This window comes from Silurus meridionalis, chromosome 5 (assembly GCF_014805685.1).
Source record: "Silurus meridionalis isolate SWU-2019-XX chromosome 5, ASM1480568v1, whole genome shotgun sequence".
In the NCBI taxonomy this organism is placed as follows: Eukaryota; Metazoa; Chordata; class Actinopteri; order Siluriformes; family Siluridae; genus Silurus; species Silurus meridionalis.
In genome coordinates, this window is record NC_060888.1 from 20,484,269 (window position 1) to 20,539,402 (window position 55,134).

Sequence of the window (55,134 nt, forward strand, 5' to 3'; positions counted from 1 at the left end):
AACGCTGAATAAGGCGTGTTGTACTTAGTGTGCGATCCATTAAAGTCAAAGGAGGAGTCAAATGATGTAAACATTCAGTTTCCTGGTGTGTACTTAGGAGGTGATTGGTTAAAACAGGTAAGGAAGGTAAGGGATCATGCATAAAAAACTCATTCACGCGCACACACGCAAATTTAAGCACATGGCTTCACTATACAGGGTCTCCGGGATACAGACGCAACCCCAAAAAACAATTACAAAGCGGGAGTGTCTCCCCGCTTCACAAACATGAGGGACGAGGTCATCCCTGGACCCGAGGAAACACAGACGGTACACTCAGATACACTTGGGTACACGTTTACACTCCAAACACGGACAGAGAACGATTAAGAGTTTAAAGTACGAGGCAAGAGCTAGAAAAACCCGAAGACCTTCCCCTATTAAACAAGAGAGTAGAAAAACTGAGTATGTGAGAGAGGGAGATGTAAACAATATAGAGATACGCCGGTACCTCTCGGGAGACTGAGCTTTTTAAATGACTTTCTCCCGGATTATCCATGGCCCTTCTTTCTACCCGTAGACACTCATCTGATTCTGATGGCTATTGAGTTGCTTTACTAGCGGATGCTAATCAACATTCATATCCTCGATGGGATACATTCTTCTGAGAGTTTGCTAACGTGACAGGCGTTTTTGTTTCAAAACAGGACACTACACATCCAAGTGCACTGATTGCATACCTAGAACCTGACATACTGAGAGCATTAAGGACATGACGGGTAAATGTGAACGGTGCACTTGTACAGTAGTAGTACAGTAAAGTTGGTCAGGTCTTCGGGCTCCATTGCTTGTTTTATGTGGCAGCCAGCAGCAAGAACCCAGCCATAGAAGGAGGGGGAGAGGCAAAAAAACCACACGCGCTACCTCGTTTGAGTGCATAGATGAAATAAGGAAGCACTAAAATGACAAAAATTAAAAGACAGATTTTCTTTTTACGTTCCTTTTTGATTTGTAAACTCTACGTTGTACGTTTTTTTTGTTGTTTGTTCGCCCCCCAACATTTTTGTCAATGTAACACACGTTTGAACATCCACAAAGTTTTGCTAATATAAAGCAATTATCATTTATATACTTGTACGACAAAATGGTGAAAGCTGCAGTTCCACCAAAAAAGTGACCAAAAAGGTTACAAAAAAAAACGAAGCGAAAAAAGCAACACGCATACAGATGTCACGGCGACCATACGGAGAGAGAAAGGGTTTGCTACAGAAAGCCAGGGCCGCTCAGAGGCTGCTAGTGTTTGACGTCCACACACTTCTTTCTGTTGTTTCATTTCGTCCACCTTTTCGACTTCCGGCCTCAATAAGAAGGTCCAATTTTTATTTTTTATATATTTTTTTACCAATTTCAATGTTCAAAAACATGTAAACATGAGGTGGAGTCTGGGCTGAGGTTGCGAGGTGGCTCAGGAGTGGGAATCACTGAGCTGTCAGTAAGGCGTCTCAGCGGTGCAGACTCCTCTGGGCCTCCTTAAGCAAAGTGTCAAAGTCCAGAGCGTCATACTTGCTCTTCACTGGGCCTGGTCCTGCCTCATCTGAAGAGCGAAGAACAAAGCCTAGTTACAGCAGAACATTTACTTCAGAAACATTTATAAAGATATTGATTCAAACAGGTCATTGTGTAATTATAAAATGGCCATACTTGTGGTTTAATTGATTAAATAATTCCTAAAGAAGCCCTTTGGATAAGTTACTTGGAAATACACCTGGAACAGTTAAAATTCACAATCAAAATGTATGACAACATACATTTAGAGCTCAGTCCCTATAGCAAAAATTAGTCCAGCACAGCAAAATATAGTATAGTTTAACTCAGTACTATATTACTGTTTAGTATATTATTGTATAGTGCAGTAATATAGTATAGCATAGCATAGTATGTTATTGTATAGTATAGCATAGTATGTTATTGCATAGTATAGTATGTTATAGCAAAGTATGTTATTGTATAGTATAGTATGTTATTGTATAGTATGTTATAGCATAGTATGTTATTGTATAGTATAGTATAGTATAGCATAGTATAGTATGTTATAGCATAGTATAGTATGTTATTGTATAGTATAGTATGTTATAGCATAGTATGTTATTGTATAGTATGTTATTGTATAGTATAGTATGTTATTGTATAGTATAGTATGTTATAGCATAGTATGTTATTGTATAGTATAGTATAGCATAGTATAGTATGTTATAGCATAGTATAGTATGTTATTGTATAGTATAGTATGTTATTGTATAGTATGTTATTGTATAGTATAGTATGTTATAGCATAGTATGTTATTGTATAGTATAGTATAGCATAGTATAGTATGTTATAGCATAGTATAGTATGTTATTGTATAGTATAGTATGTTATTGTATAGTATAGATTAGTATAGTATGGTATGGTGCTGTATAGTATAGTAGAGTATGTATGGTATAGTATAGTATGGAAAGGAATGGTATAGTACAGTATTAGTTTAGTATAGTACAGTACAGTATGGAATGGTATAGTATATTATAGTATAAGATAAGATCGTATAATATAATATGATATAGTATAGTAAAGTATAGTGTAGGATAAGATAGTATAATAAAGTATAGGATAAGATAGTATAATATAGTATAGGATAAGATAGCATAATATAGTATAGGATAGTATAGGATAATATAGTATAATATAGTATATTATAGGATAAGATAGTATAATATAGTATAGGATAAGATAGCATAATATAGTATAGGATAGTATAGGATAATATAGTATAATATAGTATATTATAGGATAAGATAGTATAATATAGTATAGGATAAGATAGTATAATATAATATAGTATAGGATAAGATAGTATAATATAGTATAGGATAAGATAGTATAATAAAGTATATTATAGGATAATATAGTATAATAAATTATAGTATAGGATAAGATAGTATAGGATAGTATAGTGCAGTAAGCCTTAGTTTAGCCCAAAGTAGTATATTACTGTAAATTATTCTGTATAATAGTTATAATATATGCCTTACATGATAACTGCATTAATTAACAGTTTTACAAATGTTTCTTATATAGTGGTTAGTACGTGATTATTATTTAATAAACTACTTATTGTTAGCTTATTTTATATCAGAATTGATTCCCAGCTCATCCCCCCATCTTACCCAGGTCTATGTAGCGTTTCCTGCTGAACCTCCGGTTGCCATTTCCAGCGTACTGACCCACAGAGTCATGTTGTCTGTGCTTCTGACTCAGCTCGTTCTGATTCTGCCTAAAAGTGATGACTCCACAGCGCTCCCTAAACACGCAGACACACCAGTTAGAGTCGTACTTCTTGCACATAGCATGGCTACTAATCCAAGCAAGAAAATGAGCAGGATTTGAACCTACTCTTTTTTAACGAGCACCCGGCAGTCCTCTGGGTCGCCAAAGGCCCTGAAGCGTTTGCGCAGGACGGCCTGTGTGACGCTGCTCGGCAGATTGTGAATGTAAAATACTTGGCACTTGTCCTGAAACCCCAAAAGGATTACAAGTTGTCATAGACATAGAGGTATTTAGACACACTTTGTGCTTAAATAAGAGTGGGAGGACAATAAACATCGACTGCAACTGGAATAGTATGTTTACAAAAACTAAAATCCCCAAAAGATCCAGTAATGTAGCTTGAACAATAATTACCCCATCCTCTTCTTGTCCATGTGTAGTGTTATTGCTCTGCTTGTCACAGTGGCTCTCACAGCTACAACAAATCGAAGAGAGGAGAATTAAAGAAAGACCAACCTTCACAGAGAACAGATGGAGTATGACTGAGCTCCTGAACTACCTGCGGTTGATCTGATGGCAGGGAGAGGGGGGCTGGCATGAGTCTGGGCACTCAGAATCAGCCTCAGGAGTGGGTGAGCGGGCAGGTGAGGGCTGTCCTGTCTCTGCAGGTTGGTTTGGGTAAAAGTCAGAGGGGAAATCAGTTTGCTGGGCCTCTGTCTCCTCCTGCCTGTTTTTCTCCTCCATCTTGTCTTCCTCGCCTTCCTGGCCCTTAGCGTAGCAGACAGACACTGGGAGGATGGCAGCAATCCTTTTGTGACTCTCCCCTATGTTTAGCATGCAATAGTCGTGGTCTCTGTAGGCACCCTTGTTTTGGCTCTCGCCCGCCGGGCCCATGCGCTGCAGCTGGGCATATAGCTCCGTCTGCTCCGGAAGCTTCCGCAAGTGTGTCCGCACTGGGCACAATCCCTTTTCAGGCGGTTCGGCTTTGCCCTCAGGTTTGAAGAGCTCCTCGTCAACAGGTTTGTGGGGTGGCGTTGTGGGCGGGGTGAGTCCTGGAAAATAAGACACACTTGTAAGCCACATAATAAAAAATACAAATTAATAAAAAAAAAAAAAAAACAGCGCCTGTATTTATTTAGTTTCAATTTATTTTTTTGTCGGATGTCCCTTGTCCATGTCACTAATGCATTTCTGCTTTTTTAAAGAATCTAGGTTTTCTCTCTAAACAAATGATCTGTATGGGTCAGAATGATATTGTAATGTAATTTTATTTACAGTATATACATTAATTTGTAGATAGATAGATAGATAGATAGATAGATAGATAGATAGATAGATAGATAGATAGATAGATAACTTCAAGACAAGTCTACAGTAATTCTGACTGTCAGGTGTACACCAACGCCATGCTGTTCGCTAGGTAAATGTCACAGCCAGACTAACCCAGTGGCTCTGATGTAACGGAACACTCTGCTTCATTATTCAGTCATCCACCTTCCCAAACACACGGTTAATCCTGTGAGTACATGGTTTCCCGTGGCATGGGTTTGAATTTACAAGATGGTGTAAGAGAGTGACATTACCTGCAGTGCCACACAGCTCCACACAGAGAGTCTGCTCGAAGGGCCGGCTTGGATCTCTGATCATGATAAAGACAGAGTAAAGAGTCAGTGGCTTTATGTCCTTATAACAAAGTCTAAACAAAAACATTACACAAAATAAATGTTAATTAACTATAGGAATAGATGTAGCGGATGTAACAGTTCTGCGAGTGAGACTTCCTTTCATATCAAATAACTTGTGACACTTTGTATTAAAACAATACGCTATAATTAGCTAAATAAACTGGCTCTGAATCTAGCGTGGTGCTTCTGGATTGCTTTAGGGTAAGGTGTAGCATCACTAGGTGTCTCCCAAAAGTTACTTGGGAGGCGTCCAGAGCCATTTAAAAGCCTTCAGACCTGGACCAGATCCAATTCTAGAGCAGAGTAGGAGGTAGGGGAATACACACACCCTGAGGATTTAGGAGTCAGCGGCAGGCAAAGGCAGGCACGCTTCTCTGCAATCATAGAAACAGAACAGAAAGACATCCTCAGTCATTCCCAAGTTATTATGACGTTAGTCGGGTGTCAAGGTTCCTGTTTGTTTCCTACCGTCATTACAGCAGAGGTCTGGGATTTCAGGGCTCTTCTGGGAGTGCGCTTTAAGGTCAGTGTTGACGTCAGCGGGGGGATCCATGGCAGCATGGTGGACTGAGCTCTCCTCCTCACTGGAGTGTCTACTCGAACGTTGTCTTTTTGCAAACCGACTCGGGAATGTGGCTAAGCGACGAGAGCGGCGCACCGAAAACGAGCCCTCGTCTATTTCGGGGCATTTAGGTCGCTTGACAGCCATCTGAGAGCCTTCGTTGACACCAGTGTCTTTGTGCTCAGCTTTGGGTCGAGCTGTGGCGGGCCTGCTGTGGCTATACGGGGGGCTGTGCAGTCTGTAAGGCTTGGTCACATCGAAGGAAGCGACCGCTTCCAGCAGCTCCTTAAGCAGAGAGTGCGCTTTAGCTTCCCGGGGGCGTACAAAAGGAAGCCTAGGTTTAGCTCCTCTACTGGTGCTGATGTTGGACAGAGTGTTGGGTTGGGTAGCAGGTTTAGGACAGCAGGGGGTGGCATTACGGGGGAATGCAGGGGTTTCAGTCTTGGTCTTCCGTGTCACGTTTTCACGCTCTTTGCGGTCCCAGCTGGCCTGTTTGCGTGACGGGACACAGTATGTGTGCATGTAGCGGATCAGCTCCACCACAGAGTGGCGCTCCTTCTCTGAAGGGAACTGAGGCTCAAGTGGCTCAGTGCACATGCTGCTCTCCACTTCACTGCTGGACGAAGACTCCTCTTCCTCTTCGTCCTCCCCTTCTCCATCCTCCGAGTCACTGTCCTCATCCTCTTCTTCTTCCTCTTCCTCGGTATCAGCTGCAGGTGTGTCCTCGGTGTTGGCCTCCTGCGTGAGGTGGCGGTGCAGCTCGGTGCAGAGATGACCCGGAGGCCTGAAGGCTCGTGGCTTCCGCTCCACTGTGCATGCTTTGTCCCTCTGTAAAGAGACCAAATGAGAGTACAGAAGATTTGACCAACAAGCAAGCTACGGTAAAAAAAAACCTGTATGACTTGCATATCAATATTTATAATCAATATCCTGTCTCTACCTAAAAATTGCTATGCAGCTCTTTAGTCCTTCAATCTCTCCAGCCAACAAATTAGTACTCATTGCATACAGATTTAGTGTTTCCGGGTGGAGTCGTACTCCAGTGAACCACAAATATTTCACTCTTCGAAACAATTCATTTACTAAGACTTTTTTGTCCACCGCATGCTCTGTGATTATGGACTAAAGTCGGAAGCATGCTATGAGAACCTAGATGGTGATTCAGGCTTTATGTAAGCTCTTAGTCTGTAGCAGGGCTGCCCTTTACCCCTACGGTAGCCATGGTTTTGCTATGACAGATGGCCACAGTCAGTGCTAATTCTGCTCTCTGGCAGAGCTACAACACATCAAAGCACAAGTCGCGCAACGCAATGTGGCCTGCTAATATTTAGTTCTTTCCTCACAGAGGTACTGCATTAGTGTAGTGGCAGAAACGGGCTATTACGGCGCTGCGTAATGGACGGTGTCTTTACCGCAAAACAGACTCTGCTCACCTTCAGAAGAGGACGGCAGGACTTGAGTTGCTGAGTCTTACTAAGCGTGCTGCTCAATCTGTTTAAATCCAGACTCACAGGCACATTTGGGGGGGAAAGCAGGAGCTTTTTCAGCTGTACACAGGAAAGAAGAGAAGGAGAAATAGAAAGAACGAGAGAGAGAGAGAGAAAGAGAGAGAGAAACAGAGAGAAAAAGAACAACTAATTAGCAGGCAAGGCACTCAATTCATCTACACAGCAAAACATCATTACAAGAAACGTTCACTGCTTTGATTCCTGTCAAAAAAAAATCACAAACACAATATTAAAATGCAGGTGGCATCGAGACAGGAAAATGTCAAACTGCAATGCTAATTTCAAGCTGTACTTATCATCGCTGCTGTGTTGGAAGACTTTTTTCCCCCCTTTTCCGTTTCATCACTAAAACACAACACTGAATAAGAATGAACAGCTGACACGAATTTGCTTGTGGCACTAATTCCCCCCCATGAGATGCCCTGCTGGTAGAGCCAAGGGAGAAATACACATGAGAGAAAAAAACGTAGAGGTAGGAGACCTTTCCTTGTGCTTTCTGAGGCAGTAATCTGGGATCTGGGATGTGCATCAATGATGAGACAAGCAGGGAAAATAGCCCTCAGCTCACTCAGTTGCTGTATCTTGAGGTAGTGTGTTAGTTTGGCAGATACTCAGTGTCCAGTGAAGGAAGTGAAGGGGCACCGGGTGCTTCCATTACACTATACAAAACGCCACCGGCATGACAGGGCCATCTACTCCATGAGAACATGTGCTTGGCTCTCTCCCTCCGCACGGTGCCCAAAGGTCCTCAATGCGCCCCTTGTCTCCTACACAGATGGGCCTCATTGAGGGGGCTGAGACAAGCTGAGAGCACAGACCACCAGATGGCGCTGTAAAACTTTCCAGGATTATGGCTGCCTAAACATAATAAGCCATAAAGCTGTCTGAGGAGGCGCAAGAAGAAGGAGGAGGCCTGCATTAGCTATATGTCTGACTGACCAGAAATACATCTGTCTAGACCATAATGTCAGGAAAGAGCTGTTTACTTTTGTTTTTTGTTTTGAATAATTTTATGGTTTGGACATGTGCAGAGGAGGGACATGGTGTATACTGGTAGGAGAATGCTGAGGATGGAGTCACCAGGAAGGAGAAAAAGAGGAAGGCCAAGGTGGAGGTTTATGGATGTGGTGATGGAAGACATGCAGGTAGTTGGTTTGAAAGAGGAAGATGTAGAGGACAGGGGGGTGTGGAGACGGATGATCCGCTGCGGCGACCCCTAATGGGAGAAGCCGAAAGAAAAAAAAGAAGATCCTTATGATATAAACAGAAATATCCTCCAACATTCAAGCCACAAATGAAACCGTAAGAGCAAATATACGGTGTTCATGCCTACGAAGTGTCTCTTTTTACTTAGTAATATCGCTGCTGCAAGCATAAAGTTCATAATAACCATATTTAAAGGTGAATTCTACTTCCATATATTCATCATAATCTTTCAGCGAGAGATTTCATATCTTAAAGGTTAGTTCATTCAACCTCTTATATGTATTCTGAAATCAATCGGCAATTTTCGAGATGCCAGAACTCTTTTTTTTTCCTTTGTAGAAAGGCAAGACTAAGCCATCGTGCTTGAAGTGTTCCATCCAATACGTTGTTCTTTTGCAATATGCTTTAAATTAAAAATGAATACCATTTGGAGGAACATTCTGACCCATTAAGACATTGATCTGAACATATTTAATCAGTTTAAAAACAAGCCGCTCCTCCCCGAAGCATCTATTGCTTCAGGTTGTTTACCATTTTCTAATTTAGCCCAATTTCATTCAAGCACGAATAAAAGCCAAGGTAGCAGGCATTCAGCTTGCTGCTTTCATTGAGGTAACAATAAAACCCTTTAGAACCTTCAACAAAGTGATCTTTTTTTTGCCCTTTTAATAAAAGCCTGAATTTGGACTTTGTGTACTTTTTTGCATTAAGACAAATACATAGCCTCTAACACATATTACGCCTGTAACCCATAACTCATTTCATAGACTGAAAAGAAATGCATTGGAGTTGCTCATCATAGTGTAGCACCCTGCTGATTCAAAAGCATCAACAGAATAAAATTAAATGTGTCCAGAAAGCTAGGTTCTTAATGCACTCTAAGCAAACAGACAGGCTGTAATAGACTGCAGGGAGCAGGAGAAAGAAAAACATGTTTTTTTTTCTTTCTTTTTTTCAGCAGAGATCTGCAGACCCTCTCATAAACAGGTGTGAAAACTGCAAAATGGGACTGAACAAGCAAGAAAAAGAGGTCATGAAAAAAAAAAAAAAAAAAAGACTGAGGGACAGAGGAGAGAAATCAGAGTGAGAGTCTAAATCCTAAAGTGTAGCTTGTGTTGTGCTCCAACTCCCCGCCTGTGAAAAGGATTCTTATTAGTGCGCTTGCTAAAGAGAATTGAAAAGCCCAAAATGAGAAAAATTCAGACCTGTTTTGCCTATCATACCCATGCTGTGGGGTAGACAGAGGCCCATCCAAATCCACCTTAAACAGGAAGGAAGGGTTCTTACTAGAGACGGGTCTTCTGTCTCTGGGCTCAGCGAGCCTTGGACAGGCTCACTTTCCAAAAGGAGTTCGTCTTCCTCCTCCTCCTCCTCCTCGGGCTCTTCCCCCAGCGAGGGGAACACAGACAGACCCCCCACCCCGTCCTCCACAATGCCATCCAGGCTGTCTGTGAGAGCGGCGAGTAGTGCCGCATTCTCCTCTTCCGTCTGTACAGAGAGAGATAGAAAGAGAGAGAGAGAGAGAGAGAGAGAGAGAGAGAGAAAGAGAAAAATAGAGGGGGATAAGACAGGTGATGACCTCCAAATGAAGGGCCAGATACTTTTCCATCTGCACATTCTGCTCTTGGGACAGTGCAGCTATCTGATTACTGTGCAAAGATTGATCCGGGGCTTACGTGACCCCATGCCTGTTAAACCGTAAAAGAAAAAAAATCTTTTTCAGTTCAACTGTCGTGTACATCTATTTATCTATCTCTAACCTTGTTCCATGTTACCATACTCTCATAATGTGTGGAGCTCTAGGAAGTTACGTAGCGCTATCTTACAGAATTTGGTGGCACCTGAAGGTTAATTGAACTTGACGTAATGATCAATGGCTTTCCTGGCACCTAAAATAGAGCAGTGGCTAAAAAAAAAGAATCAATGATAGTCCAGAGTTACATGAGAGGAAGAGTGAATTAGCACTAGATAAAACTACTCTATTTGATCAGTCATTGTTGACACAAACAAACACGTTTTTAAACCTCTTGAAAAGCTGGCACATTGTTTTTTCTTTTTGTTTTTTTCGAACCACTAGGTTCGGTTGTCATTTTAGTCCCATTAAAGCCAATTACGATCCTTTCAGTGGGAATAGCTACGTAATGCTCTAAGATTAGATCAGAGCTGGAGATTGTTGGCCCAAGGATTGCAGAATGTGGGGTCTGACCTCAAAGAGCTCGACGTCCCCTGTGCTGTACTGTATGGAGGCGGGGGAGCTGTCTGAGTGGTCATTGCACCAGTGTAGCTCGCTGAGGCAGTTCACTGAGTCAAAGTCGCTGGTGTCCAGCTGAGAGAGGTCGAAGTCGGGGAAATCAGTGTCCAGGCGGTCTGAGCACACCTCCTCTTCCCCATACTGCAAAAAAAAAGAGAGTAACAAAGTTACAGACTGACAAGCTAACATCAAAGAGACATTTCCCCTAAAGACTATATCTAATAATATACTTCCTTCTTGAGGAATCAATAAGCAGACCTGTGGTTAGGCAACTGTATCGTTGTGTCTAGTGCAACGGATATGCGGTAAGTATCATGAACACAGAGTAATAAGAGTCAGCCTGCCTGATCAGCAAAACATCATTACCAATAATGAAACAAAAATTACAACTGAAATTAGGCATGTGGCATTTCAATAAGAAAATGACGCCATGTGTGGGACAGGGAAAAACAAAAAACAAACATTGGTGTATACAACTATGAGAATGTGTTTGCACATGAGAGATTAAGTACTGTGAGAAGGGAAGTGCTTTAACCCTCAAGGGGGTGCAACAGAAGAAAAAAACCCACATAACTTCTTGATGTGTGCAAGCGTGCTATGCAGTCCCCATTTAAATATCTCGAGCTTTTGTGCTTGCTGTCCATGCTGAGGCAGTAAACCTGGGCCCACTTTACTTTCACAGAGGTCAAAGTATGAATATTCTATACAACCACTCAAATGCATTCTTGATGAGCTCTTCCGAAAAACCCCCAACCCCCCAATCCTGTCTCTGTTTCACGATGCTGACTACGGCGCCAGTCCAATATTTTTATCCGATTCGCTAAATTATGTGTAGGCAAGATGATACGAGGTCTGAGCTTTTTTTTTACTGTTCACTTAGCTTGCTCAATTACACGATCAACAATGTAGAATCACGTATGTTATGCTGTTATTTTTGAAGAAAGTCTCACATGCATGACTAGCTCTTACTCCAGGAATGAATTTTACGGTAATCTGCAAGCTGAGCATTGCTTCGATTGATCCAGACGGAAAAAAAAATGAGACTGAGGTGGTTAATGATGTTTTGAAATTATCTATATATATAGATTGATAAGTTTTGTGGAAGCTCTGGGGGGGTAAATCTTTAGGTACATTCGCTGCACTAATGCAGGTGTTCATCCTGTATCCAGAGGCTTCATGAACACACAGACACCCTGATGTTGCTGCTGCTCTTTTTAGCACTCTCCTCACATCCTCCTCACGTGCCCCTGAGTCATCTCGCTCTTCTCCTCCTCCTACAGCTTACCCCATCCTCAGCTCTCAGAAGCAGCCAAGCGACCGCAGCTAATCAATCTCAACATATGCTTGGCGTCTCACATATCCACACGTCCTTTTCGTTCTTTTTTCTTTGACCTTTTTTGGTCCTGCCTTCCGCTTTTCCCCCTCATCCCCGTCTCTCCTTCCTTTCCTCTATGTTATAGAGAGCCTTGATATCAATCAATAAAATCCTCCTTGGTGCTGGAGGTTTAAGGTCACTTGCTAGGCCTGCACACACATAGCAACACACCTATATTTGTGCATCTTTGCAAGAATATACTGAACATATAGAGCAGATCAGCTCTTATCGCTGTAGAGCTGGCTCTGGACATGGAGGAGCTAGTTACTGAAGTGAGACTCACATATTAACACTGGTCTTATTTATAGTAGCTCTGGTTTCTCTCCCATTTTGCCCATTACTGAAACATTTAGTTAACGACAAGCCAGTTATCTATCACCCTACTAACCTAAATGCCTATATATAGAACATTAATCTCATTTAAAACTCAACAATCCATATAATGTTATATGCAGCATTCATAGCCTACATATAGCAACATACTATATAGTAGATCATTTTTATTAAACACCTAACCTTCTTGGCCTTGTCGTACCATTAACTGGTGAAAACATGAAACAAGTCCCAATCAACGGGCATCAAGGAACACAAAACACACAGTCCTGACCACCTTCACACTCATGACTGCTTTATTGCTTCTTACATGCAGTCATGTGCAGCAAAGTGACTAAAGAGGTCTACTCATGAACACAGCCATACAAGGTCAGACCACAGGAGGGAAATGCAGAAGGGCAGCTGGCATGTAGCAAGGTCAATGGATAGCCAAAGAACAATATCAGGAGTCAGAACTGTCCTGAATTATTAAACACTCTAACCAACATATAAATGTAAAAACCACAATTTTAGCCTTTAATACTATAGTGAATTAAATGGTTAAAGCTTGCTAGGTAGCTAAGATTACACTATTATAAGATATTAGTGCTCTCTTCCGCAGTAGCATGCAAACTTTAGAAGTTGCAGTATGAGAAGATTATCTTGCTATCTGGCAGAAAGAGTTTAGCTAATAGAATTAAAATGAATTTAGTTTAGGATTTTTTGATTGTCAGATCGTCAGGTAAATGCCTAGCTTGCTAGATTTCACATTTGTAGGATAATAGTGACCTCCTTTTCAGCATTGCTTAGTCTAAACATAAACAAATCTTTTATTATTCCTCATGAAACAGACTTGCAAACATGATCAGTTGTGAGTAGCTTGGCATTAGACAGGAAGTGTAGTGGGTAGCCACACTGATACATGTCACACTTATATGAAGTGGTGTTTCAACTGCTGAATTCAGAAGTTGTGATCAAATGTTGATGTTTTTAAATATGGCACAGCCAATGGAAGCCAAGACTGAGTGAAATTTTTACTCAACCAAAGACCTTTTCCTAGGTGCTATTCCCAATAGATTTGTTTTAGGGTGTGCATTTGCACCGGCTGTTTAAAAGACAGAACAGCTATGTGCAAGCATACTTAATGCTTGTACACAGCTTTTCTTTTAATAATAAAAGGCTTTAATACCTCTTGCTTTGGCGATTCCTGTCACCAAGTGACTAAATCTGTAAACTGTTCATCCTTCTCCTTCACCCAGTAGCTAATAGGCTCTTATCTAGGTGTCCTGCACCCTTTCAAAATGCAGCTATTTAAGGTACGTTATATATAGCCGTTATCCTTGGTCTTATGACTAGCTTACACAAGCTGCTTGTGACGGGCCAGGCATTAAATACTGCCGATGCCAAATGCAGATGGGAAAGGGCTGAGTGCTTTCCTAGCCTTTTCTTGCTCTTTCATACACAGACACACTCACACACCACCCACAAGCACATAACCCTTTGGCGTACTCCTAGATGGAGCCTGATGCTACTACTAAATGGATTCCCTCACAGACTGCTTTACCAGAGGCTAGTCCACAGCATCAAGTTAGACTGGGAAGGAAGAATTTTTCCGGCTTATTCATGAAATCTTACTGATATATTAGCCTTTGCCAGAGGCACTATTTTTCAGGATCTTCCGGTCATGTGGCGTGCACTTCCGGTTCCGCTGTCTTCCGTGTACTTCCGTGTCAGCGGTCATCTTGCCGTTTTTTCCCGCGCCTCCCTGTATTTAAGGACACCCAAGTCTTTAGCTCGGGGCCAGATTATTTTACCAGCTCCCTAGCCCCTGAGATTATTCTTGCCACCCTGCCTGTTCCTGTTCCTGACCCCTGTTCTGCTCTGCTTCTGGTTTGGACTCTGGACTGTTTTTGGGTTTTGTTTTTGCTCTACATATGTTGCTCTGTTTGCCGGCTCTCTGAATCTTGGACTGTTTTTGGTTTTGTCTTCCCTGCATCGCCCTGTTTAGCCCATGTTTCTGACCCTGGACTGTTTTTGCCTTGCCCCATTGCTCAGTTTGTACCCCTTTGTGCATCCTGCATTTGGGTCCTTCCTTCCCATTCACTCAACCTGTCACACCCACGCTCATCTCTGAGAATAATCGGGCTTTGCATTGTGTCACGTGAGATTTCTGACAGAATAATCTGGCCAAAAGATAGACCCAGCGGATGTATTGAATCGTTGGGCTTGCTCCACCGCAGACCAGCAATTCAAAGACTCAACCAAGACAATATCAATATTCTAAAGCTCAGCCCCCAGCAGAGAACTGAGTATTTCAATTTAAGGCAAACCAAATGGTTTTAAATAACCTACTTAAATGGCTGTCCCTCCAGCCCCTGAGCTCTGCTGGTGGGGCTGCCCAACCTCAGCCCGGCTCTTCCGACCTGCCAAGATCACCTCTTTGCCTGTCTGCCCTGCCGAGCATGCCCTACGCTCCAGAGTCCCACCTAAGGGCTCCGCTCCACTCCAGAGTCCTGCCGATGGAGCCGATCCGCTCCAGAGTCCCGCCGATGGCGCGGCTCCGCGCCTAATCCTTTCTGACTACGTTGCTCCACTCCCAGGTTTCTCCAAGGTGTTCGCCTGGCCCCTGGGTTTTGCTGATAACGTGGTCCAGACCTCCGCAGAGGGCGTCGCTCCGCCTCAGACCTCCGCAGAGGGCGTCGCTCCGCCTCAGACCTCCGCAGAGGGCGTCGCTCCGCCTCAGACCTCCGCAGAGGGCGTTGCGCCGCCTCAGACCTCTGCAGAGGGCGTCGCTCCGCCTCATCACATCGGCCAGAAAGTACTTGGGGCAGCCACCTGGAGGCTCGGCCCACGCTTTATCCAACCTTTCCTGACCTCCCGCTCTACTCAGTGGCAGGTCGCCTCAAGTCCTGCTGTGTCTGCCGCTGGCACCCAACTTTCCTCGTGCCACAGGATTTTCGTGTCAGTCCAGTATTGGGACTGTTTTTGGACTGTGTTTTTGCCTTGCCCCATTTCACAGTTTGTCCTTTTAATTAAAGCCTGTTTTCTCTGTACCCATGTGTGCATCCTGCATTTGGGTGCTTCCCTCCCGTTCACTCAACCAGTCACACCCAAGCACATTTCTGACATTTTCTGATTAATTAGATTTTGTTAGATGAACCCCCAAATAGTTGGCACAACCCATTACCTGCTTTAAGCACTACTTTAATATAGTAATCTTATAGTTTTTTTGACCAAGCTTTTTTTCTTGCAAGAATTCTAAAATAACTGCAGACAGATATAGTAGAACAGCTAAATGAAGATCTGGGGCAGCATTGTACGGTGCAAAAGCCATCCTCCACTCTGTCACAAGTTGAAGTATGATCCATAAAAGCCTTCATTCCAGAACTGCTGATAGAAAATACCATTTTAACAGTAAATCTTAAAAAAATTATTTCTCTAATATCAAAACTGGCTTTCATTTGTGTATAATATTGGCATGTTAAATAGTTACAAAGTAGTATATTTCCTAGGAAAAGTTTTTCATTAACAAAACATTGTGACATCTGAGCCCAGCAGGTGGTGAAGTTAAGATGGAAAATGGCAGAGTCCTACTGCCCTTAAACACACCAGGACAGTAATAGGATCATCGTGAACTGGATTCAATTCCTAGAAAAAAAGGACTTGTGATTCTCTGACCGTTCATACTAGGGATCAAGAGTGGATAAACAAATTCACAAACTGTACTGTAAGAACATAGTGAATGGCGGCCTCCAAATTTTTGATTGTACTTTTTTTATTCCCTTCGTAGATCACAGCAAAGCTTTACCCAGTAACACTAATGATCACTGCTCAAACTCTGATCAGTTTAAGGCTGTGGTTTTTCAGTGGCGTCTGCTCCCCAAGTGGAAAGTCAGGGCCAACTTTAGCCAAAAACTGGAAATGATCCAAACTGGCTTAGTTTTATTCCAATCTCAATTTCTAAGCTCTTCTCTACTCTACATAAGTGCAGCCACTACATCCTTCCTGATGCATCTCATCTCTACATACAATTTAAACAAATTCATCAAATTACAGAAAGGTCAGCCATGACTTAGAAAAAAAATACAAGTAATTTTAAAAAAAGTGCTGTTATATATCATTTAAAGCTGTTAAGAATATAATTTATTAGGTTACTTTCAGTGACTCCCAACATGTTCTGACATAACTGACATTAAATTTAACTTATGTCTTCACAGTCTTTTTTTCACTTTGAGTGCTTGAGTTTAGTGAAAGTCATAGCCATAACAGTTCAGCTCACCCAAATATAATATGGTTCACTTGCTGTTGTTAGAAATAGTAATACTAGAAACACAATGCTGTAGCACCATATGGAGGTTTGTTTGGACACCATGACCACCGCTATTAATGCTTGCAGCTCAAGAAAGACTAAGATTAGAAACCCTAGTTTCCATCTGTTGCCAATGGCAGCCATGACAATGCTTCAGAGTTTTTTTTTTCTTTTACAATGATATCAGCCTCCATTGATATTTAAAACAGCCAACTATTTTGAAGCCATTAATTCAATCTGAACCATCTTTCAGCGTGTAAAGTTTAGGAGAAATACTGTATATCATTACATTTTTTGAGACAGGACACAGAAAACTTAATGTTACAAGTATAAATGGAAGTAGCACACCATCAGGGTTAACCCTAACCCTGAGCCTCTAATGCATAGAGCATAAAAAAGTAAGGCAAAGGTGAATATTCTTGAATATTCACTTGAATATTCATTGGCACTGTATTTCAAATCTAAAGAATTTAGGATTGACTGCATATTTGAAATGGTGTTCTTTATTTTGGACAATGTCAAGCATGTTGCTCGCACAGAAGCTCATCCAATGACTTTACGCTAAAGCTAATAATTACCTGCCAAGACTATCAGGAGAATAAAATGGAGAACATGCCAGGAACTGCTATTATTGAGTAATTCCTATCATGCTCTGCAAGAACATGATTCTGAACACATTTATGCAGCAGTGTCTTGGCCTGTCAGTGTCCTCTTAGGGGGAAAATTTTCTGATAGAAACAGCAAAAGAGCAAGCTAGACATTCCAGCTAATGAGATGTACCACAAAAAAAACCAGACAACCAATTTTTTTTTAGAACCAATTACAGTCGAAGTTCCATTCGTGTTGGCTGCGTCTGAGCTATGAGTGAAAATAATAGTCTATGTATGAAATACATCACAAGTTTAAGTTACTTCAAAGACAGATTGGGTTACCAAACTGCTGTCAATGTCTGAACCTGTAGCCAAAAAACAATGCCATGTTATTCCCACTGAATCTGGAACAATTAAGAGGAATTGTATCATCTTTTTAAAGAATGTACACTTTAAAACTTCACACAGTTTACAGAACTAGAGCACAGCAGAAACATAAGCTTGTCTGGCAATGAGGCATAAGACCCCTGATCCAAGTCAGCTTGTATATTACACAAAGATGTAGGAGAGGAAGAAGCAGCAGATTGGACAGATCTTTTCACCAGAGTGAAGCGAGTAGCCGGCTCCAGTTTCAGATCCTTGTGTACGACCGTTAGCAGTGTGGCATTAGAGCTACAGCTCAAGCTCAAATTAACACCACTGGGGGCATGTGGCACCTAGGAAATGCTGAGGTAATTGTACCTGCTGCAGTCACGACTATTGCTAGGGAGGTTGGGGGTGGGGTGTTGAGGACAATGCAGGTACTATTTCTAGGCTGACACAAAGACACCGTCTCTGAGGAAACACAAAAAAGCATAAAAACAATGACTCAGACACTCCAATCTGTAATGACAAGGCAAATGTTATAAATGAGACTAAATGTGGCAAACAATTTATATTGGTCACTGTGGTTCTCAATCAGTTTTCTAGACAGTTCTCGTATGGATGATTGAAGTTACTTGGACAATGAAGGAAAAGACAGAGAGGGTCTGGGATGTGAATTGAGCCGTATCAGTGTGATAGTTGCAAACGGATCCTGAGTCACGACAGCCAAGGAAGATGGCACCAGCCCAGCTCGGACTAATTCACATGCTGGAGTCAGCATCCGTCTGTGCCCTCGCTCTTAGACATCATGGAATGCAGTAATTAAATCAAAACGCTTTTGTAGACAGCTCTCCTCGAGCAGGACAGAAGACAGTGTTAGGAATATTAAATTTATTTTTTTTTTTTTTGGAGTAACCATTCTTCTGAGAAACTGCGTTATAATACACTCTGAATTTGCAGTGTCCTTGAGCTGCCTGAACCCATTAGATGAATGGTTGGATATGGGCTTCAATATGTGCACAACCCTCATAGCCATAATATTTGAAGGTGGGCTGGGATATGTTGACCTCTAAGGCCTACATATTTCACTTATAGCTTGTAAAGTGTACAGTAATCCCCTGTTTTACCACGGTTTTAAATTCAGAATTTCAGAATTGCATTTGCCACATAACTAGTTTTGCTGATTTTCCCGGTCTCTCGCAGTAGCTAATAGACCAAAAACATATATATATATATATATATATATATATATATATATATATATATATATATATATATATATATATATATACAGTACAGACCAAAAGTTTGGACACACCTTCTCATTCAAAGAGTTTTCTTTATTTTCATGACTATGAAAATTGTAGATTCACACTGAAGGCATCAAAACTATGAATTAACACGTGCAATTATATACGTAACAAAAAAGTGTGAAACAACTGAAAATATGTCATATTGTAGGTTCTTCAAAGTAGCCACCTTTTGCTTAGATTACTGCTTTGCACACTCTTGGCATTCTCTTGATGCCTACTTTGAAGAACCTACAATATGACATATTTCAGTTTACTTTTGTTATGTATATAATTCCACGTGTTAATTCATAGTTTTGATGCCTTCAGTGTGAATCTACAATTTTCATAGTCATGAAAATAAAGAAAACTCTTTGAATGAGAAGGTGTGTCCAAACTTTTGGTCTGTACTATATATAGAATATATATAAACTTTTGGTCGGTACTGTATATATAATATATATACAGTACCGACCAAAAGTTTGGACGCACAAGGTGTGTCCAAACTTTTGGTCTGTACTGTATATATATATATATATATATATATATATATATATATATATACACATACGTTTATTGCCTGCGGTTTTGGAACGTAACCGGAGCAATAAACGGAAGATTAGTGTATTTACATTGATGGCATCTGTCAGACATCCACTTGACTTACAATGATCTCATTTATACTACTGAGCAGTTAAGGATTAGGGGCCTCGCCCAAGTCGGCTCGGTGGTGCTGGGATTTAAAATGATGATCATCTTCAAAATCCAAAATGTTAAACACTGAGCGACCACGTCCCAGTCTATATTCTGAGAACCAATAAACACAGGTCACACTTATGTCATACGTTCATTGACTTGAGCTAAACATGTTCGAAGTATTCATTTCATAACATTTCATAAGGTGGAACCATGGCCTAAGTCACATTTGAACCCTCTTTGTCATCAGTCTAGACATCAGTAATCACTAGAAATAATAGAAAACATTTATATGAATTTGATATTTTGATTCTTTTTAAATTCAATTCCTTTTTTTAACATCCTGCTCCAGGTAGCCCTTCTACCTATTTAGTGAGTTCACGTCTAAAGTTCTAACATCAGGGATGCTAATTATTTATTACATCCTTCAAGTTTGTCCCCGCATTCAGTGATGCAACCTAATAAACATGAACATTTCCATACGAATATTTAACCCTTAAAAAGAGCACATTCTTCCTTGTACTTTTGTCTAAATATGGAAAAAGCTGCTACAGCTGCAGTGTCTTTGCATGCAGCTGTAACAAAAGAGAAAGTTAAAAAGATGCAAAAGGAACACTGGTGGCCAGTTGCAGTGGTGTTAAACACTGCGTTTCACTCCACAAAAGAAAGTGTTTGAATTAAAAGACTGCCTGCAAGGGTGAGATTTTGGCAGAACAAACGCAGTCAAGCTGAGTGCCGCCAACATCATCACAAGTTGCTCTTTCAACTGTTAACAGCTGCCAAGAAATCAAGGCACACTATATTCCCATTTCTATTTTAGGGGTGCACTCGGAGAAGAGGGTTTGTTTTGAAACCCAAGAATTGACTGAAGTGCCGAACTGACCTTTGCTTCCCAAAAGGTTGAAAGGACGCCGCTCAGACACAGCTGTTCGACTCACATGTGCAGTTAAATGGCAGTGTTCTACTGCAGGAGACATTTAGAAGTACAAATGCTAAGTTACTACAAGGATTATAAGTTAAAGTTTAAAACCAAATATTGAATCATAACACTGTATACCATATTACGTTATCTGTTTAATGAAAGCTAAGAGGTCTAATGATGGTAATTAGCCAGAACTACAGTCAAAGGCACATCTCCACTTTCCCCACAAGTATCTGATGATGAAAACTATATCGTGTTTAAACATTTTGCTAACAACTCTTACCTTTTCCCTATACAGGCCTAACTCTTAATACACACACAAGCCTTATTACCTTAGCACTATTCAGTTCTATCCAGGTTAAGAATGAATGAAAGAACATCCTAATACTATGGTTGCATTAGGTCAGAATTGGCAAATCATGATTAGTCCAAAGGACTTTTGTGGATGAGCTTTGGACAGCAGGCATCATGAATTCCAGAAGAAACGAAAAGTTGTGCAATCTATTATTTGGATTGCAAAGTGTAACTCCCAGATCTGCTGAAATAAAATGTAACCTGGCCTTTACAGGCTTAAAATTTCCAGCTGCCTTTGTCGCCTGTTTGTGACCTACACTGTTAATAATTAGATTCAAATAACCCATGTTATCTGCTATGCCCAGTGTTATTTTAAGAGAACGTACCCGGTTAAGAATGACAATGATTTGCCACTTGGGGAGATGGTTAGCAGGCAAAACAAACGATGTGTGGCTCTTAATGAATCTGTCAGAATACAATAATTAGGGTCATTAGGTTAAGGTCATAAATAAAGCAAGAGGGATTTCTTTTTCTCTGTCAGTCCCCCATCTCGGCTGTCATGTCAAGAACATTACAGCAGCTTAGATCATGTGCTGATCAGAAAGCCCAGATATCTAAAGGAACGGAAAGTCATGTCAGAGTAGCATGTGAATATCACAGTCTGTGACCCATTTATGCCTTACTAGGCAAAAACGCAAATCTCCCACCCAAAATCCTGATGGAGGTACCAGATTAACTGCTTTCTTAAAGTCATCACAAGTCTATTTGCAGGGTGTGGGCACATTCTAGTTATGATAACGGTACGTTCTCAGGCCTTGCGAAGTCATTAGTGTTTCTAAAAACAAAAGATAACCAAATTTCTGGCTATTTATCTTTACATTCCTTTATCTAGTACTCACACATTAGAGCAAGTACAGCTTTCGTTTATAATCAGAAAGGGATGAGAATAGAGTTCGAATAAAGCAAGAATAAACAACACATAAACTGTATTCAATCTGAGTTCTTAAGTCAATTAAAAACACGTGGCAAACATCTCTCAGAGCGAGGCAGCCGCAGACACTCCTAAGATATATTTGAGTCTCCCATACGTACTGGAGCTGTAATAGATGATGGATATTGACACTGTCTGCCCCCCAACGTTCAAAATATAGCTTATTAGACAAGCAGTGCCGTTAGCATAAAGCCTGATCAGATGCTTTTACAGCCTCGGAGCCCTACTATGCCATTTCAAAGTCAAGCTCACCCCAATTTCTCTTGACAAATTGCGATTAATTCCCTTTCGGCAGCCCAGCGAGAATGTTCCTTTACATGGACCACTGTATTTCTATTTCTTTGAGTGTGTCATTCATTTACTGCATTCTTGCTGATGTATGGTTGTTATTACTATACAGTTGGCTTTTTCATTCCTCTACCATCTTAATAAGTCTCTAATGTATTTCAGCAAGGCAAATGCAATAACTTTAGTGTTAATTCGTTTCAGTAAACCACTCTGCAGCATTTAGTTACCAGACTCCGACACAGCTCTGCCACCCACACCTCCTCCTTGGTGTGCATGGGTGAAGATCGGATGTGTGTCCCACAACCGGGGACTACCTGCAGAGTAAATCTCTGCAAAAGGTCAGGCCTTTTTAATGCAAATATCAGGCTCACCACACGGGACACCAGAACAGGACATACTGGGTAACAAAACTCCCCGAATCTCCCTGCATGGCCCTGAGATCAATTGATGCACTGGAGAACCAGTTCCGGCCTTCCAGTCGACTCACCTTTTTTTTTTTTTTTTAACGTCTGTCTTGGCTGGGGATCGAATTAACGTTATCTCATACTCTAGTAGAAGCCATTAATAATACAGACTGGTCCAAGAGGGAATCGGCTGCATAGGTTAAAATTATGTATAGCTGCTCTTTCAGCTCTTATTACCTACATGCACATGCTAGCCAATTAGGACAGTACAAGTTTCCTCAAGCATTGTACTGTTAGAATCATATTAATTGGTGCCAAAGAGTGTTCCTGAGATACTGAGAAGAAAAAAAGTTGTTAAATCTCAATTTCGATTGGATTGGTGAGGAAATAGGATGATGTTTTCATTACAATATCCCTGTTTCTCTGTGATTTTACTCCTGCCTCAATTCAAATTCTGGATATTGTATACCTTCTTTAAATTGGCCGGTAGAAATAACCCCAAGTGGGTCTGTCGTATCCTATAAAAAAAAGTGTTTTTCTCAAACCCAAGCCAGATTTTGGCTGAGCTTCATACACTGAACAACAAAACATACGCCACGTTTTAAAGGATTTGCCCTAGCATAGGTATTAGAGGTTGACCGATTAATCGGTTTTGGCAGTTAATCGGCACTAGTAGTTGATTGCTGAAACGCGCATGGTGCACATAATATAATGTATTCGTTATAAGTTTATTTATCAATTAATATATTCATATTTATTTTCTTCAGCACATTTTCATGATTCAGTATTGTTTTTATTGTTTATTTATGTAATAAAGTTCAGTACTATTTCATATCAAGTGTTTTTTTTTTGTTTAATCAAGTATCTATCTTAAAAACTCCGTTGATTAATCGGTTATCGGAAAGTACGATAAAACATGGCCATCGATATCGGTAAAATCCAATCAGTCGTCCCGGGTGGGCAATGGGGCAAAAATATCACATAAGGATACTTGTGATACAACTTACAACTTGATCACCAATTACATTAGCTTTGTGTTTTCAATATAAAAAACATTAGGCACTTTTAAACATAAAAATAGTCAAATATAAGTAGTAAGAGTTTTTCGCTATTGAAAGTTTTTTTTTTGTATCAAATCAGGAAAATGAACATAATCAGACAGAAAACCATTATTATACTGATCAAAACTTTGTCTAGCACCAGTACATAAATGTGATGCTTACAATTACTCAAGCAAGAATCCACATACTAATACAAGCACTTACAATAAAGTGGATAGAAATTAGCTTGTAGAAAAGCTACGTCAATTTTTGTAAGGATTATTAAGTTTATTTCTATTAAGTTTATTTCTTCTTGAATGTAAAAAAAACAAAGAACACATTGTGCAGACAATCTCCTCTCTGCAATTTACATGGAGATTGTTTTATCCTGTATGAAACAGACATAATCATTACATCTGGCTGCATTACTTAACAGACACGTGTTTAGAAATCTAATCCACCCCGAAGCTTAGAGCTCGTTTTATATAATATAATCCTATATTACATTTTTTTAATAGTCCTCCAGTTTCTATGTTTCACCGTTCACAGTGCACGTCAAGGTTGAAATGTTACCGCACAGCAACCCCAAAGACTCAGTGACGCATCCTGGTCACACAACAACATCTTCTGTCTTCCCTTCATCGGTAGGAGAGATTTAATTAGATGCTGTGTGAATCATTAGCTTCGTTCTCTCCTGCAGAGTTGTTCTCTGACTAGTTTAATAAGCTCGTGTGTGATGAGCCAAGCAAAAAACAAACAAATAAATAAACAAAAAAAAAATCTAGGAGCAACCTGTTTATCCGTGACTCTAAACACCAATAAAATACAAGTAGCAAATAATAGTAAAGTAAAGAAAAACTTGTAATTGGCTTGTGGGCTTTGAGCTTCTTTAACAGCCTTTCTTGGCTGTGCTATAGTGTTGAATGTTACTAAAAACTCAAATTTAACACACCCTTAATTTGCCAGACGGGCGGGTCTCGTTCATTGTCTGATCGTTTTTCAATGAGGTTTTGTGCATGTGGAGATAGAAACGCTTCTGCTCGTTGCCGAGAAACTGAAACCCCACAGCAAGCAGGATGACAGATTAACTAGGTCAGTCAATAAAGATTATAATTGAGGGCAACTGAGTGTAAAATAATTACAGCTACAACTAGCTGTGGTTAGGTCATGGATCAAAACCATAATAAAGGAGCGAGTGGTATAAGTGGGTTCATCGTGGATTTCATTTGTCTTTGTGTTCGTGAATTCTCACTAAGAAACTTTATTGTGTTACCAACCTTTCAGAGCAACAATGTGATACAGAAGCACTGCCTTCGGTTCCCACATGCATACTGTACTCGAAAAAACTGCACTGCCCCAAAACAATAATTCCCAAGGTCTCACAATGACCTCACCCACATGCTGTAAATTCTAACCTGAGAATTGCTGCTATAATCATAAAGATTCTGATGCACACACTTAGTCCTGTGCTATTTTATTGCACAATTGTGGAAGATTCATGATTTATAATCCTACTAATCCAACGTTTCCTTTCAGTCTGGTTCTTCTCAAGGTTTGTTCCTCATGCAACCTCAGGGAGTTATTTTTTTTCTTTTCCTGTCACCTCAGGCTTGCTTATTAGGAATCTAAATCGACTGCTGTAGAGATACTTTGTGCCAATCTCTGTCTCTTAAAATACTACTGTACTTTATTCAATTGCTGAAAACAGATGCGATGTCCTCAGGCAAGTCATTTCCGCATGCGCAAATTAAAGTTGGTATCAACAGCAAAATAGAAACCAACAACACAGCGAAACGTTCACTACCCTATGGAGACGAGACGTATGGTTAATAAGACAGTTATATCGCTAAAACCTTTGCCTCTGTGCTGTTCTGCTGAGCACCATTGTAAGGTGCGTCACGTTTGTTTTGCCATAGCACGCAGCTTTAGCCGCTTAACTTTTCCTCTTTCCGCGGCACTGCTTTTACTAATATTTCCCTCTGAAATAAGCTTATGTTCAACAGGCAGCTATGTCCTCAGACACACCTGCATAAACCAGGCCCCATGCACATCTCCCGCTGCAAAAAAAAATAAAAAATCTGCTGACATGCACAAGGGCACCCCAGGCCAGGACGTGAGGACACTGACGGCGCCGCAGGGAGGCCAGGCAGAAATGCGCTTCCTGTGCGAAGAGCCGTCTTCTGGGAAATGAAATTCTAGAAAAGTGGTTCTTGTCCCAGGGGTCCCTTATACTTTGCACGGCCTAGATTCTCTAAACGGGAAACCTATAGATGAGGTTCGGAGGATGTGAAGCTTCAGTCATTTTATGACAGCTAGCACGTGCAGATTAACATTCACACAGTGTTTTACCTGAAACAAGTATAGAAGGAGAAGGCCCAGAGTTGATTCCAAGGCATCCAGTATTGCAGAAGAAAAAAACAAGCCTGTCGGATCACTTTCAGAGTCTGAATTACAGCAATATCATGAATAAGGAGTCTCTAGTGACAACAAATACATTAGACAACTTGTCATTAACTTGAGATAATTTGCTATATTAAAAATGGTCTAATTGAATTCTTTGCTCTGCGTATCTACGCTCGCGCATTACACCTCCCTCCCCAACACAATTATCATTTCTTTACTGAGACAATTAATTAGCTGAAGTGCTTTTCCAAGCCCTGAGGCAAGTGGCTCTCTCTCGTCTTCCATCTCCACTGCCATTTTACGGCACATTCATGACCACATCCACAAAGCAGCAGGGGTGAAACAGTATCGACCTTTAGCAGATTTTTCTCAAATATCTTATTGGGAAACATCTTGCATGTAAGTAAAGGAAAGACAAATGTAGGCAAAAGCATAAACTTGCATAATATGGTATTCTTTGGATACTGCAATCTCAGGAGAACGAGAATTAAACTTTACAGCTCCTTTTCACCTCTTGTACATTTTGTGTACATTTAGTGTGTACTTGTTTTTAAACCTGCAAACATTCATGTAATGTACCTTTCATTTATTATTCGGTAAGTTACAAGAATGGAAGCCCATTAACATGCAATGTATGTAAGCAACATTCACATTAGCATGTGAATAGGCAAGAAATGGTAGTACACTTTTTCTGAGGAGGTTGTGGAAGGTTTTGTTTCTGACAGTCTGCACTTTGTAGTACATCGTGTGCAGTAAAATTATTGATTACGGTCAATTATTCCTCAATTTGTTCCTTTCACTTTCTCCTCTGAGAACTTTGTCAGAAGCATCAGCCAATGCATGAGCATCAGCACTTTCTCCAAAGTTTATAATATCACACTTGTTTATATATAACACTTTACTGATAATAATGGAGCAGAGTACACACATACAAACACACCCTTATACACATACACATTTACTCTCAACTTGGTCCCACCCACACAAACAGCGGTGAGCGGGAGCCGCTCTAAGTCTTCTTTGAAGGCTTGAGAAGTCAGGGCAAATGCCGTTCCCACTTCCTGAGTGCTTCGTTTTTTAATAAATGTCAAGGTCTGCTTAGCTCTTCTGCCAGGCAGGAGCCATAACTCTGCCTTACCCACCACCCACCATTCACCGTTCACCACAAGTTCTGTCACTCACACAATGACAGTCTGCGTGACTAATCCCGAACGATCTGTAACTGCCGTTTTGGGGATCCCAGGGTCTCAAATCAGTACTTATTAGACGAGAGCTGTAATTACTAACATTTCATTCTCCGTGAAGTAAGACTTCAGTCTCATAATTATGCGGCTCCTTGGTTTTCGTGTGGGAAACAATTAAATGTGTCTTACCCTCACCCTTTCAGTCATGTATCCCCCCCTATAGCTATAAGTCGGCGGCACTCTTGCTGTGGAGAGCTATATATATATATATTTCCAATGGAACAAACACAAAATGGATTTATGCCCTACATGAACATCTAACAACATCTCAGATTACCCAGCCAATGGCTGATGTCTGTCTGGGCTTCAGCCAATCCAATCAGTATAGAGATGTCCTTGAGAGTCTAACAGCATCGCCAGGGCTACCTTTGTGACACATGAACCATCACTCACCTCGCCCACTGTTACACTCATCATCCAATCGATGCTAAATCACCAGCTGCTCAGCTCCCAACACCACATCACAGCCTTTGCCTCCCACATCGGTCTACCACAACCTCCTGGCGGTTTGAGTCCAACATGTAAATACATCCGCTGAAGATTTATGTTTGCTTAGTGTGACTGACTTACAGGCTGAGAGACTCCACTCCCAGGCTACGACGTCTCATGCCTGCGCTGTCTGAGATGACCGATAAGGGAGACGCAGGAATGTGCAGAGCCAATCTGCCAGCTTCAGACAGCCATCAAGGCTGTGTTCCCTCATTTCTACTCTGCAACGTAGATGACATTTGTGCTCTTTTTATTACAAAGATGTAGAGCGATGTGCTTTGAACACTGCACATGCGCGTGAGCAGGACAAACCATCTGACTCAGCTGGCTCAAGGACATGTAGCAACATCCGCATACAAATTTGACTTTTAAGGAGTTGGCATTGTTCTCTTTTAGCTTAGAAATACCATTTTGCTTCAATAAATGTATATATATAAAAAAAAATGCACAAAATGTATTAAGGGACATGACGCTGGATGTTCAACGGAGAGTTTTAATTTACATTTGACGGTTTGAAGGCACTGAAAGGGCAGGTGGGGCAGTCAGAAAGAAAGATTACACAAATGTGAGGAGACAGCTTAAGACATAAGCCTACAAGGAATTACGAATCTCCGTTTACCTAACTAGGCTTCCATTGTGTCAATATCCTCTCAGAAGACAGAAACAGCAGCACAACCTTCCACAAATTTACTTAATGAAAGAAAAGTTGCTTAATTTTGATATCTTATTACAATACGACGATATGATGTTTCTCTCAGACCGAAAATCTAGGAAAGCTAAAGAAGGATCTGTCCGTCTATACTTGTGTGTAGAAAAAAATGTCCGCATAACTGATGAGAAGAACACATTTGTTTACACAGCAGAATAATCCACTGAACCGCCGCAACTATGAGAACCACGACACAAATCTGTGCAGTCGTGCTGCACGTGACCCATTCGCTTCAGACACAACCGAAGCCATATTTGGAATACAAGCTGGACTGAGATGAATGGAAACAAACAGCGAATTAGGACAAGCGTTCTTTACAAAAGAAAGCGGCAGAGGGGGAAATGTACACTTTAACAAATATTGTCAGTCTGACTAAAGAGAACACGGACGATAAGCAGGGTATGACATCATGGCAGATATCTGATACAACTGAAATAGATCAAGACAAACATGTGTGCTCCTCTGAACATGCAGGGCTACTTTGAACTTCACAGCTGTCAGATCAAAGGGGCGTGTTCCTTTGAGTTACACATAAAAAAATAATAATAATACAATCCAGTTCTGTCTTCCTGATACCTGCCACGTTTAAATTCAATCAAGCTGATGTTACATCTTCACATTGGGACACCAAATATATGTAAATTTTAAGCTGGTAAACAAAGCTGTATGAAACACCTGGTCTTCCTGATCAATCTCGGCTCGATTAACAGAGGACATACAAAAGGTATTCTTATTTTAGATTTTCAAATTAGGGATGTAAGCGAATGGAAATTTGGATTGAAGATATAATGTGCTCTAAAAAAAAATGTAAACAAAGATACAAATAAGTCCTTTGTAAATTTGTTCGAAAATATTGCAGGCAGATAAAAGTAACCAAGGGAATTTTAAAGGTGGAATCTCAGTGGTTAGGGCATTGGACCATGGATCAGAAGGGCATGAGTTCAAATCCCAGCATCACCAAGCTACCATTGCTGAGCTCTTGAGCAAGGCATTTAACCTTCAACTATGCAGTAAGTCACTCTGGATAAGGGTGTCTTCCAAAATGCAATAAATGTAAAAAAAAAAAACAATTAAGAACTCTGAGATGAAGTTGAGGAACTGTCAGAGCAAGAATTCACATTTCTTGTAAATACCATTTCTATTTTCCTTTCAAAGTTTCCATGAGCAATAAATACATTTATAAATAATTCTGGCTTAGGCCACACCCTCTTCGGGTGTAAATGCACGGCCTAGATTCTCCAAACGGTATCTAGTATCTAGAACTAAACAGATATACATAATAGCAGTGTGTTACACCCCTACTCGAAATGAACTGGATAAATATTATTTCTGTCCTTCACTAAAACTGACCCTGAGGTAAACGAATAATGCCTGCTACTGGGTTTGGTTTCCATTCATCTCCTCCGCTTGAAACCATAAACGCATGTAAAAACTGTTTCACGTCCAGTTGTTCTGCAGTAAATCTCAGTCAGTGGGGTTAAAAGTGGATCCAGCTGCCCCCAGCCAAAGGTGGTTTTCTGGCCGCAGTAAATAATATATGGCTGTGAAGCGTGGCCACTCTATCACACAAGTGACCTTGCATCTCTACACTGAAAGCCACCACCTCCAGAGTCACCCGATGGGTCTCTGTGCACTGCCGGTGTCTTTTTTCACAAGAGACTCAATCTGCAGAGGGAGTAGACCAACTGCTAGGCCAATCAAGCAACCAGTATGTGGGAACGTCACAAACCCGAGTGACCCAGCAGCCTGGATAGTCACATTGCAATTTTTCCCTGTAAACGTCTTTCCTTGAAAAGGCTTTTGTGTGTGATTTTGGGCAATGTGCAACTGTGTTGCTTTTTTTTTTTTGGGGTGTTAGGTTTTTTTTTTTTTTTACTATGTACTAGTTCAGAGATAAGGACAGTTGCACAAAGTTGTGAAAGTCCTTTTGGACTTTGTGCCAAGCACAAGAGAATGGAGAGGGGATGGCAGGTAATCCATCTATGTCCCTTCTCACCCCAGTCATCAGCAGATTAGCAAACCCAGCTGGAGGTCTCTGTGTCACTGCCTGTCGTCTGGACGCAACTCTTATTCCAGGCAGCTTCTGTTCTTAGCAGAGAAGAAAGCCTGCAGGGGGTAAAGTAACTCCTCTGGCACCAAAAGCCAACCATTCCACTAATAGCAGCTTTGGGGTTCTATTCAGGGTCAGTTCCATACGTTCCACAAAAGATGGATTTAAGTAAATTATAGTTATTTAACAACTTATTTATAAATAGTACATATGGAGAAACTCAACTAGTAACTCTCTCTGTTTAATGTAAAAAATATGCATAATGTATGTTACCATAAGAGCAGTATATTTTGAGAATAGAGTGGGAATTTACACCTATAGGGCTCCTGTCAGTGTGAATTAGTGGGTGTTTGCCAGGAGATGAGGGATCCATTTATGCATGTAACAAGCTATTGGAGAACATGATGGCTTAGTCATTCAGTACGCCCTCATATTTCCTCTCCAAGCCATTACCTGTCTATCTAGCTATGTGTAAAGAACACACTGTATGGAACGTAAGTTATGGAGATCGGGCAGTTGTTGTTTTTTCCCTCTTCACTTTACAATAGCTTTGAGCCAGGAAACTATTTCCTTAAGGTTTAGTGATTAAAGCAGGAAACTGTCATTGCAGTTCCCGGGTAATGTCTGAACTATTGTTTGAAATATGAGCAATTCTGTAGAGACAAACTACAGACGCACTACTAGAACATTCTCTAAAAAAAAGACGTATTTTGTAGGTCTTAACAATGCGGTCTTTATTTGGCCTTTGCGCCAACCTTGAGCTACTGGCAAGCCACAAATGCTCTAGTGTGCTTCTTCCATATTAATGAGTCTTCAGCAAGAGACGCCCTAGAGAGCCTTTCTCCACTCTATGGTCTATCTCTAAATCAATAGTTCTGTGGTGGCACCTCCAAAACAAAGCCACGCTCTCCACATGAAAGAACAACTCTGTGTCCTAGTTCTAAGTAGGTGGGATTTAAACCATAACACTATTTGGCAAGAGTTTCAACAGCATGTGGCTGGCCTCTCGTATCCCACCATGCTGGCAGATTTAAAGGGCAGTTAGATAAGCATGACTTCCATTTCCTATTAGTGTATTTAACATTAGGTGTTCCTGGTTAAGTTGTCTGATAATTCTGCTATTATACATTTAGAATGTAGTAATTATAGCAGCATAGTAGCCCAAGAGGTACAAAATCTTTATAATCAGTAATACACTGAAAACCAAAAACAAATATTCGAAAATCTGTCAAGAAAGTGCATCAAGTTGTAAATGCGTTTTTTCCTTCTGCAGAATAACCTCAGAAGAAGTATGTCCAGAGAAATCAATAAGCAATCACTGCCAGGTTGGATCCCTTGGAAACCTGCACCAATGTTTGTCTTTCTCATGTGGGTGTGTACCTGAGAAGACTAACCCCTAAAACCTTTCATCCCTAAGGTAATGTCTGCATGACCAAGGTTTAAAAAGACCTTCCAGCAAAGACACATTTTTCAGTCATTAAAAATAGACAAATACAAACATCGGATCTGATCAGAGTGAAAGAGATGCAGTTTGTGTGATCATATACGAAAGCCAAATATTCGAATGCATGCAGTGAAAATGCTAATGTGAGCCAATAAGACTGCTCTGTCTTTTTCAAAGACCTAGTGAGGCTGGAAATAGGGTCATGCGTACCTCTCTCTGCATCAGGGAGCTGCTGCAAAAGCAAACGGAGTGCTCAGAGAATACACAGGAAGACTAATGGAACAGATGAATGAAAAACGACTGCAGAATTCAAGCTTTAGACAAGGAAGAAAAACTAGCAGAGAAGAAATGAGGGCTCAGAAAGGCTTGGCCTAATGATTATTTAAAAAGCTCATTTGACTATAGCAGCTGAAATCAGAGGCCTGTCAGGGAGGTTTAACACTAATTGGTTAAAAAGCCAGCCATTTCATGCATAATAATAGAGAAATGTTCATCTGCCATAGATGACTAATAACCACGTGGTCATAACCGATCTCCCAGCTCCACCAAATGTTTCCTTGTACAGCTGCATCTGTACTTTCACATGCTACATATTTGAAATGCTTGCTGAATAGAAACACACCTATTCCAAATCTCACATCAAAAACACTTTACAAGTCTCTACTAGTAAAGGGCATGTTACTGTTTCAAGATCAGAACAAACTGTCATCATGAATCTGCACTTTACACAAGGCTGAACAGAGCTGGACAAGAAAATATTTACGCATTCGTGACGCCACAAAAGTACCCAGAAAAGTACTGAAATCGATTATGCTATACAATGAGCATCTGTAATCCTCCATTCTTTTAAGATGTTCTAGTTCTGAATCGCTTGGGTAGCTAGAGCTGGCAAGTGGCAAAACGACAATTCATTTTGTATGTGTGTACGTGACAATGACATTTGAATATGAAACTTGATTGATTCTATGCAAATGAGGTATGACACTGCAAAAACCACTTAACACCTGGCTCGATGATGCATGTACTAATCTTATACTGGTCTGTAGGCTATTCAATTTTGCCTTCCTTGAGTTTCACCTCAAAACTAAAACAAATACTGGAAAATGCACTGGAGTGACAAGTAAAACAAGTGAGACTAACTTGTTTAGAGTTCACATAACACCAGACACTATACCCCCCAACTAAGCTTGTAATGGGCTCAAGTAAAGACAATCCTATACCAGCTAAGAAAGTGGCAAACTGCAGAGCTGTGGTCATTCTAGCACTAACCAAGTCTGCAAAAGCTGAATGTTCAGTGCTAAATTAGGTCACAGGCATAGAAGGAGAGGTGGGGGGTAAAGGGGTGAGGGGGTGGATGTGTTCACCTGTACCTGTTCCGTTGGAGACTCATTGTCCTGCCAGGTTGCTTCAATAAAGATAATGAAATTGTACAGGTTTTTTTTTCTAGGTGTTGGCAGAAGGCCCAGGAAGTCAGAAGTTCACTTCACTACTCGTGAGACACAGCTCCACTGAAAGACTTCCGCAGTTTAGTAATTTTCCGCGAGCGGAACATCGTGTCTGGAATCACTACTGTTTTGTTACTTTGGGAGGAGCCAGTCCTCTTGCCTCAGCCATCTCCTTGCTCTCCTTGGCCTGAATGGAAAGTTTCACAGAGGCACGAGTAACAGCCTGCACCCTTATGAATGTTACCAGTTTCCATAAACCAAGAAGCAGCGTTTACCAAATCCCTGTAGCCCACAGCAACATGTTTATCTGCCAACTCGTGTCCTCTGCATTCCTGTGGGCGTGACCCCTCGTGCTAATCATATGCTACGTGCGCCTTTCCTAATATGTCAGTGAACAAAACTTTGCAAAATGCAGAAATGAATGCTGCGTAAAAAAAAATATTTATGTTTTGTGGGATTCACATAATGCTGTTGATTTATCTGAAATGACTCATCAGCTTCATAGATTTTTTTTGCTGACAAATCTTTGGAAATGTCTTTGGCAAAAGATTACAACCCATCAAATCCAATATTTCCGATTATATGGTGCAACCCAGGTTGAACTTAAGTTTAATTACACGCAGCAACTCTGCTAACTAGTGTGCTAATAACGTGCTACATAACTTTCCGTTGTCCCACATGAGGCTTTACCAGTCTGAGCTTGCCCTCCCTTGATGTCATTGCCATGGCGGGGCTTGGTGTGCTGTTCCTCTAACAAAACAAATAACGCTGTATTTTCCTTCCAGTTGAGTTGTTTTACTATTGTGGATTATGCAGGCTAAAACAAAGGCTATTCTCATAGCAGGAATCAACAAAAAATATAATAATTTTGTGTAATAATAATAATAATAATAATAATAATAATAATAATAATAAAACAGTCTTTATCTCTTAACCGGCTGTACGTGGGGTTTTCACATTTCATAATTTGTAAGGCACATATCTTTTAAAATGGTAGAAAATATATGCCTTGATGTAACTGGCTAGCTTTCCCTAATCATAAAGGATGATTCAGGCTTTTACTGATCACTGATCTTTGGAGATCACACACAAAAAAAGAATGTTGAAGGCTCCAGATGCAAAAGGAGCAATTACTTGCTTGTAATTACTGTATGCTCTGTGCTCTACACCTAATTACATTAAATCCTACTGTGGTATGTTCTACCCTCTTGCACCAAAATGACCTAGGGACAGACTGCAGTCTGGTAAAAAAAAAAAAAATGCGCTGCGTGCATTTCTTTGACACCATAAGCAGGCGGGGGGAACGATCCTGTTAACGGACGACACACCTGTGTCCTTTTTTAGATTGCAAATTTGCTGGCTCAAGCCAGCCTGGCCTCGCAAATGATGACCAATCCAAACAATGACCTTAACCGCCTGGCCTCCCTCAGGTGGGTTTCAACTCCGGCGCACCTGCGCTCATCAGTCTTAGAAATGCGGATTCTGAGTACAGTATTATTAATAATTAACACTAATGGAGAAATCGCATTACCATTCTTTTTGACTGAAACAGCTTAGCAACAGGCAAATATCGGCTTGAATCGGTGTACAACACTTTGAAACAAATAATTAACTATTCAGCACTATATAACACCTTATATGTGGTGTTAAACTCTTCTCTTCCTCATAACAGCTGGTTAAAATGTGAACGATCTGCTGAGGCAAAATCTAACACCAGATCAGTTCAAGCACCCAGCAAAAAAAATACAAATAAAAGTAGAGATAAAATGTACAAGCTGCACCCCTCACGTTCCATCATGCTATCACAGATCTTTCATTAAAGACAACGATCCCCATTTATCAAGCTGGATTTAAATACAAATCATTCACGAGAGCATTTGCAAAAGAAATGTAGTGTTAGTGAAAATCTAGCTAGTACAATTCACAAGTGCTTACTGTAGTAGGTAGCTGCAATATTATTTATACAAGTTTAAAAAGCATATTTACTTCTATTATACATCTGCATGTAATACAAATTTTATATGAAACTATTTTTCATCGAAAAAACTATCCATTTATTTAATCTAATAAGACTAGCTGCATTGAAGGCTGTTTTAGCATACACATTTAAGGCCCAATATTCATTAATACTATTAGGAAGATCACAGACAGAAGAAAACCCAAAACAAAATTTTGATTATCTTTAAAACTGATGCAGTGGGAAAGTTTTTCACTTTATGTGAGACTTAGGAATGAAGACTCGAAGGAAAGGTTAACCTTTGGATGCCAGATGTCAGCCTACGATGGATTACTCTGTATCAATTATTGATGTTTAATCCTCTTCCAGTCCACAGTAAGAATTGGACATAGATCCATAGCACACACACACACACACACACACACACACACACACACACAAGCAAGACACAATCCTCTCAAAACCCCGAATGCTCTGCTCAAAACTCTAAAACAAAATACAAAGGGATTGGATGCAGGAAGCAGACGCTCTTCGAGTGCCATCACGCAGCATTGAAAGTGGCCACAAACGCACGAGGACATTCACCGTAAAATGGGGTGAAGATGGCAAAGACGAGACCAGCAGGCGACATGTAACGTAACCTAAATACACTTCGATTTGCGTGCTGCGTTCGCAAATTCAATATTACACCCATTCGCTTGCATTCCAAATTAATGTCCAAAGATATTACATTTCGGGCAATTTGCAATCAAAATGCGATCAAATGCAATGAGCCAGCTTCCTGGCACAATGTCATTCCCGTATGTTAAACAGCCACGTTTCGTCGTTTTCATCATGACGTTTGGCCAAGCTTCACACCACAATGAGTGGCAAAAGAGGTATGGAAATGCTTAAGTAAATCAGCAGCCACTGAGTCTATTGTGTCTGCCATCCTTTTTAAATGATGTCCTATCTGCTTGTTTACAGTGGAAAAAATGAGCATAATCATTCTCCGTGGAATTGCACCGAAGTTTCTTGCACGGCGTTAACACCCCGCCGAGCTGACGGACGATACAAGTTAAGCGTGCAAATACATTTTCTCGACTCTCGTCAAGCCAGGTGACTCAGCCCATATCAAGAAAGCAGTACACATAACACTGCAGTACCGCACATCACGACAGCACTGTTGGTCTTCGAAAGCCTGTCAGCCTGAGCGCTTCTGCAGCAGATTTTTACACCTACAGCAAAAGAAAATCCCAAAAGGATTCGAATTTTCAATTTACATTGATCGGTGTATGGCACTATCAGTTTTGGTTTGATCTTCTCTTCTTGTCTTTGTCAGGCTTGGCTTCTGTACTGTCTGCTACACAATGACCTTCAGCTATATGATCCCCTGTAATTGCCCATTCCTCATAAATCATACAGTGTGTGAACATCTATGATGGAAAAGAACTCGTTAAAGGCGTGATGGGCTCCATTACAAGAAAAAAAAAGTGGTGTACGCTCAGGTTAAATCAAATGTCAAACTTGCATGCAGCCGTTTCATCAGCATTCGTACTGTATCTACACTGACCTACATGTACACACAGTACATAGGCTATGTATAGACGGAAGCCATTTAGGCTTTGCTTGAGATTATTGTGAGACAGAAACACAAAATAGAAGCGAGTTAAATGGCAAGCCGGCGATCCAAGATTTGGATTAGCAGGCTCTCAACTATTCTTTTGGCTGAGCTGATAAAGGAGAGTAAAACTCTGTGGAAATGAGTTGTCATGCTGCACTTTCTGCTAACAGGGAACGACTAGTATAGGGGTTGCCAGATTTGGACTGTTTCTACTACAAGACAATCACATTCAATACTATACCCTCACTACAGCTGCTACTTGATGTTGGGATATCAGTATTGCATCAAAAAACACACCGCATATTTGCAGATTAATTCTTTTCCAGATCCAGCAACTATAATATACTGGTTCTCTGGAAAGTTTGTGCACTACGTATGACTTTTACTACCACAGCAAGTAATATCGAAGTACACAAATACTTCCTGAACTCTGAGAAAACCCACACAATATACAACACAAAAAAACTTTTTTGCACCCAGGGTTTTTATCTTCCTGTATATGCATGCGATTTCCATTGCTCAAATTGTCAACACGTGCATTCATAGATGCTTTTCTGCGAACCACGGTTTCACAGCGTTACATTTAGAGTTACGGTAACCGTCCCGTCTACTCAAACCCTCAACCTCTTTTCTCTCCCAGGCGTTTCTTTCCGCAGAACCACGGTTTTCTTTTAGATTTTGTTTCCTGCATATATTCTGTATACAGGATCAGTTTGCTCCATGAAGAACAGTGTAGGTACAGGCTTTTATTCCAGTCTCATTGAAGAAAAAACTTGGAGTAAAAACTACCAATTAGTAGTTGTAGGAAACGGTGAATTACACAAGTGAGATAAGGTGGAGCTTGAAAAAAGAAAATTTATTGCATCGACAGCAGGCCTGTTCTATGGATCTCTATAGATGTTTAATATGAGCATGCCCTATTTCTCTGCATTTCTGGCAAATTCACTGAATGTACAGAGGTACAGGTGTTCCTATTAGTGATGGGTCGTTCATTTTGAACCAGTCTTTAATGTGACTCAGAGGAGCAAGCCGTCTCAAACAATGACTTGTTTATTTTCTACAGGACACGCATGAGCAAAGCATCGCAAAATCTCTGTAGGTTATCTACAGGAAGCAGAATTGAGTAGTTTACCTTGTTTTTCTGGTCTGAGTATTTCGTTCTTTTATCACGTGACTTCAATAGACACTGTGCAGTTTAATATTTGTATATAAATTAATGGAACTATAGTCAAAGTTTGTATATGGAGACATGTTTGGGGATCTGCTCATTTTATTTGCGATCAAAGGAAGGAAACGAACCAAATGACTTGAAAAAAATGTGTGCATTTTGATGAACAGAGATTCAAAGAACCATGTCTAGGAAAAATGATCCGATCATTCCGTTCCTATTAAAGTGGCCGCTTAGTGCACATATATGTATGTGCACACACACACACACACACACACACACACACACACACACATATATATATATATATATATATATATATATATATATATATATATATATATATATATGCCACAATCCACAAAACCCCCAGTATGTTTTCTTCTGCATCTGGCAACCCTGTGCAAATCGTGATGAAGTCGAGCTGCTCCACTTTTGCGCAACGCAGTGGAGGGAACAGGAGAAGGGACGGGGCCAGTGACGTCTCTGCACTTCACTAGGTTGCACGCCAGGGGCGAGCACGTGACTGCAGCAAGTTCGTGTCACGAGGACGGAGTACTATTTTACACACACACACACACACACAGACACGCAACCCAGGCGGTTTTACCCGGTAACCCAGCGCGAGCGTAACACAATCGCTTTCTTTTCAAATATTAATTATTGCTTCATTTATTTATATATCTATCCATGCATCAGGGCATTTCTTTCCCCATGCCTTTTTAATATGCGGTTCTGTATGTTCGAGAAGAAAAAAAATCCAATATATTGTGTCTATGCTCAATTTTAAATCGCATGAAAATGTAAAAAAAATAAATAAAATAAATCTCCATGCGCATCATTGCTGTAGATTTTCACGAACCGAGTCACACACACCTTCAGCAATATCTAGTTGGTATTCGAGTCGACTCGCATTTTTCGACTGCACTTCCTTGCGATTTCATCACGCACCGGCGTGGCGGATTTCTCTCTCCAGCGCGTGAACTTTTCTTCACTTACGCAATGATGCGCAATTTAGACGCACCTATAGATTTCACTTTCCCGTAAGGTAGCCTATGGATTATATATAAAGCAAAGCTTAAGGTGACTCATTCAAAAAACACCCAAGCACAGGTCCAGGAGGTTCAGCTTGTTAAGCCTGAGGAGATAGTTAGCAGGGATGAGCTGGAAGTATGAATGGGAGAGTGCGTTATAAAAGGCGCGAGGTAGGAAAACAAACAAACAAAAAACACAGACAAACTTATTGTGATCAAACAAAAAGAGCTTCACTTTATATTTCCAATATATTTCTAAGTTCTCCTGCACGCATGCTCAAAGACCACGTCTGCATTATTAATCTACATCTGCTTATAGGAGAAACATCTCCATAACCTTTCCTCCAAAAGTCCAGTTTTTCACTTCAGATCAGTTTGTATTTTTTTCTGGATTGACAGCAGTTGAAAGTGGCACGCGCGTGGATAGAGAACGAGCTCATCCCTGGAGCACATGTCTAGAGTTCAAGTTCACCAGTCTCGTGCACCCACGTGTGCGCCTTTTCTATTCTTCCTCAAACTCAGTTCAAACTTTTCCAAACTCGCGCACGCGATCAGAATCATTCATGCAAAAAAAATAATAATAAAAAAAAGCTCCTGCTTGGAGCATGGAGGATTGATGATTTCATTGAAACAAATTAAATTCTTTCTTTTAATTTTTTTTATTTGAATCATTTCCTCCACGTGCAGCGCAGACGTCAGCGGGCACCCGAGACGCCGGCGGCGCGCGAGACACAGACGCTCTTACAGCATCGCTCGGGATCTCGAGCCGCAGCCGCTGTGCAAAAAAATGCAACCAAAAATAAAGAAAACACTGAGCCGGATCGACAGCTGCAGCCCTGTTCTTATAAAGCATGAACGTTTCTTACCGGGCTTCCGGAGTTTTCTGTCAGGTAATTGAACACGAAGGAAGAGAGCTCCTCATCCAACAGCGAAACGCAGTCCGCCATCTTCTAGAGAATGAGAGCTGAGGAGCGCGTGAGCGGCGCTATTACGAGTCACTGCGAGGCGCCTGTCCGCCTGCAGGGGGCGCTTACTATTACATACACGACTATTACAAAATTCCAATTTTGTAACACAAAAAAATATCTATTTCGTAACACCGACCATCAAATGAAAGCAAAAAAACGTGATGGAGAGAATTTGCATTCATATAGGTTTACCGTATGATACGACTAGAAAATGAATACACATATACTAGACTTGGTAGTGTAAATAATGATGTGTAAGCTTAAGACTTTAAGGTTTTTTTCTTGGATCAAGATGGCAAAAGGGACAAAAATAAATGCATGATTTTGCAGGAGTTTGGGATTATACACGCCATGGCCCAAATGATGTAAGAAAAACATATAGGATGTTTCATTTCTGATTGGAAGGTCAAGGGTTTAAATCCCAGCACCATCTGTCAAATGCTGTAAATGTATATTTCTTCCCTAAGATATTGGCACAATGTTGGGAGCACACAGTAGTTTTGAATGTCTTTGTAAGCTGTAGCTGATTCAAATGCTTACCAATCTTCAAGCATGACAATTCCCCTGTGAACAAAGTGACCTCCATGAACAATTAGATTTACCAAGGTTGGAATGGAAGAATTCGACCGCACCCCAGGCCTCCTCGCCTGACAACAGTATCTGACTAGCTCACCGATGTGGGTAAATGAGCAAATCCACACAGCCAGAACACTCTAGAGTATGGAAGCCTTCTCAGAAGCGTGGAGATTATCAAGTCAAGTCAAGAAGCTTTTATTGTCATTTCAACCATGTATAGCTGACGCAGTACATAGCGAAATGAGACAACGTTCCTTCAAAACCCTGATGTTACATTTAACAATATAAAGCTCCATAACAGAAAACTCAGAGCTAAGGACTAGTGTCCTCGCCACATAAAGTGCATCATGTGCAACCTGGTGCAAACAGTGCAAGACAACACAAGACAGTTTAGGAAAAATACACAAAACACAAAACAGCACAGCCAGTAAACCTGCTGTATATTACACTGTGCAGTGTGTAAGAGAGAACTGTGTGCTGAGTGTACCTTGTAAATTAACAAAATGTAAACAAAAAGATGTACAAAAACAGCATGTAAACAGTTTGTATAATGAAGTGATCTAATATGAGTGGTGCTGAAGACAGATGTGTGGAGTGAGTACGAGTTATTATAGTAATGAAGGTAGAACAAGTTCAAACTTAGTCGGATTTTAAATAGCTGGTGTCCACATTTTTTTTTTATTATATAGTGTATATCTAGGGGGTGCCTTGTTTTATTTTTATTTTTTTTGTGGTGTTTTTGTTTTGGATCACATGATCATGTTTGGGATTAGGCTACAGTCAACTATTATCAAGGTTGTCATGGTAATTATTTAGTTATCCTAGTTGAAGGCTGATGATCAAACATTTAATACATAAAAACGTTTCAGATTTAGAATCAGGTTTATTGGCCAAGTGTGTTGACACACACAAGGAATTTGGTTCCAGCTGTGTTTCATTGGTAAAACTACATTTTTACTATAAAACGAGGAACTGCGGTTAATGTAATATACAGTGGTGTTTTAAATTGAAATGGAGCCTCTGATGAATAGATAAGGTAATCTAAGGCGATTTTCATGGCATGGTGGAAGACGTTCAAGTTCAACTGAGCTTTATTTTGTCAAATGTTTTCAGAATCCAGGGTAAACAACAGACAATGAAAGTCATGCGCTACACTTGCACACCCATACATAAAGTTAACATAAAGCACTTAAGAGCAAATGAATAGAGACACCATACAAGTCACCAATCTAAGGGGACTGTTTGATTAAGTAATTGAAAGGATTTTGCACAGCCAGTCAGAATGCAAAAACTGGGCTCTGCATTTGGCCAGGAATCAAACTCAGGCTTCGTACAAGGCAAGCGAGAATTCTACAGTGGCATCAGCAGTGTTTCTGATCCAGGCTTTCTGATTCAGTCCTGTGCTTGTGTGCGTGTTAGTATTCTAGATTTCCTGTATGTGGATTGGATAATCCAACTTGCTTCTGGGTTGGACTGTGATTATAAAATTCTGGAATTAAACACGTGAATAAAGATCCTAATATTAGAATAGCTGAATTGGGCTCATGAAATAAATCTGCCATGATTTTCCATGTCCCATATTCCATTTAAAAGCGGTCTCTGGCTGCAAATGATGGCTGCAGGACATGATCGACTGCATCCACAAGCACAAGTCCATGTCTTTAGAACATTTCTAGCAATATAGATTGATGTGTGAGAAAATTGGAAAAACTGCACAATGAACTGCAAACCAAGTTCGATCTAAAAACCCTTAATAGGATTTTAACTTCTTCCTCTGTCTCAGTGCTTCATTTACTCATCATCAGATGACTCATTTATACAGCAAGGATGGGTGGTTTTCTTTTTTTTTTCACTTCTACATCAGTCTAACCCATATTTAGACTGGTCTACAGTATATTCATCATAAGCACCTGCATATCTAGCACATTTTCCCCAAAAACAATTTACTAGCATTTATAAAGTTATTAGCTCATTAAAATAGTTGCCTTGGCTTTTTAGAATCCTGGAATTTATTAAACGGATACCTCTTGTGTTTCCTGAGAGTTGCTTACATCTGGGAATTGTTGACCAGCTTCCACTAATGGTACTGAAGTACTTTGCCATTTTCTCATTGCCCAGCATTAACTAAACATCTTGAGATGCCATGTTGATCTTTTCATTGCAGTGAGTGTGACTCACTTGTTTACTGCTCCAGCACAGACCAAAACATACAATCCACCTTGATTTTAGTCAGAAATGCAAAAGAGAGAGAGAGAGAGAGAGAGAGAGAGAGAGAGAGAGAGACCTATACACCGCATCAGGAATGCCCATTAAACCAAACGTTAATAATAGATCAAAATTGACAAGCATGTTAGAAAAGAGTGCTGTGATTTCCCAGTCAAATCAGAATGTGTCCTCAGGCCAATAACCCACTACAGCATTTTGTCTGTCAAGCTACCAACACAATTTATGCTGTCAAATGATTCAGGTCATAGGGATTAATGCGTACTAAATATTAGTGACTGAAGGGTCAAGATTTTGTTTCATTTAATGACCTAAGGCAAGATTTCAGCCTAGAATAAAATTACATTTAAATCGTATTCAAATCTTCTGAACACATTTGTATTTTTTTTTTCTTTTTCTTTTTTTTTTTTGTTGTTAAAATGCCCTCAAATTAAAAATAAGGAATTACATTATTTAATTGGAACAATCTAGATCTAATCTATTCAGGAAATGTGTGCTGGCCTTAATAAAAATACTCATTACAAGTCCCATTAATATCTAAGTGTGACCAGTTAATTACTTTCACAAAGATTTAGGCTTCCTCGTTTAACTACTACTCTGTATCGATGTGTTAGTGCTACTGCAAAAAATATTATTTGTATTTATCACAACTGATATTGTATAATCAGTTATCTTAATAATAAACAAAAATATATAGCGTATTCATGGTTTCCTTTCTTTTCTATCAAAGCAGATTAACAAATTCGGTATTTGTTAATAATAACATAATAATTAACAATTCTGGTATTTAATAATCCACTGCTCTAATTAACAGCATAAAAACTGCTACAAGTCAATCCTTGGGCCATGCACCTGAAACTATCATTTATTTCTTAAAATCTAAAAAGCAATTGGAGATACAGAAGTAATGTATATGAGCATATATAAATAGTATATAACTGGGTGTACACATTATATTTAGTAAAGTGTTTGTGAGAGGTTCTGATACATTGTTCTGTTTCATTTTCCTCCATTATATTTTTCTATTCCTCAATGTTTTCATTCTGTTTTATTTTCTTTACGTTTTGTTTAAGGACAAATTTCATTTCCGAGGTCACTACTGACACAAATTGATAAAATGTTCATTTACTACTAAAATGACTTCTCTAACTCTGAATAAATGAATTTAAAAATAATAACTTTTTTAATATGTGCATATCCATACACTTTATTTGATTCGAAAAACCCTTTTAAAACGTGGAAGCAGGGGACTTTTGACTGGTAGTTCAAACACAATTCATTATTGTTCATCATCTGCAGCATGCTAGCCGCAGCAAACTTGAAAAAGAAATGGACTGTCAGTAACAGCTGCAAAACAGCAACTCTGCATCTGGCTTATTTTCGCGCAGCCTAATCACTCGGTTACGAACAGCTGATGAACCAACAGCCGAACTCCAAACAAAACGATTGCACTACTGATTTTTTTTTTCTCTTTTGTTGTTCCTACAATGATCGTTCATTGTCTTACAAATATCTCTAAAGCAGTCACATCTCACACATGAGCCATGTTTGTGAAGAAAGATGATGTTAATGATTTTGAATCTCAGTGACAGAGATCTATTTTCAGTATTGCATATTTGATGTTAACATAACCTTAAATGCTTGAAAGTGATTGTCCTTGGTCCCTAAACAAGAATTAATCTTTGATCATGTTGTTTTGACACAGCTAAACCTTGAGAACTGCTCTGACCGCAGAGCTGACCAGAAACAATAATAAACCAGATTAGTGATAAGCGGGATCTGAGTGACATGACTTTGCTGTTGCAACAACGAACTAAGAATGAACAAAGGGCCAGCAGGTGACATTTAGGAATCCGAGGTCATTTTAGAACTCTGACAGTAGTCACAAACCCACTGTGTGTGTGTTACTTATAGCCCGAGTGTGCATATCACCTGTTACAAGGCTGTGAAAGGTTACACACGTGAGTGTCTGGCCCTTTTACACAACTGGCAGAATAGAGAATTGTGCTGTCTGTGAGTATCAATCAGTGGAATACCCCACTTCCTCAGTCACATTATCGTATTGATTTACCCATGAGGTTTGGGCTTTTAGAGGTCAACTGTGATATGCATTCAACCCTAGTTGTCTACAGACAAAATACAGTTTGTACATTATTTTCCAATGCTGGTTGCTGGTTTTAAAGATAAAAGTTTAATTACATTTTAACATTCGGTGATGCCTAATCGTTGTTCAGTTCAGAGCTAGAGTCGATTCAGCTTCACATTGCCAGATTCAAATCAATCTTTTGGTATAAGTACATCAAGAGACATTAATTAGAAACATTTTACCAGTACTATTGAATGCCTTGATACTGGTCAGAATGTTAATATTTAAAAAAGCTGTGTAATGATTGATACGGTTAATTTAAACCATGAGGTTATGTTTATTTCATTTTTTGGAAGGACTCACCAGTCTTGGTGCTTTGTAGCAGAATATAAATCTGTAACTTGAAGATTCCAACACCACTGCTTGAGAACCAACAATATTAATATAAATATAATTTGCTGTGTTGTTGCTCTTAATCATTATTATTTTGAACACAAACATATGTGTGCAATTTTATATCTGCAAACACATCATTTAAATCACGTTTTATAGTTATCATATAATATTAATATAATGAGTCTTTCATTAAGAAAATATTGATTAAATATTTTCTAAAGGACTTTTGGGTGTCAGTTGTTTAGAAAGAGGACATTTGTGAGAGAGCTTGTGCTTTTATGTTTGTTTTTTTTGGTTTTTTTTAGTTAAATAAATCATTTGTGACACAGAATGTTGTGGTTAGGAATAATTTCCTTTCCGCAAGCGTGCACAATAGAGTCAGTGTTATATCAGGAACTTGATTATGAGCATCAGAGTAATTTCTGATTACATTTGATAATCTGATTTAGACATGTGTGCAAACTGTTCTTAGCAAGAATGAACATCCACTGACATCTTTATGGTGTCCAGCGATCTCATGGATCTCATCTTTTGGTTGTCCAAGCAGAATGAATCTGAAGGGAAGAGAAGTCTCATATAGAATAGCTGGTATCTTGGTTTTCACTGGTTTTCCCATACAATTTTGTTCAGTTGTCCTGCACGCACTGTCCTGATATATTTATTTTATACTTTTCTTACTGCCACGTAGCTACTGCTACTGTGTTTTTGAGGAAATTATACTGTACAAGCGCTATTGAGAAAAGACAATAAAATGCCACTTGAGTTGATTAAACGTCAAACAGTAAGATATGTCATTGTTTACTTAATAAATATGTTCTAACCATTGACAAATAATTGCCATTGCGTTTGTGTCGTTGTTTGATGTATTTAACGACATTTCCTACTGTCTTTATTTATTACTTCTCTAAACCGTGTCGATTTAACAAATTCATTACTATTTTGCCCAGCCAGGACTGAAGGTTAATTTAAGCAGTGCATGACAATATTGTTCCTGCATCACAAAATAGGAAATGTTGAGTCTTGTCTCAGAATGGGAATAACTTATTGCAAAAGTGCAGAAGTTGTCTTGGATTTTCCTAGTCACAAGACGTTTCATTTAAGCGTGAGCAGGAAGAATAAAGCAAATGCATTTTTATCTGCCAGCAGATTTTACATTCATAACCTTTTTTGGGTTCATTTAAAAAAGAAGGTAATGACTTCAGTAGTTTAAAACCCTTTTGAGAATTCTTTAAAAATGATAAAAGACTACAGTGGTTGCTAATTTATTAGAAATATCTTATTCTAGGTCATTTATTTTACTGTAAAACCTTGTAGTGGAACAATACAGCCATTCCAAAGGGTAACCATTTGTACTAATGAAAACAAATGGAAAATAAATTTGCTTAACTGTCATATCTCCATAACTCTCACTAGGGTTTTGGTCATATAAAGTGCAACAAATAAGTAATTTGGTCTTATATCCATTGCATTTGATTTGATCATGGTAGAGTCAACATGAAAACGAATTGCTGATCTTTTCCATATGTGGTTCTCATAGGGAACCAAAAGTAAATGAACAAATGGCTGCTCAGCGTTTTTAGGGTCAATCTTTGCATCAGCTAATTTAAGCATGATCCAGAGCATGTTATGTAGCATCATGAATATATTGAATAATAAGCATATTTTTACAATAAGAAAATACTGTTGGGCCTAACAGAGATCCATCAGTAAAAAGAAAAAGACGGCATCTGGTAATATTTATGGGCCATGGACAGCCATGGATTTATAAGGATTTTGCAACTGAGCACTAAACACAACAGTCTTGTTTCTTTTCATTACAGTAGCCTGAAATAAAGGTATTATGGTTATGAAAAGATTATTACATGGTTCACCCAGTGTAGTAAGTAAATTTGATTTAATTTAAAGTTACATTTATGACTGTAAACCCTTAAATCTCAGTGGACCCATTGGTGGGTTCAAACCTTAATGAATTCGCTGTTAGTTATTTAAGTTACAAGTGAAATCATAATGGTTAGAAAATAATTTGCTTTAGGATACATACATGAATAAAAAGATGAAATTTTAGAGAGGTACAGTTGTGTTCAAAATTATTCAACCCCCAATGCTGTAAATTGTTTTAGGGAATTTAGTGTACATTTGTAATTGTATTCAGAATGAAATCCTACAAGGACTTCTTAAAGAACCATATGCAACTAAAATGACATCAATTAGTTTTGTAATACAGTAGTAAATGTTTCTTTTGTGAATTCTTCATTGACATAATTATTCAACCCCTTAAAGACTACCACTCTGAAGAACAGAGGTTCAATGAAGTGTTTTCAATCAGGTATTGAAAACACCTGTGGATATCAGGGAGCAGCAATAAAGCCTAATAAGCACCAATTAGGCAGCTTTAAAATGACTGTGATACTCAGCTCCTTCTAGACATTTACTGGTGTGGTTACAAACATGGTGAGGTCAAGAGAATGGTCCAGGAAGACAAGAGAACAGGTGATTACTCTTCACAGGAAGGGCAATGGCTATAAGAAGATTGCAAAGATGTTAAACATACCAAGAGACACCATAGGAAGCATCATTCGCAAATTCAAGGCAAAGGGCACTGTTGAAACGCTACCTGGTCGTGGCAGAAAGAAGATGCTGACTTGACTGCTGTGCGCTACCTGAAGCGTAGAGTGGAGAAAAGTCCCGTGTGACTGCTGAGGAACTGAGAAAAGATTTGTCAGATGTGGGTACTGAAGTTTCTGCTCAGACAATACGGCGCACCCTGCGTAATGAAGGCCTCCATGCCAGAACTCCCAGGCGCACCTTGCTGTCCCCAAAGAATAAGAAGAGTCGACTGCAGTATGCCAAAAGTCATGTGGACAAACCACAGAAGTTTTGGGATAGTGTTCTGTGGACTGATGAAACAAAATTAGAACTGTTTGGGCCCATGGATCAACGCTATGTTTGGAGGAGGAAGAACAAGGCCTATGAAGAAAAGAACACCTTGCCTACTGTGAAGCATGGCGGGGGGTCAATCATGCTTTGGGGCTGTTTTGCTTCTGCAGGTACTGGGAAGCTTCAGCGTGTGCAAGGTACCATGAATTCTCTTCAGTACCAGGAGATATTGGATGACAATGTGATGCAGTCCGTCACAAACCTGAGGCTTGGAAGGCGTTGGACCTTTCAACAGGACAATGATCCCAAGCATACCTCCAAGTCCACTAGAGCATGGTTGCAGATTAAAGGCTGGAACATTTTGAAGTGGCCATCGCAGTCACCAGACTTAAATCCGATTGAGAACCTCTGGTGGGACTTAAAGAAAGCAGTTGCAGTGCGCAAGCCTAAGAATGTGACTGAACTGGAGGCGTTTGCCCATGATGAATGGGTGAAGATACCCGTAGATCGCTGCAAGACACTTGTTTCAAGCTATGCTTCACGTTTAAAAACTGTTATAACTGTAAAAGGATGTTGTACTAAGTACTAAGATTGAATGTCACTTGGGGGTTGAATAAAACTGATAATGATGTGAGCTCAGAAAAGACATTTGTGGTTATTTCATTATAAATGTTATGTTATATTTGTCTGACCTACACGTGCCTCTTTGATTTAATTGTAAGCAGGATGACTGAATGATCATAATCAATGTCAAACCGACCAAAACAATCAATTTCAGTGGGGGTTGAATAATTTTGAACACAACTGTAGAACCCATATTTATGTTTTAGTACCAGCGGCAGGTAAAATATGAGCTGCTTATGTTGCCTTGCTTTGTCTTTCTCTGTAAGTAAATTACTGTGTAATGTCCCTCACTGTTCAAAAAACACTTATAGTTTTACAGCAGGTTCATTAAATTTGTTTGACTCCAAGTGGAAACAGCAATAGAAAATGGAGTTGAACAACTTTTAGATTGTTAAATTGCTGATTTATCATTGTTGTTGTAATGACCTCTGATGTCTATACAGCCGCTCCCCTTTGTTAATTTTCACACAAGATTGTATACTTAGATTTAATTTCTTGAATGGCCTGCTTTCCTAATAGTCTCTTAATGGGAGTTAATTTCCTGAGTAGAAGTGAATTCCACATTGAAATTTTCATAAAATGCTTTGTACTTAGTGGGAAAATTTGAATAGGACTGGAAGGCTGTTTACTCTAACCTTGTTAGAAGTACAGTGTTGGCAGCCTCAAGGACGACCTGAGCAAGCACCAGAGGAAATGAACCATGTAATCAAAGAAATATCTCTTCGTTCTGTTTTGAGGGTTGAAGTTTAACTAAACAGTACTGTGCAGTAATGGAGACTTTTAAGCACACTGAACTGTGGATAAAGGGCACAAAATGTGCCTCCGTGACAGGAGGAAAGGTCGGAGATACTATGGACATGCAAAGTAGCGAAGGCAGGCTGTTCAGCGATTGGTTAAACATGCTTCTTTCTGAGAGGCTGGAATGAGAGGGTGTGTATGAAACAGGGCAGTCCTTATATTTGCTGGAAAGCTATATCCAAGAGCCAGCATGTGTACAGCTGTCACATGACTCGCATGAGTGCCATTTTAAGTAGGAGCAGTGAATTTGCCTCTGTCATGCTAGTTAAATAAATGAATGGCTGTGCAGGTCAGAATAACTTTTAAAATCATCTGTTTTACACAATAGAACAGGGGTCTGGAATTGGCTCCACATTTGAGGTTTCTTGGCATGTAGCCATTTGATGGTGTCGTTTCAATTCAAAATAGACTCAAGGGCAGAAAAAGGATGTAAGGAGAAAATGAAAATGGAGAGTTGACATGCTGTGAGGGGGAAGCAATTTAAACAAGAAAGAAGGGGATAAGACAATTGTGAAGGCTTTTTTTTTCTAACAAAAGTATCTGGATAACTATAGTATTGCAGGATTATAAATGACAAAAGTGCCTCAAAAGATTTAGAGGGTTTACTTGCAAATCAGCATCAGACAATGTACTATTTTTGGACTTCTTTTGAGACAAATGGAGGTAAAGGTTGCTTGTGTGTGAAATGATGTATAGTATGTTTCCTTCTGTGCAGTAAACTGATCTGTTAAACCCACACACAAGTGCAGTCTCTTGATTGGCAGTAAGATTAGTTTTTGTGATGTGAGTTCATGCTGCTATGTACTGAGGCACTTCTCCAGACAGTGAAGGGCAAACTGAGGTTATAGTGTACACACAAAATAGCACCATCTTAACAAACATTTCCAGACAAATATAGTTTGGGGCACGTGTAAGAATAGTCATCCTGTATTTGATATCGTTGTGACATGTGACGAAACTTTAAAAAGGGGCCCAAAGGAAATGCACATGCACCCACCTTTTCTCTTTTCCTCTCTTTTTCCCCTTTATCTCTTTCTTTCTTTCTTTCTTTCTTTTTTCTTTCTTTTTTTCTTTTTCTTCTTCACCCACACACACATAATCATACACATGCATACACTGAACCTCATTGAACCTCATTCTAACATGATATTCAATATAATAACTTATGTAGTGCCAAACACGCCCTTAACCATTGTAGCTAAAAAGTACTCCTTCACCTTTGGTTTTATTTTCTTCTTTGTGCACCTGACTTGTGCAAACATCTCAGGGATTTTGCCTGTAAATAAAAGTCAAAGACTCTCTAAGTTTAAGAAAAAATGTCAGTTATTACACACAAAAGATTTGGAACTTCTTTCTACAACAATAGAGCAGACCAAACCCTTTTTTCAAAATACAGGCTATATTAAATAACCTGCAGAGTGTTGCAAAGGCCTACATTTACCATCATTGTTTATTAAATAACTTGCAATTTCGTTTAAATTTTTGCTTGACAATACATTACTAAACGTTTCCGGGTGTCTCACCTGGCCTGGGCCTGTGACAGCTTTCCTGGTGTGCTCCTAATATCTTCCTTCCCTGTTTTTTACATTCAGCTAGCCCTGAGGTTGAGCATCAAAGTGCACATCAAAGCAAAGTGCTAGTTTGGGACAAATGCGTGTGGAGGCCATCTACAATGCTCGAGGATGACACAAACTGAGGTTCCCGTAATGTTTGTGTATATTGCTGCATGTGTAGAATTCCTGCCTTTGTGTGCCGATTTGGTGGATTTCTTTTCCCGCCATCTCTCGCCCGGGAGCTAAACACACAAAAAGCTAACACCGGCTTGGTCAGAACATAACAGCTTTGCATGACAGGAAATAAAAAGGTTTTTTTTAGTTCACAGTGTCTAAAAAGTGAAAAGTGACTATTCCAAGTGCACTTTAATGTCCCATGTTAAATTAATATGTGCTGTAATTCGACTGGAGGAACTAGCCCACACATAGTCTAGAGAGTAGGCCAGAACAACAATACATGTGCTAATTAAACACAGGTCATCTTGCTGCATGCATTATCAGGAGCTCCATTTAGCCCAGCCTCCAAAAATAGAGGACAGACCCAGTGTCTTTTTCAGCACATATCTGCCCCCATTCATGCCAGGTTACCATTAGTGATCTTCATGGGTAGGTTTATTGCAAATGCTTGTATAACTCTTGTGTTTTCTTGTGCTAATGTGTGCTTGTCACATGTTGTATATTTTAGGCCACTGGTCTTCCTAGATGTCAGTCACTTTTAATCAGGTTACATTCGTTACAGGCCTTTGAGAAGCACTAGTGTTCCAGGTTCACAATTTCTTTGGGAAATTGCAAACAAGATAAAGGTTAAAAAAAAGAATATGGCTCCATGGTGGTGCAGTAGTCTCAATTTTACTCCAGCTTGAGCAGAACTCCAAATGATTCCACAGTATTTATAGCCTGGAGTCCAAGATAGCATATTTGGTGTTGCCTGCACGCTTTCTGGGGCAGCTAGGGCAGTTTAAATGCCATATGTAGCTGGCTTCATGTGTCAAAACTGGTTTGTGTTTAATTCCAAAAAGGCTTTCAAGAGACATATTTAAGCTTTATTTTTATTTAAGTAGTCCTTCCTTAGCATGAAAAAAAAGCTTGACATGTTCTTGGCATCTGGACAGTTAGTTTCACCAAACATTCAGATGAAATGCACAATGCCTCTCATAAAACCTGACAAAGGGTTTTTTACTCGTTGGATATTTCTATCATGCAGTTCATCTCCTATCAGTTCATTAGGATTTAGATCAGGTGACTGGCCAGGGATTTAATGATAGATAACATTCCAGCTGACTATTTACTCTCTAAACAATGCTTACAGAGTTTGGATGGTGATTGTCTTGTTATATGGTGAAGTTAGTTAGCCAAGGTACAGACAGAATTGAACTGCAAAACCATGAATTGGGACACCTGACCTTTCCTATCATATGTGGTTCTTCTCCAAGCTGTTACCACAAAGCTGGAGGCACACAATTGTATAGGATGTCTTTGTATGTGGTATAATAAAATTCTCAAACCTGGTCCAGCATGGCAATGCCCCTGTGTACAAAGTGAGCTCAATGAAGATATAGTTTACATGGTTTGGAGAGGAAGACCATGTGTGGCCTGCTATAGAGCTCTCATCTCAACCCTACCGAACACCTTTGGGATGAATTGGAACACTGACTGCACCTCAGACCTCCTCACCTCATCTACATCACTAACTGACCTTGTGGCTGATGAACACAAATGTCCACAAGCACACTCTAAAATCTAGTGGAACATCTTCCCACCATACTTTTGACCAGGTGGCCACAAACCTTTGCAACTTTTGGTAGTATAGTGTGTGTATGTGTGTATACATATACATACATATAACTACATATAACACAAAGCAATGCCTGGGTTTCAGTTAACTCTGATCTCATCCAGGGTTTTGTTTTAGCATGGGATTTGCTGGTCTCGGTGGGCTGTTATGTGCGCTGACCCTCCACCTGCAGAAATGCTGAGTGCACAGCAAGATCCATCCCGTGCAAACTAGGACATGTGACTTTTGAAGATAAAATGGTTACTCTCCTGACCAGCACTGCACTGCTCACTGCTTAGATGTCTCCTAAAACACAATGATTTATAGGGAGCGGTACTGAGGATAAAGAACAGGGAGAGCATAACTGAACTCAAAGCGCACCCATTCTTTTCACATACACAGACAAATGTGCATATGCAAGCTTACACACGTTCAGGAGACACACTCACATAAATATACAGTATAGACCCACGTATAAGACATTTTTATAACTCAATGGCATTCAGTGGGCACATCATGGCTGCAAGCGATCTCATAAACGCTGGGAATAGTGGTGTGGCTGAATGGAATGTGAGGAGGAAAATTGGGGGCTGTTTGTAATACTGCCTTGATATATGCAATTTTCATACCAATATTTCTGAACTTTCCAGCACTGGAAAGAAATAGCAAGCATAAAAAAAAATACAATTATGATTGACACTGTCACCGTTTCCCTGCGGATAGAGAGGCAGGCCAGGTCATACCAATATTCAGCACAGGACCAATAGGTTAGATCTCATCACCGCCCACTCTCATGAATCCCACACAATGGCAGATGATTGCCTGAATGCTCGATCATCCCCAAAGGACAAAATGATAATGAAGGCAATGACTGCCATAACCCTTTGCAGTCTGCGCTTTCTCTAAGCCCTTGTGCAGCCGTTAGCAGCACAGAGACATGTTTGTGCCCAGAGACACAAGACATGATAAAATAGCTAGCTTATCACTGAGCCACACGCCTTCCACAGTGAACCTCTGGGTAATTGAATTATGCACAGGGCTATTATCCTGATTATAAGCGGAATTGCATGGGCAGTTTGGTAACTCGATGTATGTGTATGTGTTTGGCTTCTACCTCAGTTCTCACAGTGATGTTTCTGGAGGTCTGCTGCAGTGGTTAGTCATGCAAAGATTATACAACAACTGGTATTCACTCCATTCCACCGCACACTCATAACAAGGGGAATGAGCTAAATATAAGCATGAGCACTAGCATTTGTTCTGCAGTTCACTGCAAAAATGCAGATGTTATACATTTGGCAAGGGAGAGTTTTATAGCATGCTTAGCACAAAATTGAGGCAATATTTAGGTGTATATACTTTGTGAAAATGCCCTTTTTTCCTTAAAGTTGAAGATGGAGATGTGTTTCCCTTTTCTTTTTACAGCACTGTCTTTTGTAACACTTGTAAGCAGGTAGTCAATTACCATGAAATAGCAATGACAAGCAGTTATTGAAGCTTGTTGAAGTGCAAAAGATTGCTTTAATTGCTGCTGCACACTTCATAAAACACAGCTCAAATTCACTGTATTAAGTAGATACCAGCTTATAAATGCGGATTTTTGTACATGGCTTCACATAAAAAAAGAAGCAATAAAAGAATCCAGTTCACTTTTTTCTTTTCTTTTGTGCAGTAAAGTAGTCGGAGCTCTTTTCGGAAGCAGCTTTGCTGCAACATTCAGTGAGTGCTCGGCTTTTCTTTTTCAGTGCTGTTAGAAAATCAAAAATCAAAAAGGGATGAACTGAATCCTCTTTTTCCGTCATGTTCACAAAGTAAAAACACTCGCAATTCACTCTTTGACCCTAAAAAAATTCTGCTTTACTCTGATTCTTTAGGATTTCATGTGAGAATTTCAGTACATGCTCCAGTTAGCATAAAACGTAATATTGCATAATAAGAACACAGGTTCAAAGAATGCAATATACAATTTAATAGACTTACATTTTATTTTTACAGTTTTTTAACACGACAGGTTTTTAATGAGCAAACCAGACATGATTGTGACAAGAAAACAAACCCGGGGATGATGTGAAAACTCAAGAAGGTACCCAGACTAAATAGGGAACTCTGGGTGACACAGGATAGTACGGATACAGTTTACCATTACAGTATACAGTTACAGAAGGAAATTCCTGAAATAACGTTCCCAGCAATGCGCCAAAAGATATCTGCTCCAGTTCCAGTAATGGCTTTCAATTTAATGTTTTTAAATGTTCAGCACATACAATTCCTAGTTTGTTACAAAAAAGTATACGTAAAATGTTTTGTAGTTCAAAGTGTTTTTGGTTTCTTTACACATGAACATT

At 39.9% G+C, this 55,134-nt stretch overlaps 1 protein-coding gene and 1 long non-coding RNA gene across 3 annotated transcripts; one reads left to right on the top strand and one right to left on the bottom strand.

Moving 5' to 3' along the window:
• Positions 1-1,018: 1,018 nt before the first annotated feature.
• On the bottom strand, positions 1,019-39,896 carry ppargc1b (peroxisome proliferator-activated receptor gamma, coactivator 1 beta). Of its 2 annotated transcripts, none has more exons than XM_046849026.1 (12): positions 39,781-39,896; positions 10,451-10,636; positions 9,532-9,732; positions 6,964-7,077; positions 5,437-6,358; positions 5,297-5,342; positions 4,867-4,922; positions 3,843-4,335; positions 3,698-3,758; positions 3,410-3,528; positions 3,184-3,317; positions 1,019-1,573 (listed from the first exon to the last, which is right to left on the bottom strand). In XM_046849026.1, exons 1-12 carry the CDS (start codon positions 39,859-39,861, stop codon positions 1,482-1,484), a joined length of 2,505 nt encoding a protein of 834 aa, XP_046704982.1. In that variant the 5' UTR covers positions 39,862-39,896; the 3' UTR covers positions 1,019-1,481. The 2 variants fall into 2 exon arrangements, with proteins under 2 accessions (XP_046704982.1, XP_046704983.1); XM_046849027.1 differs by lacking the exon at positions 39,781-39,896 and adding an exon at positions 31,918-32,041.
• On the top strand, positions 38,256-39,730 carry LOC124385762. Its single transcript, XR_006925797.1, has 2 exons — positions 38,256-39,085; positions 39,602-39,730. It is a non-coding gene; the product is annotated as an uncharacterized LOC124385762 (long non-coding RNA).
• Positions 39,897-55,134: the final 15,238 nt, after the last annotated feature.

Excerpts from the sequence above, each read along its gene's own strand:
- ppargc1b (XM_046849026.1), bottom strand. The coding sequence starts at position 39,861 with ATGGCGGACTGCGTTTCGCTGTTGGATGAGGAGCTCTCTTCCTTCGTG. Across the intron at positions 3,529-3,697 it reads ATGGACAAGAAGAGGATGGG|GACAAGTGCCAAGTATTTTA; the intron begins GTAATTATTGTT and ends TTGGGGTTTCAG. Across the intron at positions 3,318-3,409 it reads CGGGTGCTCGTTAAAAAAGA|GGAGCGCTGTGGAGTCATCA; the intron begins GTAGGTTCAAAT and ends CTGCGTGTTTAG.